This window comes from Orcinus orca, chromosome 6 (genome assembly GCF_937001465.1).
Source record: "Orcinus orca chromosome 6, mOrcOrc1.1, whole genome shotgun sequence".
NCBI lineage: Eukaryota > Metazoa > Chordata > Mammalia > Artiodactyla > Delphinidae > Orcinus > Orcinus orca.
Genome location: NC_064564.1, coordinates 27,819,923 through 27,880,870, shown reverse-complemented (window position 1 = coordinate 27,880,870; position 60,948 = coordinate 27,819,923). Strand labels below are relative to the sequence as shown.

Here is a 60,948-nt window from a genome sequence, read left to right as displayed (position 1 = left end):
AGCAAGTGCAAGGCTCATCATGCCAGTAAACCAAAAGGCAGATGCATGTGATTTCTCTTTTTTGAAAAAAAGGAGCGTAGTTTACAAGAGCTGTAATTTGGGATAAAAATGTGTCAGATAGTATCCCCGCATCAACAACATATGGGCAGCTTAAGCCCCTTATCAATTAAGAACAGCTGGTCAAGTGTCTTCCAGAAAAACTTACCTTGAGGCTTAGAAGATGAAGAAAATGAGGCGTCTCCTAACTTTGGGTCCTGGACCCAGCTGGTGGGAGCCCTGGCAGAGACCCAGGTCGGCCTGGAGACAGCCTACAGGCAACTATTGTCAGAGTATGGTTACTGCACTAGGTTAGTAACTCTCATTCCTGCACGAGTTAAAGGCAGCAAGTTGGGAAACTCATATTTTTAGTTGTGTAGCCATTGCCCTACCAATGTCCATTATTCTAAAGCTGGTCTGAGGCCATCCCGCTGCCTCCAAGAGCCATTGGACTCCTTTTTCTCACCAGACCCCGAGATCCACCCTCTGCAAATGTGTCAGGATGGCGCTGGCTGCACGGCTGCACTGAGCCCCCAAATCATGTTTGTTCTAACAGTGGATGGCATCCTCCCTTCTCGGTGTGGCCAGCTGGAAGAAGGACAAGCACGCTGGAGGGCCCAGGGGGCATAGAAGGAGCACCCCCTCCCCTTGCAAGCAGTCCCTGAGCCAGCGGGACACCAGGACACTTCTGTCTCCTTCCTGGAAAGGGAGAGAGGCCTGGTGGGCATCCCTGGGCTGCCACGAAGCTGTGTTGTGGCCTCTGTGGGGGTGTTTATCTTAAGCTGCACATTTGTCTTGTGTGGTTTTCCAAATCCCTTTTCTTCTTTACAGTAAAAGCTTAAAGAAACACTTGGATGAGATAAGAAAAAATCCATGGAGGGGCCAGAAAGAATACCAGAAGCTATCGGTAGATGCCAGACGCTGTTGTCCTTACATGTCAGAGGTTGGGCTGAGAAGATTTTACAAAAAACATTTGCCTTTGTCTTTGACTTTGTTAGTTAAGACTTGAAGACAATTTTCCTTAATGGTGGATGTCATTGGCTTCTGGGTATGATTGCTTAGTGTTGGATGTTGATAAAAAGATGAGCAGGGGGCTTCCCTGGTGGCGCAGTGGTTGAGAGTCTGCCTGCTGATGCAGGGGACACGGGTTCGTGCCCCGGTCCGGGAAGATCCCACATGCCTCGGAGAGGCTGGGCCCGTGTGCCATGGCCGCTGAGCCTGCGCGTCTGGAGCCTGTGCTCCGCAACGGGAGAGGCCACAACAGTGAGAGGCCCGCGTACCGCAAAAAAAAAAAAAAAAAAAAAAAAAAAAAGATAAGCAGGACTAAGAGTTTTATGGTTTTCTCGTTCAAATGCTAGCTCCTTGAGGCCTCCGAGTTTGGACGGACACAGAGCCTCGTCAACAGGTGGATGTGAGGACTGAGTGAGAGCAAACATTGTAGTTGTTGTATTCAAGCTTCCTGTTCTTACTCACCCTAGTCAGGCCAACTGCTCTCCCAATGTCTGTCTGAAAGAGCCCTCAGCAGAGACCTGAGAGGTTGGTGAAGTGGGGATTCTTAGTGAACGCTAAAAGTGAGAGCTGGATATACATCTCTCCATCCCTGCCCAAACTGAGTATAGTTGATTTACAATGTTTCAAGTGTACAGCAAAAATGATTCAGTTATATATATATATATATTCTTTTTCAGATTCTTCTCCTTTGTAGGTTATTACAAGATATTGAATATAGTTCCCTGTGCCATACAGTAGGTCCTTGTTGTTTACCTATTTTATATACAGTAGTGTGTATCTGCCGGCTCTTTATTAAGTCACCAGCAAGCTCACAGACCAGTCATCTCCCTCCCTCCTTGCTCCAGAAGGGATTTAAACCAACTAATAGAAATAGACAAGTTAAAAAAAGATAACATGAAATCGGAAAGCGAAAATGTGAGTGGAGAAACCCAACTGGGTGCATTGGCTTATCCAAGCCTGAGTCCCCAGGGGAAGGGGCCCTCACTGTTGGGGGTTCCCTGAGGCTGTGGGGAGACTTCTGGTTCATTGGGTTCCCCTCTGTGCTGTGAATCAGTGTGAGGACCCTCAGTTCTGCTTGGCCACTGAGCATGAGGCACCCATGCTCCTGGGGAGTCACAGCTTTTCTTCCTGTTTTTTCTCTTTATTGAGCCATCTCCAAATCCTATTTAGATTACAGTTATCTTGAAATAGAAAGACCAAGAATCATCGAGCACGTTGGAAGTGAGGAAAGTGCTCTCAATGGGCAGCATGGCCTGGAGTGGACATGAAGGCCCGCCTGGGAGCAGAGGGGAGGCACAAGTGCTGCTAGCAGATGGGTGCTGAGGTCAGGCCCATGGGGCCTGGGAAATGGTGTCAGGAGCCCAGAAAGTCCAGCCTCAGTGTAATGATATCTGAAGCAATTAAGAAGTGGTTTTAAAGCAATCAATATCGTCTATACCAGTTGTATTTTGTAACTTAACATAATTCTATAAAATACAGTTCACAATTCCTAGACAACCACACAGACATTAAAGGTTTGTGTACAGGTGGAAATAGCAGAAACACGTGGATCTCTTTACAGATGAAGGGGAAAGTCATCACAGCAGAAAAATGTGTCCTTGGAACAAGAGAGTATAGTTAAACTAAGTCTTGTTTCTATTTCTTCAATTCGATTAGAATTGCTTACTTCATCATGATTAGCCCTGGATCATCAAAAATCTGTATTCTTTAGCTCCTCTGATTAGCAGAAGAGAAGGTATTTCCAACACTTACAAACATGAATGCTTCTGTGGCACATAACAGATACCTCCTGCCAGCAGTGACCTTGAACAAGAGCAATGTTCTCAGACTTCTGTTCTTAGGATCCTTTATACTCTTATAAACTATTGAGGATGACAAAGATCTTTCATTCATGTGGGTTGGAAGTATTACTATTTACTGTATTAGAAATTTAAAATAATAACTTAAATTTTTTTACGTATTAATTCAATTAAAATAACACTAATAAACCCATTACATGTTAACTCACATCTTCTTACAAAAATGATGTTTTACCAGTAATTATTTTGTTTGGAGAAGAGCATCACTGTGTGTCTTTCTGTAAATCTCTTTAATGTCTGGCTTAATAAAAAATAGCTGGATTCTGATATCTACTTTGACATTCAATCTGCTGTGATAGGTTGTTTTGGTTGAAGTATATGAAGAAAATACAACCTCATGTAGATCTGTAGTTTGAAAAGGGAAGAGAATTTTTAGAGCCTTCAGATAGTTGCGGATATTCTTCTTTGATACTACACCAACACTTGATAAGTGGTAGCTTCTTAAAGGTTAGCTGCAATGTGCAATATGAAGTCTTATCAATGGAGTTTTTATCCTCTGTTACACTACAGTCAATTAGAGCATCTTGTACTTTGAACAGATCTGTGCATAGAAAATCTGTGCATGGATTTATATGACTATGCATTGACCACTGGAAAATATTGGTTCACTGAGTTAAGCAGAACTTCCAAATTTTGACCTAGTTATTATACAACATGAAACAAATCACATTTGTTAATATCACCACCAAGCTCTCAAGTGTTTTAATGACTGAAAACCTGTTGAGCTCATGGCTCTGAGTATAAGCTTTTCAAAATTTTAATTTTTGCTTGAAAGATTGAATGTTATCACAGGCAACAAGTAATGTTTTTCTTGAATCGATAGGCTCCATTTATTCATTTCTGAGAAAATGTCTGCCAAATGCTCAAGTCTAAATATTCAGTTCATCTGCCAATTGTTCTTTCCGGAAGAAATGATGTTCCATGAAAAAATGGCTAGTTTGGCTTGCTAGCCAAACAATTGCACAGTGTTTTTCCTGAAGAAAACCATAGTATTTTAGTATGCAGCAGAAGTGCTTTATGCAAACTTCCCATTTTGTCGTACAGAATGCAAAAGACTTGTACTCAGAGTTTGAGATTTAATAAATTAATAACTCTTACAGCATCATCATGAATATTCTTAAGTGAAACACTTTTTTTTAAACTGTGTGAATGCATGTAAGTGAGGAATATGGTTACTACTAAGTACAATTTGGTGCCACTGGCTTGATTTAGGTTGTACCAGCGATTTTACCCACTGTTGCTTTTGTACCATTTGGGCAAATGTCAATATAGTGAAGGCAAATACCATTTTAGTGTTATTGTGAAAACGGTTTCCACCCTGCAAGCCATCTGAAAGGGTCTTGGGTCACACAGGGTTCTGGAGAACGTACGTTGAAAACTGCTGAGATAGGGGTTTATTTTTCTTATAAGCTGTCTGCAAGCCTTCTGGAGGTAGGTAAGCACCAGAGAGGGGGTTCTTCTTATTCCTTTTGTATCACAGAGAGGAAGATTCCAGGAAGAGCCTTAAGTGCCACTGGCCAGGACTGCAGGAGGCTCAGAAAGGAAGCGTTCGGGTTGTCATGCTTCTGTGGGGGGTGGCAGCAGAAAGAATGGGGTTAGCGATGGGAAGCCTCAGTGCCTGAACAAGTAAAGTACTTTTGGGCTTCACTGTTTCTCGTTTTAATAAAATAAAAGTCCACATTTCTGATTTCACACTTTCTTGTTTCAAAGAGAGGAACTACATATATTATTTTGTTTCTACAATACTTTATGGGACTTTTTGGAGGGTTTAATAAGTTAACATAAAATAGGTAATGCCTGTCAACATTAAATAGGTAACACAGTGCCTGGCATACAGCATTGAATAAAACACCATCATCATTAAGCATCCCGGGCATCCAGTGCCCTGCGTGAGCTGGCACAATCCACCTTCCATCATCCTCTCCATCCACCCTCCTGACAAATGTCCACTGAAGCCAAATTGAGATGCTTGCTATTCCCTCTCCCCAACCTGCTTGGGCCCACCATCTACCACCTCTTTCTTGGGCCCATCCTCCTACAGAGTCTTCCAATCCTCCTCCTTGAAGTAACTGTTCTTCCTCTAGACTTGTGATATGGGCTGAATTATGTCCCCCCAACAAAGATATGTTGATGTCCTGATTCTCAGGACCTCAGAATGTGACCTTATTTGGAAGTAGGGTCATTGCAGATATGATTAGTTAAGTTAAATGAAGACGTACTGCAGTAGGATGGGCTCATGATCCAATGTGACTGGTGTCACAAAACGGCCATGTGAAGATGGAGGGCTGGAGAGATGTGTCTACAAGCCAAGGGGCACCAAAGATTGCTGTAAACTACTGAAAGCTAGGAAGAGGCATGCAAGTATTCCACTACGGTTTCAGAGGGTAAGGGTTTCTCTTGGATCCCAGCTCCATGCTCTTTACGTTTTGAACTCTCTGACTTTACTGTGCATACCTGTATTTTGTTTGTTGAAGCTTCTTGGTAAGTCACCCTTTTGTCTGTAAGGGTAGAAACCTGGGTTTTAGGGAGCAGTAGGATTACAGGGCTCCCTGTAGATTATTTGTTTTAGGGAATCCAAAGGCAAAGATGGGTTCTACCTGGTCTAAAACTCTTGCTCCACTGTCCTCAAAAATTCCTATTTCCTATATGTACACCCACTATGGACCAGGAACTTGTGCCTTTTTGGAAAATGAGTGAACTTTTGGATAATTTGGAATTGTAATGGCCACTTTAGGGAAACTTCAACTTAGACAAGTCTACCTGAAAAGAGGATCTCAAACTTCTCAGAGACAATAGAATGCATTCTTTGATTGGTATGCAGAAGTTTCTAAAACACAAAATGATTCCAAAACTAGCTTTTCTAAAAGAATCCTTACAGCATGCAAACAACAATCTTCAGCAAAAAACTTTGGTCATCTGAGCAGGTAACCTTAGCTTAGTCCAGCAGCCAGGAACACAATTTGGATCCAGCTATTCTTTTGGGTTTTGTATTATTGTACCTGTGACATGGCTAAAATTTTTACTTTTTATTAATATTTATTTTGGCTATGCTGGGTCTTAGCTGCGGCACGCAGGATCTTCGTTGCAGCATGCTTGCAGGATCTAGTTCTCTGACCAGGGATCGACCTGGGCCCCCTGCATTGGGAGCGGGGAGCATTACCCACTGGACAACCAGGGAAGTCCCTAAAATTTTTAAATGAAAGCTAAAAGGTCTCAGTTTGTGTCTGTCAATACGTTTACCTATGTAAGTATCTATATTATGTATATGTGATAATTTTAAAAGCGTTCTATTTAATTGGCTAAAAGAAGACTAAGTGCTTGTATAAAGTATTCGTAAAAAACAGAAATATAGAATCTAACTCAAATATTTTTTAAGTTCACATGATCTGGGATAATCTTGGATAAATAAAAACTAGTTTAAGTTTGTTAGTTTAATGAAACAGTCATGTTTTCAGAATTGTCAGCATTAAGTATAGCATAAACATACAACTTTTTCTTCCTGGGTTTACTAGTCAAATTACCTCATGCTATCTCTATATTACAAAATTGTCAGCCAGAAAAATAACTTAAGATGATGGTTAGCTGTTTGATGTCTAATCTAAGCATAACTGTTAAGAAAAAATAATTTAAATCAATTTAAATAAGATAAAAGTTTATACTAAGTTTAACTAAATAATGGATATACTTTGAATATCTAGGTCATATCCAAATAAGATAGTATACTGAGATATTGATCACTAAACATAAAGATAAGTTTATCTACTTTTGGCTTTTTAATTTTTATAGAGAGACAATGGATATCTGGGTCTGTTAATAAATATGTCATTTGCCGCATTAAAAAAAGTATGCTATGAAAAACATGTTTCTAAAAAGTATAAATTATTTATGTACAGTTGGCACCATGTATCCTTGGGTTCTGCATCCATGGATTCAACTAACTGTGGATTGAAAATATTCAGAAAAAAATTCCAGAAAGTTCCAAAAAGCAAAACTTGATTTTACCACATGTTGGCAACAATTTACATGGCATTAACATTGTATTAGGTATCATAGGTAGTCTAGAGATGATTTAAGGCATACAGGAGAATGTGTGTAGGTTACATGCAAATATACATCATTTTATATAAGGGACTTGGGCATCTGCTGATTTTGGTATCCACAGGGGTCCTGGAACCAATCCCCCGAAGACATGGAGGAATGATTGTATTTATATATTTGCTAATTTACTACAGAATGTTAATATGTGATAAACAGTTCACAACTGCCTGCTTCCTAGTTTTCACTGGGAAGTAAAGATTAGTAATAGTTAAACTTAGCAAAGGGAAACAACTCTGCATACAACATATGGGAAGAAAATGGGATATAGTTTTATATGAAGCGTATGCAAGGAATATAAGATTTTAAGGGAAAAGAGAGCAATGTTGTCTAAAAAAAAATGACTGGTTGTTCCAGAATAAGAAAAGAAAAAAAAAAATAAGACAAAACCTAAATGGATATAGAACATTTCAGGAGGTTTATGGAAAATAAATTTTATGTGTGAGGACAAATCTGGCTAAAATTGAATAGATATATTATAAGGTTTTTAAAAAATAACCTTTAATAAATAGTGTACTTATGTAAAACTAAAACAATGTTCTTTCATCTGCTAAAAGAACAAAGTTTTATTAGACTCTTAGTCTGCTCTTGGTAAGACTCTGAAAGGTTTTTCTTTACTTTTCAAGTAGTCTGCCTAGAAAACAAAGATTCTGTTGTTTATGAAAATAATTTCCTGTGCTTCATGTTGTCTTTATCAAGTCTGATTACTTAAGAAAACTGAGTCTTCTCTGTTAAAAAAGCTAGGGTATTTTACAACTACAATTGACCTTTGAACGACATGGATTTGAACTGCATGGGTCCACTTATACTCACATTTTTTTCAGTAGATAGGTACTACACGATTCCAGGTTGGTTGGATCCAAGGATACAGAACCTCAGATTTGGAGGGGCAACTGTAAAGTTACATGTGGATTTTTCACTGCATGGAGGGTTGTGTTTCTATGTTGTTCAAGGGTCAGTTGTATATAACTTTCTGTATTTGCCTTTGAAATCTTTTAATTGTCACCTTGGTTGAATGAATAAGTGTCATTTCACAGTGACCTGTGATCCTATTTGATCAAGTGTCTTAAACATTTTGACCTTTTTTTTTAAGTTATTTTATTTTATTTTTTAAATTTATTTACTTATTTATTTTTATTTTTGGCTGCATTGGGTCTTCGTTGCTGTGCACAGGCTTTCTCTAGTTGTGGCGAGAGGGAGCTGCTCTTCGTTGCAGTGCTTGGGCTTCTCATTGTGGCGGCTTCTCTTGTTGCAGAGCACAGGCTCTAGGCACTCGGGCTTCAGTAGTTGTGGCACGTGGGCTCAGTAGTTGTGGCTCACAGGCTCTAGAGTGCAGGCTCAGTAGTTGTGGCATGCAGGCTCAGTAGTTGTGGCGCACAGGCTTAGTTGCTCCGCAGCATGTGGGATCCTCGCAGACCAGGGCTTGAACCTGTGTCCCCTGCATTGGCAGGTGGATTCTTAACCACTGTGCCACCAGGGAAGTCCCATTTTGACATTTTTGACACACTTCCCAAAATCAAATTCTGACTGAAGTCTTTTTGACCTCAAACTAACTTAGGGATTTTCCAGAGGGTGCCTGGAAGACTTCAAAAGAGTTGCTCTCTCTCCTTATAATAGAGAAATGTTAATTTATTAGGCTTATTTGATATGTTAAGTTACATGGGAAACATAAATAAAAACTAATGTTTAACTTTCTTAGATTTATTTACATGGTTGTATATTATTAATATAAGTAATTCAGAAATTATATGAAATTCCTAAAAATCTATGTCCTGCTGTAATGTTATCAGTCATAATTTCCGTTATTATTTTATAGTATTATACATCACAAAAATAACAATTTGTGGGCTTCCCTGGTGGCGCAGTGGTTGAGGGTCCGCCTGCTGATGCAGGGGACACGGGTTCGTGCCCTGGTCCGGGAGGATCCCACAGGCCGCGGAGCGGCTGGGCCCGTGAGCCATGGCCGCTGGGCCTGCGCGTCCAGAGCCTGTGCTCCACGACAGGAGAGGCCACGGCAGTGAGAGGCCCGCGTACCGCCAAAAAAAAAAAAAAAAAAAAAAAAAAAAAACAATTTGCCTCTCAATTGCATCAATTTTTTGGTGAATTTTAACCATGGCTATTTTTAAGTCTTTCGTCACTCACAGTTGTTTTTTATTCTCTATTCTTCTCTGAATGCACTTACAGTCAACTACAGGCAAAAATGCTTCATCTTCAAAAAGATTCATGGAAAGGACCCTGACAAGTACTCTAACGACTGGACCACCAGGGAATCCACCCCCGTCTTGTTTTTGGCAACGCTGGGTGGCTTTCAGGATCTTAATTCCTCGACCAGGGATTGAACCCGGGCCCAGGCAGTGAAAGCGCCGAGTCCTAAACAAGTACTCTAAAGTATACGTTTCTGATAACTTTAAGATCGTAACACTGAACTGGGTAAGACTTTATAAAACTCTAATGAAAACTGGTTGATTGATGAAGGTGCTAACCCAAGATGAAGCAAAACAAGAATTAACAGGAGACTGAATGAACTCATGAAGATGATTACCACTTTTATGATTTAATTTAAACGTTGCTGGTTCTTTTATGGTTTTTTTTCCAGAGTTAAAGGACCTCTTCTCCTGTCCCTTAAGCTACCTATAACTTACAGCGATTTAATAAAGTATACTTTTGTAAACAAAGTTGAAACATTTATCTTTTTCTCCCTATCTGATCCCTCCAGAATTCAGAAGCTCTTGTTAAATATTCTCATTTTTCATGGCAACACAAGTATTTATATAAACAGTAAAAATCTGTTCTCCTTGTAATAGGACACAATTAGACAAGTCCTTGACTTAGCTTCTTAACCTAAAGAGACTTTAAAGGTCTAATATGAGATTCCTTTGTGGACTTAAAAAATTATTCACAACCAAAAAATTATTCACAACCTAAAAGTTGAGTTATGTTTTATTTGGCAGAAATGTTTAGGACTTAAGCCCGGGGGGCAGTCTCTCAAGTAACCCTGAGAGCACTGCTCCGAGGAGGAAGGGTGGGAGCCAGGTTATTTAGAAGTTTTGCAACAAAGGGCAGGTCGTGGGGAACATCAAAAGGTTACTGTAAATTAAAGAAAACCACATATCCCAAGTTAAGGAATTTAGCGCTTTTCTATGTATGGGAAGATGCAAGAATCTGGGCTCACTGAAATCATTCCTTTGATATTCACCTCAGCTATCTGGGGCCAGTATCCTGTGTTTTCATATCCTGAGTTTCCTCAGGGTTCCCGTTGGAGGGCTGCAATTGCTGATGAACGTGACATCCTTTGTTTACTGATATGGCAGGAAATATTCCATTTCTCACCTTATTACCAGACAGTTTTGAAGAACTTTTTAAGGTTGACTCTATGGAGCCAATAAAGCCCTTTGGATATTATGAAAGCTGTAGCCCCGAAATGTCATATTTAAAACTATGCATATAATTACTATTCTTACTACATTTATGTTAATAATCCAACTTTAATAAGACTAGACTTATTTATTTTATAAATTAGTTTCACTGTAATTATCTTCGATTAAAATGGGATGCCTATAAAAAATTTTCAATAGAAAACTATAGTGTACCCATTATTCTAGTCCAGTTAATTGTCTTTGAGGTTTTGTTTTCTACTGTCAATGAAAAAATTAGTCAATCTAAGAAAAAAAATGGAAAATATTATTTGAGCCAAATTGAGGATTATAACCCAGGAACAGCCTCTCAGAAAGCTTAACTTAATTTAGCACAACTCCAAAGTTTCATGTTACCAAAATCTGCAGATACTATTTTAGATGGACATTCCCAAAACATAATTATTCCTAAAGAGTTTGCCAAAAAGCTCTTCTCATTTACCTCTATTTTATTTACTTAAAAGTTTCATCATATCAAGTTATTTTCCTTGCTGACAAACTTTATAACAGGAATAATAAGATCTTATTTGATTTCTAATAAACCTAAGTATAATAAAAGTATTATGCTTAATGTTGATGGCTCTAAAGACATGTCTGCATTAATTAAAACAACAATCTTAAACTAACTTTAATACCAGATATTAATTCAATGCTGAATATTTCCCAGATTATATGAACCTGAAATTCATTCTGGACAGTTTCCTTTATATTTCTGAGTACTTACATAAATGAAACAGGAGGGAAGGAGGCAGGGCACAACATTTGAAAGAATGACATAGCCAGAGGATATGACATAAACTGATTAGAACCAAATGGGTCCAAGATGGCAGACAAGTTGACTTCCACTAGACCTTGAGCCTCAGGATACCCTCACAAGCTAAATGACACACCCACAGGCACCATGACATTTCCAAGACCTACCATAAGGATCAAAAAGTGGGCGGTGGCCCAATTCCTGGAAATCCCTGCTCCTTCCTAAAGTAGCTAGCATACTCCTGCCACTCATTAGCCTATGAAATTACCCACTCGTATAAAAACTGACAACCCCATACCCTGGTGCCTTTCTCACCTTCTGAGATGACCCACGCTCTGTCTGTGGAGTGTGTTTCTCTCTAGATAAATCCACTTCTTACCTATCACTTTGTCTCTCACTGAATTCTTTCTGTGATGAGACATCAAGAACCTGAGCTTCATTAAGTCCTGAAACCAGGTGTGTGAACTCAGTTGGAAGACTGGGTTTTGGCCGGGTTCCAGTCCTGGCACGTGGGTTCAAGTTCCAATCTGAGGTGCACGGTTTCGTAAGTGCACCTTAAGCCAATTAACTAGAGCTCTTTTACAAATTAATTTTGGCAATACCACACATTTACAACACACATATATAGATACATACAAACACACAAATGCAGAGACCCCATAGTTCCCATTCCAAAATTTCAGCTATGAATCAGTTAAAATAATTTTAACATAATACCCATCAGTTACAAAAGAGGTTGGATTCAAATTGTGTTTCTGGCAAATGGAACAAATCAAGGTTATCTGATTAGGTGGCTAAATCCTTTTTTTTTTTTAATTTATTTTTGGCTGTGTTGGGTCCCCGCTGCTGCATGCGGGCTCCCTCCAGTTTCAGCGAGCGGGGGCTACACCTCGTTGCGGTGCACGGGCTTCTCACTGTGGTGGCCTCTCCCATTGCGGAGCACTGGCTCTAGGCGTGTGGGCTTCAGTAGTTGTGGGTTGCGGGCTCTAGAGAGCAGGCTCAGTAGTTGTGGCTCACAGGCTTAGTTGCTCTGCAGCATGTGGGATCCTCCTGGACCAAGGCTAGAATCCGTGTCCCCTGCATTGGCGGGCAGACTCCTAACCACTGCACCACCAGGGAAGTCCACCCTTTTTACTAATATTTATAAAGACACTTAAGATTTCTATTTGTCCTTGACAAGTCAAGTTCTAAATTATCTACCCTCCCTTTGGTTTTACCTTCCTGAAATTGCACTTTTAAAAAGATGGTAGAGGGAAGGGGAAGGGTAAGCTGGGATGAAGTGAGAGAGTGGCATGGACTTATATATAATACCAAATGTAAAATAGATAGCTAGTGGGAAGCAGCTGCATAGCACAGGGAGATCAGCTCGGGGCTTTGTGACCCCCTAGAGGGGTGGGATAGGGAGGGTGGGAGGGAGATGCAAGAGGGAGGAGATATGGGGATATATGTATATGTATAGCTGATTCACTTTGTTATAGAGTAGAAACTAACACACCATTGTAGAGCAATTATACTCCAATAAAGATGTTAAAAAATAATAAAATAAAATAAAAAGATGTTAGAGATAAGAATACCTGGAGAAGACCAGGTACAACATTTGCATCTCAAAGACATAGGAGAAGAAAGGCAAGTTCCTCCTAGGAGGTATTTGTTCCCTTAAGGCCACAAAATTTTTCTCAAGACTTACAAGCCTTTTAAGATAAATAGGTGAGGTTTGGAGATTGGCAAAAGGGTTGGTGGGCTTTGGATTGTTTCTGGAGTCACATCGCTGGTCCTTTAAAAACTAAATTGTAAAACAAGGATGGTTGTTTTTAATTCCTCAAAGAATTGGGTGGCCATCTCAATGATATCAAAGGACTGGCACACCCATTCACCTATGTTGGAATGTTTTACTTTCTTTCATTTAGCTTAGGGGAGCAGCCTCCCCCCCACACCCAAAGAAAAAGAAAAAAATTCCTGTTAACGCTCTGAATATCAGCTTTGGTCGGTTTAGTCAGACTGGTGGCCTCCTCCCATCTTGGTAACCCATTTAGAAGCACTTTTGAGGATCCTTCCTGGGTTCAAGAGATTCTTTTAACTATGGCCCTCAGTTGGGCCTTTGAGCTGAAGAGGCTTGCCTACAGCCTCAGGTGGTCCCATTTCTAAAGGTAACCACTTAATAGTGTCTTTAGAGTGGAAAGGCAATTCAAACAGGATTACTAGAATAAGTACTCAAATAAATGAGGGTAAAGGGGAGCAGTAGTTGAAGTTTTAGGTACCTTTTAAATCATTAACCTTTAGTTAGCCTCCTACAACAAATCTTTCAATGAGGCTATTTTGGAATTTTGAAGGCTTTTGGGACTTCTGCATACTAATTATTGAATAAAATAGGTACAATAGTTTGAAATAAGATCTCTATAAAATTTTAACAGTTTATAAGACTTTCCAATTCAAAGGATCCAAGGAACTAGCTCTACAACTATTTTTCCCTGCTAACCTAATTTTAGAAAAGAGAAAAACTTACCGCTATTGTTTCCAGTAGACCCTACAGACAGAGATCCAGAAGACTGCCAGGTTTAACTGTGCAAAAAATGTTTTGGAGTGCCAAAAGAACCCAATTTTAGCCATTTCAGGGCCTGATTTCCTTTAATTCCTAATCAAGTACTTGCAAGCATACATAAACCCAGCTGGTATTCCCATAGGTGGCTGTCTGCCTGGGAGCTGTTTGGCCTTTGAGGTAAAATTTCCCATTATTAACTTGGTAGGCTAATTCAGATATGACATATGATCTGAACAACTTTCTGAGGACAGTGTGGTGAATCAAATGTGTGCTGCTTCTGAGTCTAGCTCCCCAAGGGGTTACCCTTGGGTCAATTCAACTCTCTTATAGGTCTCGGTTTCCCCCTGCGACAGTCTAAAACTGCCGAAGTGCTAATGTTAGGGGAAACAATGACTGAAACAGCCCATCCTGGCCAGGCAAAGACAGTAACAATTTGCATGAGTTATTTTATGACAGGTGATCCTGGTAAGGAACACAGAACTAACAAGCCACCACCAACTGGAAGAATATGGGAAAGGTCGAAAGGAGAGAGGAGACACCAGTCCACATGTCCTACCAACCTCCCAGAATCCTCCTCGCTGTAATCCACCTTGGCTAAGCGGTTGCACGCGCCACAAGAAAGGACCCTGAGTCAGAATGATTGGCCAGAGACAACCCGGAAACTAACCCAATTACCATAAACCCTGAGACTGCGAGCCACGTGGCAGAGCAGTCCTCCTGGGTTCCCTTACGCTTATGCTCTCCACCCAAGTGCCTCTTCCCAATGAAGTCTCTTGCTTTGTCAGCATGTGTGTCTCCTTGGACAATTCATTTCCAAGTGTCAGACAAGAGCCCAGTCTCGGGCCCTGGAAAGTTTCCCCCTTCCTGCAACACTAAGTTATCGGCCTCTGTCTCAGCCCTCATGCCCTCCTTCTGCTCCCCCCAGCCCCCCACAATGGTTGTAGTAGTCAGTCTCCTTGTTCTTTGGAGTTGAATAATTCAGTCTCTCATTTAACTAGCAAAAGTTTTATTCAGACCATATATCAACTTGTTTAAAACAAATTTAACAGAACCCCAGCCATTTATGTTTCCCTGGATGTCCTGCTCAGATGCCTTTAGATCCCTGCCTAGGAAATGCACTGGTGCCCATTATGACTTCAGGTCTTAAGTAAAACAGCTGGAATAAAATTTCCAGGACCGTCAATCAAACAATGAGATCCAATAACAGGAGAACTCATCAGAACACCTGAGAAGTACTGAGAAGCCAGTGCTGTTAGGGGAAACACTGACTGAAACTGCCCACTCTGGCTAGGCAAGCTAGTAACCACCAACATGAGTTACCTTACAACAGGAGGTCCTGGTAAGGAACTCGGAACTAACAAGCTACCACCAACCAGAAGAAGGGAAAGGTCAAAAGCAGAGAGGAGACGCCAGTCCACATGTCCTACCACAAAATTTTATTTGAGCCAAATTGAGCATTATAACCTGGGAACAACCTCCCAGAAAGCTTCGAGAACTGTTCGACCTACCTGTTAGAGGTCAAAGCATAGTTATTTAAGTTTTTGAGACAGAGGGCTGTATGTTAAATGACATATTATTGACAGTTTATGCAATCCAGATCTATGTGTAATGGGTCATCAGGGCCCCTTACAGGATTAAGAAGGAAGATTATTTCCTAAGGAGTTCTCATTAATGCAGACACACAGTACACAATAAACGGGAGGGAGGAGCCCAAATGGGCAAAGAAAAATTTTATGTTTAAATTTTTGCTCATCTTGCTATAGAATATGAATTTTATTTCATCACTACTTATAGAACTCAGAGAACTCACCACAACAGATTATATGTGGACAACGTTCATGCCTGTTGCTGTATAGAACCTCTGAGGACATGATCAAAGAAAGATTGTCAAACTGCAAACCAGGAAAATCCATCAGATTGAAACTGCCAGCCTCATTCCATCATCTAAAGATGCTTCAGACTCAAATCTAGAAAATTTCTCAGCTGGCTTCTCTCCAAAATTGGAAACAATTTATAATTTGCTTGAACTATTAACTTTTATTTTTCCTTTGTTTCCATAGAAATGCCTCATTAAATTACCTGTTTGCCCACATCATATAGAGGCCTAATTTAGATGGAAGCTCACCTAACTCTGCCTCCTGAAATAACACATCCTCATGTTCATCCTGTCCTAAGTAATCATGAGGATATGTGTTTGCTAATACATCATGTTGTGTCTATGTAAATTACTAAAAAAAATAATGTAGATTGACTTAGAATAGTAAAACCTGAATTTGATTATAACCTATCTAAGTTATTCAGTTGGTTAAGTCTTGGCTTCCGGGAATCTCTGCTCAGGGGAATTTTTCAATCCTTGGTTATCATTCTCCTTATAGGCATCATATTAACCTCTCTAGTGTGTTGTATTCCCTTAAGCGTTTTAAATACCTTTCGGCAGCCGCTCACACATCGAATGATATCTGTCAGGATTAGACAACTTGAAGAACTCAATGATCTGACATCCCATGTCTATGATGACAGTGCAACTGCTGGTAACAGTGACTACATGACACTCTGTCCTGACAACTCAACTAGCAGAAACATTGAATATGTGATTCTTCAGCCTGGCTACATCAACAGTGGGAACCCAGAGTAATACTATACTAGTTGGTCACACTCTCAGCCTGCTGAGAGAATGATTAAACCTTTGGCAGTTGGTTGGTGATTGATCCAACTTCCAGTCCTTCTCTCTTCCCTGGAGATCAGGGGGTGGGATTGAAAGTTCTAACCCTCTAAGCACCTGGTTAGTTCCTCTGGTAACCAGCCCCCACCGTTAGGTGTATTCCAAAGGTCACCTCATTAACATAAAAAAGATACATTTATTGCTCTCATCACTTAGGAAATCCCAAGAGTTTTAGGATCTCTGTGCCAGGAATGGCAGACAAACACCAAATAAATATTTTTTATTATAAATCACAACACCACACAAGGTCATAAGGGTGGGGCCTTAAGCCAATAGGACCATGGCCTTATAAGACAAGGAAGATCTCTCTCTCTCTCTCTGCCATGGTGGACACAGTGAAAAGGTGGTCTAAAAGCCAGGAAGGGAGCTAGCACCAGAACCTTGAACTTGGACTTCCAGCCTCCAGAACTGTAGGAAAGTAACTTTCTGTTGCTTGAGCCACCCAGCTTGTGATTCTTTGTTACGGCAGCCCAAGCTGAGTGAGACATGCTGCCATCTTCTCTCACGCCTGCACTTTTCTGTTCCAAGCCATCTGGTGGAGCAATCCAACTGCTTCTAGAATTATCTAAAAGCATCACTGGTAAGAAGCTGGTGGGACCAAGGAACACTTCCTCAGTCCAACACTAGGCCTGTTTTGACTGCTAAATGTTAAGTCCTCTCTGAGAAGCCAGCGCCCACTGAGGATGACTTGCCCATGGCCCCACGGCTCATCACTGACAAACCCAGGCTTCTGTTTGTCACTTCAGTGTCCCTTCCCTGCAATGGGCCAACCTCTCTTTTGAAAACGAGTCATGAAAACCTCATGATACCAATCCCTAATAACACATATTTAAATACAGGAAATAAATAACATAAGCATGAATATTTAAAGCCAGGGAATTTAAAATGTAATATTTGCACACTGAGATATCTAATTTGTTTGCTATGCTGATCAGAGCAGAAACTATTTCCATAGTTCTATTTGTATATTCATAACTGTTAGTAGACAGAAATGAATCATTGTTTATACATTTTGTCAGTGAAAAGAAAAAGTCAACTTTATGTCAAGTAGCCTAAGGTCCCATGTTTTGCACATGCTCCTCTTTTGGCGTGGAGAAGCAATCCAGTGTGTCAACAAAAGGCAGGACTGAGCAGAGGTGCACTGATGGGAACTTCTCAAATATTCCTGCTTAGAAAAGGAATTTCCGTAATGAGAAATAGTCTCATTCAGAAGTGGGGGGAGCATGCATGCTGAACACAGAAATGTAGAGTCATGATTTTACTGTAGAGTTTCTCCCTAGAGAGAATTTGAAGACCCCACGTACCCAGCCAACCAGTAGTTAGCTCTGGAAACGTTCTGCCTTTCAGTCGATATCATGGTTATAAGCAAACCGAGATGTCACAGCCGTTGATAACTGTTCCAAAAGAAATAGAGCCAGACACTAGTTAAAGGCAACTAAGATTTTATTCAATACTACTGCAATAGGGGAAAGAGTTAAACTCAATTCCAAAGGCAAGGACAAGTGGGGATTTATGGCCAAGAAAGGGGGGTTGAGGCATCATCGAATGGAAAATTACTGAGAGGAGACATCAAGGGTGAGGTATTCTTGCTAAACCTACTTAGGAGTCTTGCTGAAGGCAGGCTAGAGTGGTCAGTTCATGGGTGAGGGATGACGTAGCAGGATTCTTTGCTAAGACTGCTGAGGCAGGCTGAGGATGGGCCCCAAGTGAAACCACATCTCAGGGCTTGGTGGAGCTCAGTTTATGTGTTAGCATGGAAAGAATTCAGTGAGAGGCAAAGTGATAGATAAGTGATTTATTTGTATAGGACGTTTGTGAAGGATACAAGCGGGCAGGCAAGAGGGCTCTGCCCGGAGAACTTAGCGGGCTATATTTTTATAATCAAAGGAAAAGTAGGGAGGGGGAGAAGACCACGTTATTCCTCTTTCTTGAGTATACCTCAAACTTCCATAATCAGCTCCTCCTCTACATTGGGCGGGGTAGTTTTTTGGTCTCTACATAGTCAAACCAGGACTGTCACGGTGCTATTCGAATCAGCAGAAGGGTGGTAACATATGCTAAAATATGGTAAATCATCTCAGGTTTCAGTATAATGAGGGTCTTCTACTTTGCTATGTCACCTTTCCCCTACATTTTAGTGCACACAGAGGAGCATGTCCTAGGGGTCTTAATTTACTAACCTCAACCAGCAGGATGCAGGCCTCATTGACTTGATGTATAGTTTTGTTGTTAGTTTCATTATTAAGCAAGCCTGCTTTGTTTCACGATTTTCTGATTGCTTTCTTGAGTGATCATTAATTTACAATGTTCTCCCAAAGCCCCCTAAATTTCCCTCTCTATCTATAATCCCTCAGTGGGATTTTTAAACTAGCTATTTGATTATCCTACTCTATCCCTATCAGAAGGATGAGGCCTGGTAGAGAAGAGGGTTCAGAGGAGCCTGTCTAAAGATCGGTCAAGGAGTGTCTTTAACAGAACCGAAGCTATCAGACAGGAGAAAATGCAGAAAAGATTGCCCTTAAATTCAGGTGGGAAATGGATGATAGGGTAGAGTATGTAAGTAGCAAACTATTTTTATAGTGGCAGGGGTCAGGGAGATGGGGCTGGGGAGGGAGGGCAGGTGTGAGGAAGCCCTCATGGGGCTGCTCTCAAGCATCAGCAGTAAGAATGCTGCCTGGCTCCGTGGAGACTATCCAGGACACATAAGACTGATTAGCAGATGCTAGCAATCCAGGCACTCTTTGATGCCCTGGAAGGAAGTTGGCTATGAACTGATGTGGCACAGCCCAGCTGGGGTTAGGAGTCACCTAATCTAGTTTCCAGGACTCCATTTGTGGTTGCTCCTGTGCTCAGTGGAGGAACATGTGTAGGAGACTTGGTTCCAGAAGAGGCAAGGAGAGGGTCCTGGGCTTCCTTTCATGGCACCTGCAGCCCCCTTCCACCTTAAAGACCAGCCAGTGGGATGGGGTCAGTAGCGAATGACACAAGATCGTGCTTCAGGAAGGGTCCTGGGAAGTCCCTTCCTAGACTGGTTGAGAACACCCATTAGACGCAGAACTGGAGGATGAGCTGAGCTGTGCCTGTGTCCCTCATGAGGAAGGCTCTTGAGAGCAGGGTCCCCTGCTTACACACGCGCGTGCGCACACACACACACACACACACACACACACACACACACACTCAGAGCAGCCACAGGAGGAGGGTCCCTAGGTGAGGAGGGGTGCTGGTGCACTGTTCTCCCCAGGATCCTCTTTCCTGGAGGGCTGTCCCCACTTCACCATGGTACCTGAGTGGGCTGTTCTCTCAGACAGGGACATCCACCCCTCCCCCAGCACTCTGAGGGCACACAGTATTTATACGAATAATTGGGAATTTCTTGGTGGGCGGTGGCACCGTTACTAAAATGAATGTTCTCTACTTACCTCACTGTGGTGATAAAAGAAGAAACGCCAAACATCACAAAATAGTTTTCATGATATTTAGAGTTTAGCTACATTCATCTTAGTTCTGAGTTTTAAGAAAAGTCAGGCACCTCTATATGCAAGATTTATAGTTCTCCTAGTTCCTCTCAAAAAAAAATTTGTTTTTCCTCCGATGCGCCTGTAAATTCCCCTGAGTCTTCCAAGAGGACAGTGAATCAAGGCTTTGGCAGCGCGCTTCATGGAACAGCATCAGTCCTCCGACAGAATTTCCCTTAACCCTGGCTAGTAGCGAACAGTGTCTGCGCATTTTCGTCCCATTTCACTGGGAAGCGGGGTTGGGGGAGGGTGGCGCAGAGAACCGAGAACAGCGAGCGGCTGGGAGGGAGCTCGCGTCTCTTCTGCCCGCGACCCCTCCTTCACCGTCGCTCATTCATTTCGCGCCGCTTCCCTTCCCTTCTCTCTCCATCGCACGCACTCTATTTTCCTCATTCACCTTTGCTTTTCTCTTGTCCCCACGGGAATATAAACTCCGCGAGGCAGGGCGCGGGCCGGGACTCAGGGCGAGAGGAGCGCGGTCGGCGTCCAAGGGCAGGGTGGGATCCTGTCCTTACTCGCATATCTGATGTTTTGTTCACCACTAACTTTTTTTTTTTGCATTAATTTTGAAAACTTAAAATATTGCATCAGAATACTATTTATCTTGGTCACTGAGTTTTTTGGCGCTAACTCCCTTGAATTCTCCCTTGAATTCACTCGCCCCGCGCGAGTGCCTCACCCATTCCGCGCAGGGAGTTGAAACTTTTTTGCTCGCTGTTGAATCCCAGTGCCGGGCACAGTAATACTCTGGTTCTCGGAATAAAACATTCTTTAAGAACCGCCTCCAGTTTCTTGCAGGGACCCTCGCGGTCCGAGCGCAGTACTTCGGGGCAAACCCCAGGAAAGAACAGGGTGTCCCCAACGCCGGGTCCCTGCCCACTAAAGGTGGAACCGCTCTTACCCTCCCGCGCGGGTCGCCGGGACCCCTGGGGCAGGCGGGGAGCGACCGATCGCGGGGTGAGGCGAGCGCCAGCGGGACCTGGGGCGAGGGTGCGACAGGCGGGGCTCAGGGGAGGAGCAGAGGGGGAGGGCATGGGAGAGGGGGGAGAAGAGTGCGTCGCCGGGAGCACGGAGAAGGCTTGCCGCGCACGACCGAGAGCTGCGCAGGTGGGTGGGAGGTGAAGGGGGCTGCAGAGGAGGGCTTTGGGGCGGGACGCGGGGGCAGGAGGGTCGGGGGCGGGGCCCCTCGGCTCCCTGGAGGCGGATGCTGTGTGTGCCGCTGCTGCAGCCGCTGCGTCTGGGGTCGCGGCTGTCTGTGAGTGTACACCCCTCTCCCCAGTACGGACGCTGTTACTCCTGCCGGAGGCCGAGGCTCAGGCCCGTGCCGAGGTCCGGGTGCCCGGCTGTGCGAAGGGACCTAGCCGGTCCCTTCGGCTGGCTGCAGGTGGACGGTGACCGCAGGTGACCGTCCGCCTGCAGGTGATCAGCCACCTGCGCTCACTGCAGCCCCTCCTCTGCCTCGTTTTCCCGCAGGTGTCCGTGCGCTCCGACTCACCTCCCCGCGTCTCCCGGCTGGTGTCCTCCCGCCGCAGCTGTCCAGGCTCCCGGCCATGGTGAACGTGCTAGGCGGGCGGAGCCTGGTGACCTAAGACGGCACGTGGGTGGAGGCCGAGGCGGCGCTGCAGAACAAGGTGGTGGCTCTGTACTTCTCCACGGGCCGGTGCGCGCCCAGCCGCGATTTCACGCCGCTGATCTGCGACTTCTACGCGGAGCTAGTGGACCAGGCGCGGCCCTCCGGGCCCTTCGAGGTGGTCTTCGTGTCCGCCGACGGCAGCGCTCAGGAGATGCTGGACTTCATGCGGGAGCTGCACGGCGCCTGGCTGGCGCTGCCCTTCCACGACCCCTACCGGCAGTGAGTGGGGACGGATTGGGGGTTCTGGGAGCTGTTAGGCGCACCCCCCAACCCCCATCCCAATCCCTCATCCCTGTGCTTCTCCCAGCTACCGGGAGCTCTTTGATAACCCCATCCCCACGCCAACCCGTTCGAGCCTCTCTCAGCTACATCGTAGTCTCTGCTTCGGCTTCCCAGGGAGGCTTTAGCGGTTGGCTGACAGGGAGCATCTGCATCACCATGGGCGCTTGGTGAGCCTGGGCAGTGGCCTCTAGCCTCTGACTCAGTGGGTCTGAGGCTCCGGGAATCTGAATTTATAAGGAGTTCTGGTGATGCTGATGCTGCTGTCCAGGAAGCCTGCTCTGGTAAATCACAGCCCGGGGATGCCCCATCCTACAGCACAGGAAGATACCGCCCCTTATCTGGAGAGCGGAAGAGGGAGACCCAGAAAGGCCACTCAGGTCAGAACTGGAGACCATGGGTTGACTGCTGTGGGCCAGTAGTACGGGACTGGAGGCCGTACTACTTGAGGCTGAGGACTCAAGGGCTGGAGGAACTTAGTGCCAGGCCACGTTGCAGTTTCATTTTTACTGGCAGTGACTGAAATTTCATTAAGACGTCTCCTGCTCCTATAACTGTAGAAAGAAGCAGGTTCCTGGACTCTTGAGGAGACGTGTCAGAGGTGACAAAAATCCTTGCTCTCTGAAGGGATCTTGCCCCACCCTTGCTTTAGACAAGATGTAACATGGCAGGAAACCTCAGCTCCGCTGGATTTCAGAGTTTGTGAGCAAACTGGAAATTGACCCTAGTGCTCTATTGGGTGTGGTCAATGAGCTCCATGGAGAGGAGGAGGGAGAAGCGGGGGAGGTGGTAGGACCTGGGAGGGGGAGGAGGAAAAGGAAGGATGTGGGGGCTTCCCTGGTGGCGCAGTGGTTAAGAATCCACCTGCCAATGCAGGGGACATGGGTTCGAGTCCTGGTCCGGGAAGATCCCACATGCCACGGAGTATCTAAGCCCGTGTGCCACAACTACTGAGCCCATGTACCACAACTACTGAAGCCCACACGCCTAGAGCCCGTGCTCTGCAACAAGACAAGCCACCACAATGAGAAGCCTGCAACACAACAAAGAGTAGCTTCCACTCGCCACAACTAGAGAAAGCCCACATGCAGCAATGAAGACCCAGCAGCCAAAAATAAATAAATTAAATTAAAAAAAAAAAAAGAGGGGCTTCCCTGGTGGCGCAGTGGGTGACAGTCTGCCTGCCGATGCAGGGGACACGGGTTCGTGCCCCGGTCCGGGAAGATCCCACATGCCGCAGAGCGGCTGGGCCCGTGAGCCATGGCCGCTGAGCCTGCGCGTCTGGAGCCTGTGCTCTGCAACGGGAGAGGCCACAACAGTGAGCGGCCTGCATACCACAAAAAAAAAAAAAAAAAAGGAAGGATGAGGGAGGGACGGAGGGAGGGGGAGGGGGAGGAGGGGGAGAGGGGAGGGGGGAGGGGGAGAGGAGGAAAGGGGGAGGGGAGAGGGGGAGGGGTAGAGGGGGGAGGGGAGGGGAGGGGAGGGGAGGGGAGGGGAGGGGGAGGACTTTGTGGAGGATTTGCAGAGAGGAATGGAGCACAGGCACCAATTGTCTGGCATGTTGGGGGTCTCCTCTGGTGTAAGAGTCCACATGTAGGTTTATTGCTCTTCACAAAGTACATTACACCACCGTCCCTTAACAAATATGGAGGTGAATTTCTGGGTTTTGTTTCATAGCAGCATGTGTTGCATTTCTCTGGGGATTAATATTCAGTTGTGGCATTTCCTCCCCCCCCCCCACCAAATTAATTATTCTGAGATGGTTTTCCTTCTGGACAATTAAAAATGGAAGCTAACTTTGGAAAGTTCCCTGGAGGAGTCATTTCCCCCCAGCACATGCTTTTGGTGATGCCGAGGAAGAAGTGAGGCCCAGGCCCTCGACGGTGGGGGCGGGGGTGCCTGCTTCCTGAGGCCTCACTCACAGCAGGATTAGGAAAGTCTTCGATGATAAATCCAAATGCCCGTGATTTACTGGCGGAAGGATTCATATACCTTCACATCTAGTGGTGCTAAGTTTTTGATTTGCTTAGCGTTCAAGTTATACACAGCTTTTGAAAGAACATACTTAGTTTTGAAGCTGACAGAGTGACAGTGTTAGTAATAAGCTCAGGCCCTGGGCAGAGCCCAGCTGTGGGACCTATTCGTGGGGTGACAGTAGGTAAGGTATTCAATCTCTGAGTATAATGATACCTCACAGGACGGATGAGGACTGCGCTGATGCATGAATTCAGAGCGTTGTCAGCTGGTTGTGTACCAGGACTTTGTGTCTGTTGCCCATTTCACAGTTTTGAGGAACAGGGACTGGTACTCCTGGCTCTGGAACCTGTCCTTTTGGCTACGGCTTCCTCTCCCAGGGGACACTGAGCCTCAGCACAACCTTGCTAGGAGTGGGGTGCGGGGGGTTGCCGTGCTCCCTCCGCTTCCCAGAGGGAAGCCTTATCTGGTCAAGGCCCATTCAGTCCACTACAGGTGCTGAGCTGTTCAGGGCACAGGCAGCTGCACTCCGCCAGCTCAGGCTGGCCAGCCTGAACTTGGAGGAATCTGGAGCGGGGGGGTTCTTTGGGGGGAAGTTAGCTCCTTTGCCTCCCCCTTTCCAGACTGAACTTTGTTAATCCTGTCATTGCAATTTATAAGTTAGGAAATGCGGTATTCTGTGGGAAATTCTTGGAGCTAGGCCCTAAATTCTGTTCATCCTAGCCTGCATTTTGGAATCAGATCATGAGCAAAAATGGAAATAACTGCCACCAAGGAGAACTAAAGAATGCAGGAAGCCTCCAGGAGGCCTTTTCGGAAGTTCTTAATTTGTGCAGAGCACGGCATCTGCTTGGTACTGTGAGAAGATGGGTCCAGAACCGTCATCACCAACCAGTCATGGTGAGGGACCCCAGGCTGTCTTCCCTCAGAGGCCAAAGCACGTCATCTGCTGTCCACTGGATTTCTGCTGACCAGCCTGAGGCTCAGGAGGAGATAGATCACCACAGAACCCACACACACCCCCTCCCGCCTGGGTTACCCCAGGCGTGGCTGGAGATGCCGCTGCAGATGCACCTGCAGGAAGAGAATGCCTAGAGCCACTCACCTGTCCTCAAGGTCGCGTGGATCTTGGCTGTCCAGTGCAGCCGGCATACAAGACCCGGCCTAGAGAGGCAGATGTTTACTGACGTCCCTACAGCTAGGGGCAGCGCGGGCCAAGGGTGGGCTCTCAGGGCCCGCCCAGATGCCTGTGTGCAGGTAGGCAAGAGGCCTGAGAGGGGAGACAGCATCGAAGACCAGGTTCTGTCCTGCCTTCCTTCCCTTTGTTATGGGCCCAAGAGCCAAGTAACAGCTTCTGACTTTGCCAGCAGGAATTTCTATCACTTGCAGCCTGGCATGTGAGACCCACTCAGTCCGTGTCTCGCACATTCCCCTCCAGCATTTGACCCACGATCACCTTTCCACCTGTGTTCTGCCAGACTGGAAAACTGATGTTCCAGAGCACTCCACACACTTTTCCATCTCCACAGGTCACACACATGCCGTATCCTCCAACCCTGGAGCCTCTGCTTCTCTGCCTAGTAGCTCCTCCTTTGTGCCCCTGGGGACACGGGGAGCATGTCTGGCCCCAGAGTCCTATGCCCTCCATAGCTCGAGCCAGTGCCACCCCTGTGCTAAGGGTATGTGTCCGGGGGGGTGGGGGTGGGGGCGTGTCTCTGTAGTCTCTAATGTTAGACCAGACATTGTTCAGTGCTTGGCGCCTGCAGGGCACTTGTTTGATGGATGCTCGGAGCAAGTAGAGAGATATGTTCTGTAATGGTCTGCCGGTGGCTGAGATGGAAAGAGACTGGAGACAGAAGTTGCCATGGCAACCCAGAAGCATTTGTGCCAGGGATAAGGATGTTCTGCTTTAGGTGGAGGGAGGGAGCCAATGCTGCAACTGCACACAGAGCGAGGAGGAAATGAGCTCTCAGATTTCCCCGAAACGGTTAAAATTCTCAGAGTTATCACTTCATTCTGCCCAGCAACAAGGCTCTTTCCTTTCTGAGGCTTGGTCTATTCTCTCTGGACACAGTGCCCAGAGGAGATGGAGATGACTTCGGGGGCGGAGGGTTGTTATGTGTCTTTCCCACATGGTTCCAAGGTTACAGCTCTCCCCAAGCAGAGGCTGCCAGGGTGGGGATTTGAGGACCCACACTGGGTGACTCTTTGAAAAGAAGCTGGAGCAATGAACTGTCTTCAAACCTCCTTCTCGCTTCTCAAAGCCCCACCTGGTTCCTGATATCCCCGTGTCGTCCCTTTTTCCTTCCAATCTTGGTAGAGCTCTGTTTTTTAGTCTAAGAATCAGGTTTGGTTTGTTGCTCACCCCATGTTTATTCATTTCCTTGTCCAGTGATTTCTGTCCTCAATCTTCTTTTGCCTTCTTTCTACTTTCCTTGTAATTGCTTCATCATTGTTTTTCTAGCTTCTTGAATGAAATGCAGAACTCATCTATATAGAGGCCTTTTAGTTTTGGATAAGAGTGTGTAAGACATAACTCTCTGTGTCTAATTGTATCTATAGCTTGGGACCCATAGTATATGGGTATTATGATTTCATATATAATATATGGTTATTTAGTTTTTAACTGATTCCAAAAATTACTGCTTATTGGTTTCCAATTCCATTATGTCATTAAGTGGTCTGTGTATCACTGATTATTTGAAATATATTAAGATCCCTTTATGACCGAGAACATGACTGGTTTTGTCACCATTTCATAGATGTTTGAAAACAAGGCATATTTTCTCTCCATTGGGTATAGGTACTGTTTTTTTTTCCTGCTTGAATTAAGATTTGTCTTGGCCTTGGATACTGGAAAGCAGCAGGAAGGGCCTGATGGAGGCGTCACAGGGGAGATTTAGTAACAGGAGGGTCTCAAGTGCATTTTTCCTTCCACTCAGTTTTACAGCCCTGAGGGCGACAGATGAGGGAAATCAGACTACAGTTAATGTGAGGCCCTGGCAAGCTGGCTGTGGTAACAGGACAGGGATTTTCACCCAGCTGTCCTGTCTTGAGGGTACTAATCCCTGTGAAGGTTATGGGGAGACTTGCAAAACTAAGAAGGCAGAAGCTCCTTTCTTTAAATGAATACAAATAATTTTGTGAAATGGTCACTCAAGGGGTTACATGCGACAGTAAAATGTTTCACCCATAATGTTAATCAGTGTGTCCTTGAATCTGTAAGGCAAAAAGTCTAGTAAGCCTTTGTATTTATCTAGAACTCATGGAATTTTAACTTTTGCTATTATACGTACCTGATGTATTTAAACCTCCTGAGATGTAGGAGGGATACAAATTTATTGGGTTATTTGTGGGTTTAAAATTGCGCTGTGCAATTTGGCAGCCACTAGCCACATGTGGCTACTTAAATTTAAAACTGACTAAAACGGAATTCCCTGGAAGTCCAGTGGTTATGACTCAGTGCTTTCACTTCCGTGGCCCGGGGTTCAATCCCTGGTCAGGAAACTAAGATCCCACAAGCCGCTTAGGGCAGCCAATAAATAAATAAATAAATAAATAAATAAATAAATAAATAAATAAATAAATAAAATTAACTAAAACCCAAAATTCAGTTCCTCAGGCTCACCAGCCAGATTCCAAGTGCTCCGTAGTCACTTGTGGCTGTGGCTGTGACATTGGGCAGCACAGATGCAGAACAGTCCCATCACTGCTGACATTGTTCTGCGACAGCACTGTCTTGGACCCAGCTAGCAGCAAGAAGAAAAGAGCCCAAAGGAATACTCAGCCCAGTGGGAGGGCTCACCGGGCAGGCTGGATTCTAAGGCTTTGCAGGCTCAGCTGGCACTGGGGAGGCGCTGGTCCCTGCAGACGTGCAGTGGCCTGTCCTGTCCCACGCTGACCCTCGGTCGCCCTCTTCTCTCCCACAGTGAGCTGAGGACCAGGTACCACATCATGGCCATCCCCAGGCTTGTGATCGTGAAACCGAGCGGGGACGTCATCACTGACAAAGGGCGGAAGCAGGTCCGGGAGCGGGGGCTGGCCTGCTTCCAGAACTGGGTGGAGGCAGCTGACATCTTCCAGAATTTCTCCAGTTGAGCTGGGGGGATCTCCGGGGACCTGGGCAGGTGTGTGTCACTCCTGTTGCTGCAGCGTGAACATGACAGAGAAGAGGAGCATCCTGTTTCCTTTCTCAACGCTGGTGGTTTCTTTCAGGCAGAAGCACTCAGCTGTGATGGAAAGAAAATATTGCTCAGGGAATGCCCTCCCTGTAGCCTTGTTTGTAGTTATTTTTATTATTCTTATCATAGCTTTCTTCACATGAGCTTAAGTGTGTTCACATTGAGCTATTGGAAATCTATGCAAAACATGTATTTATACAGGCTCTTCAGGTGAAATAGCATATTTATTGATACATTTTCTGGAGATGCCTTTATTTTAATGATATGCTTTCACAAGTATATTTATTACTACAGTTTGCAGAATCTATTTGCTTTAATAAACAAACCTATTTCCACCTGGAGCCCTCTGATTTCCTTCTTTTCCTGGCAAACCAAGTGCCCTTAGGAGGAAAGTGAAGCACTCGAGAAATACCATTCTCAAACACTTTGTTCAGTTTTTCAAAGGGGATAGTTTTAATTTTTTTATTATTTTATTTTATTTTTTAACATCTTTATTAGAGTATAATTGCTTTACAATGGTGCATTAGTTTCTGCTTTATAACAAAGTGAATCAGTTATACATATGTTCCCATATCTTTTCCCTCTTGCTTCTCCCTCCCTCCCACCCTCCCTATCCCACCCCTCTAGATGGTCACAAAGCACTGAGCTGATCTCCCTGTGCTATGCGGCTGCTTCCCACTAGCTATCTATTTTACGTTTGGTAGTGTATATATGTCCATGCCACTCTCTCAGTTTGCCCCAGCTTACCCTTCCCCCTCCTCGTATCCTCAAGTCCATTCTCTGGTAGGTCTGCATCTTTATTCCCGTCTTGCCTCTAGGTTCTTCTGACCATTTGTTTTTTTATAGATTCCGTATATGTGTGTTAGCATATGGTATTTGTTTTTCTCTTTCTGACTTACTTCACTCTGTATAACAGTCTCTAGGTCCATCCACCTCACTACAAATAACTCAGTTTCGTTCCTTTTTATGGCTGAGTAATATTCCATTGTACATATGTAAAGAAGATATATGGATATCTTCTTTATCCATTCATCTGTTGATGGACACTTAGGTTACTTCCATGTCCTGGCTATTGTAAATAGAGCTGCAATGAACATTTTGGTACATGACTCTTGATAGTTTTTAATTATGAGTCTTCTTGGGACTTTTTTCTTCTTTTTGTTTTCTTTTCTTATACTTGCTTTTAATAGCATCACAGTATCTTAGAAAGAAAAGAAAATTTCAAGGCTGCATAGTCACATCTTCAAGATCAAACCTCCACATCTTCTAAAAGATGCTGATTGATCCAGGTAAATGAAAGTTCACACATAAACTTTTTTCTTTTTAATTTTTATTGAAATGTAGTTGATTTACAATGTTGTGTTAGTTTCAGGTGTACAACAAAGTGATTCAGTTATACATATATATTCAATATATAACTATACATATTCTTTTTTTTAACATTCTCTTCCATTATAGGTTATTACAAGATATTGAGTAGAGTTCCCTGTGCTGTACAGTAGGTCCTTGTTGGTTATCTATTTTATATATAGTAGTGTATATCTTTGCTGATAGCAAGAGGGCTGTGTGCAGTGCCAGTTACAAGCTCCTGAGCCTCTCCTCTCGCTGGCCGGCCTGCTGGAGACGGCCAGCTGCATTCTGATCCACACAATTGGAATCGTGAAATACCAGGCAGCCACCTTTAGCCTGGTACCCATTTGCTGACCCACTTGGCCTGCTGGATCCCTCAGCTGGGAATTTGGAGCAAAGCTGTCCCTTGTAGGACGCAGGAATCCCCATGTTTCCCTAACGAGGCCCTCTGTGGAACAGTGCTGGGCAAAAAGTGAAGAAGGCCTCTGGTTGCTCTGCTAAACCCAGAACATGAGAGCTGAGTCCTTGAGGGTGAGACCACATTGTTGGCTTAATTAGAGCAGGGCTGGGGACTCCATGGCGCAGTCACTTTGATCTCCCTCCAACCCCCCATCAGTCAAGTTCTCTCCACTGAGACTGAGACCCAGTGTCATTGGGGTCCGTGGGTTGACTAAGGACATATTTGATGGAGCTAACCTGGTCATTATTTGCCCCAGAAATAAAGTGTAAAAATGCAGTTTTCTTCCCAAAACAAGAGATGGTATATTCACTTAATTATGGTATTTTCCCCAGCATCATAGTGTTAGCTACCCTCTTCATCACATCACATCGTTACCATTGCTTTTCTGTGATGAAAACATTTAAGATCTGATTATGGTATTTTTAATCACACATTCTTAAGGGTGGGTGGGCATCTCTTGCAGGTGTAAAGTCCACAAACCATGTGTGCACGTGTGTGTGTTAACCACAACCAGACTTCTTAAAAAGTAGAGATATGTCCCTCCTGGTAAACATGCTCATTAGCTGCCATGAGGGAGCCCAAGCAGCATGCTGACCCCGGGGGCTGGAGCAGCGTGCTGCTGTGGGCTTGGGAGCTGCACAGGTTTGCATGTGTGGTCATTTGGCACCTGAAGGGAGAGAGGGGTCCCAGACAGAGGCTACCCCACAGCTGCACCAACCCTGTGGGGCACATGCCTCCTCCCCGAGGGTGTGGCTCAGGCTGGGAGTGTAATGTGTCCTTTACGGTATTATTGTTACCAGAAGATTTTTTTTTTTTTTTTTTTTTACTATTATAACATCCCTAACAGTTAATTTTTCTCCAGGCAGAGTATATCCAGCTTTCTATCAGAGAACTATGGAGCTGTTTGCTATTTCTACAAGTGCCTTTGGCCACTGTATTACAATAGCAAAACATGCTCACTGTGGAAAAAACAGGGGAATATCCTGTCATCCAGAGGTAAAGCCACTGTTGATGCTGTGCTACGTGTATGTGTCCCACTAAAGTCACCCACCAGTACTTTCCCTGTGAGTACTCATTGATTCCTATCTTTATCCTACAACCCGGAGACCCTTGTATTGTCCTGGACCACCAGCAGCACTATGGTTGTTGACAACAATAAGTATGGGTTGGGGAGAATGAGAAATGCAGCATCCTGTCTGTTGTGGTCAGCTCTGGCCGCCACAACAAAATACACTGACAGTTATTTCTCACAGTTCTGGAGGCTGATGTCCGAGACCAAGGTGCTGTGTGGTTGGTTGCTGGTGGGGGCTGTCTTCCTGCTTCCAGACAGCTGGCTTCTCACTGTGTCCTCCCGTGGAGAGAGAGCTCTGATGTCTCTTTTTATAAAGGCACTAATCCCATTGGGGGAGCCCACCCTCATGACCTTGTCTAACACTAATCACCTCCCAAAGGCCCACCTCAAAGTATCATCACATTGGAGGTTAGGAGTTTAACATGTGAATTTTAGGGGCACACTCAGGCCATAGCTGTGGCCCCACCCTAGCCCTGCATTCCATCAGGATTCCCGGGTGTCCATGTGTGCACTGATTTTAGAGAAGCACTGCTATAAGAGGTGTCTGTGTACTAAATTTGTTGAAATCATTACACTGAGCCCATAATTGTAGTATCTTTTCTCATGCCCAGGCTGCCTGATAAGTAGGCAGTATTTGCTGCAGGCTGAGGATGTCCAGCCACTCACTTCTCTGCAAGAACCACGTGCAAACCCCGGGAGGTCTCTCCTCAGCAATTTCACTTGAGAAAACATGTTGCTGATTGTGTGCTTGTGCAGGGCAGCCACTGAGAGAACACGCACACACACACACCACACACACAAACACCACACCACATATACACCACACACACACTACACACCATGCACAACACCACACGTGTTTTGAGTCTTTCCCTCCTTTCCTTTCTCTCCTTCTTTAATAGTATTTTGTTCTACTTCCATGAAAGCAGTATATTCTTGTCTTTTAAGTGGGACACTGATGAGGTTGGGGGAACTAAGTGGAACGCCAGTGGGCTTGGTAACTTTGAGTTCCCCTTTAGAGTGATCTTGCTGGGCCATTTTGTTGGTGAGACTTTCCTCCTGGGCTGGTCACATAGGTCAGGAAACATCCTCCCATCCCCTGTTGGCAGGCAGAGGACTGGCTGCCAGGACTCTGGGGGCTGGCGGGGAGCACATATTTTCACCTGATTTCCCTGAGTTCACTTTGGCACCACTCCTTCAGCTGTGTCTCTCCCACCAAGAGGACCCACTGGTCACCTCTGGGAGAGGAGGTAGGTCATCCAGGGCAACGGGGTGGGGAGGGAATCTAGGGTCTGATGACTTCATGAGCAGACTGCACGGCCCTCATAGGTGCCATGTGTCTACCTCATGGGGCGTCTGGAGCTGCTGGGTCCCAGGCCTTTAGGACTCCTGGCTGTAAACCAGTTGACATATAGCGGCGCTCACTGAAGGATAGAGGATGCGCCCAGGACCGTGCCCTGCGTGTCTCTCTTTCCCTCCAGGGGCAGGTTTGCTCCATGACATTTTCTCCCAAACAGATTCACCAAGCATCCTTTTTAAGGCCAGCATCACGCCCCACATGGTGCTCATTGAGCAGGTTTTCCTGGGAGGATCAACATAACCAATTGGCTGAAATGAAGGCTCAGGTTGACAGGACAAAGGGGATGCGCTGGGGATTTTCTGGGTCCACAGAGCAGATTTTGTGGGAAAAAGGTTTGTGAGGCTTTGGGATTGCAGGAGAAGAGAGGCAACATTTGTAATTGTGGCAGATATCTTTTAAGGCTGCGCTTTTGTACACCTCAGCCGACAAGGCCCTTCTTTCCTCCTCCCGGTCCCAGTTTCAAGAGAGACCCAAGAAACCACGGACTTGAGTGGCTCCCCTTCCAGGGTGGCGTCAGAGCTTCTGTGGTGGGGTTCCCGGCCCTGCAGCCAGCTGTGCCAGGATTTCTGGGGTGCTTACACTGTGAGGGTGTTCTTAAGGTACAGTTGATTAAATAGACACTCACATACACAAAGGAACCACTTTTGCTGTCTGAGTTCATCCCAATTTGCCGAATTGGTGGGTTAGGAATGGTTTTCCTCCTTCCCTATGTCCAGGTGGGGAGGCGCCCACCAACAGCCTGAGACAGGCAGGAGTAACCCAGCCCCAGAGCATCTGCCTTGTCCCCAGACAGACCCCGACTGGCTGCGCAGTTACAGATGTGCTTCCAAGCCCCAACCACCCGGAGCAAATGAGACGGAAACCAACAAACGAAGAACTCAACAGTATCCCTCCCCACTCAAGAACCTTTGAGCCAGGGGAAGAAAATTACACGAGGAGTCAGTTCACCACCTCATTTTATTTTATTGATATGATAACCCCCTGGAGCAAAGGTCTCTCCTTCACATTTCAGGAACTGCCCTACAGCTGTTGGTTCACCCTTGCTTCATTTAGCAAACGTCATTTGAGGACTTGTTTAAGGGGCAGATGATTGTGCCTCCTTCTCCCTGCCAGGGCTTCCCGGGACCTAGGTCCAAAGGGGAGGAGACAAGCCCTCTGTTCCCAAGTGTCAGGTCACATCATACTCACAGGGCTCCCTGTCCCCATTTTCAACCTCTTGGCACCTGTATCAGTCAGCTTGGGCTGCATAACAAAGCACCACACACAGAGTGGCTTAAGCAATAGACATTTATTTCTCACAGCTCTGGAGGCTGGAAGTCCAAGATCAAGATGTGACCAGGGTTGTTTCTCCTGAGGCCTCTCTCCTTGGCTTGTAGGCAGCCACCTGCTGCCTGTGTCCTCAGGTGGTCTTCCCTCTGTGTGTCTGTGTCCCAATCTCTTCTTCTTATAGGGACACCAGTCATATTGGATTAGGACCCACCCTAACTACCTCATTTTAACTTAATCACCTCTGTAAAGACCCTATATCCAAATACAGTCACATTCTGCAGTACTGAGGGTAATTCCATATATGGATTTGGGGGGGGGGATACAATTCAGCTCATAACAGCACCCAACACTCAATCTCCTGAAACTACTCTGCACTGAGCAGAGACATCTGCTTCTAACTAATGCACTCTGAATTTCTCAGTAAACTCAGACAACCCAGAAACAACAGAGGAGGAGAAGGAGTGGGTGACAGCCTTCAGGGACCTCTTTCCCTTCAGGTCCACCTGCTCTCCTGTGCTGCCCACCCAAGGTGGCCTCTGGGGTGTGGGACAAGGAGCTGGAGGCCTCTGCTTGGGGCCGGGAATGTGGACTTTGCGGCCTGCCAGCAGCATGGCAAGTGGGTAGACACCACGAGGAGCAATAGCAGCTCTCTGGAGACTGGAGGCTAATTATGGCTAACGCAAGATGTCCCGCTCTCCTGAGACCCCAGAGAGACGGCTGCCACAGGGGCTCCTCTGAGACTCAGTGCTTCGGCACCTAGCAGGCTGGTCCTCCACGACCAGCCAACTTACACTGCTTGTCCTTCACAACAACAGCGACGACACGACAGTAACTGCAAAGGGCGCTCTCTTTCCCAAGTACATTCACTCATGTGCTCTCATCCCCCTCAGTGCCCACAGCTGCTCCTGACCCCAGCTCTACGACAGAATCTACATTCCATGCTCTGCACTTCCCGCCAGGTGTAACCTCATCCAACTCGCCCAGTCCATTTACAGTTATTTATTTTTATTTATTTATTTTTGGCTGCGTTGGGTCATCATTGCTGCGCGCGGGCTTCCTCTAGTTGTGGTGAGCGGGAGCTACTCTTCGTTGTGGTGCACGGGCTTCTCATTGCGGTGGCTTCTCTTGTTGCGGAGCATGGGCTCTAGGCACACGGACTTCAGTAGTTGTGGCTCGCAGGCTCTAGGGTGCAGGCCCAGTAGTTGTGGTGCATGGGCTTAGTTGCTCTGCAGCATGTGGGATCTTCCCAGACCAGGGCTCGAACCCGTGTCCCCTGCATTGGCAGGCGGATTCTTAACCACTGCGCCACCAGGGAAGTCTGCCCGGTTCATTTAAACTCAGACTTCAGGGCAACAGTGATGATGTGAGTCCTTCTACCCTGAAATGGCAAAATAAATGGAGTAAGTAGAAAGATTGTGCATCCTCCCCACAGGGAGCCTCCCAGATGGCTCACTTCCTCTTGGGGCTGCTCTCCTGGCCAGGTTCACTCCCCACGTCCAGCAAAGCCAAGTCCTGAGATTGCAGGCAGGAGAGACTGAGGAGTCTGACACCTTTCAGGGTGACCCAGCAAAGCCAGTGAGCCCTCCCAGAGTGGCACAGCCCCTTCCCCTTTCTGCAGGCTCTTAGAGGGAGGTGGGGGCACCTGCGTAAGGACCATCGTTCCCAAAGGAAGGTGGAGCTGGCAGAAACCCTGAGCAGAAAGGAGGCCTGCAGTTTCCTCAGGAATCACTGCACAGTCTCCCTTTCTTTCAGCATCAGGAAATCTGAACACAGATCTTCACATGGTAGTGTGAATTCTGGCTTCAATGCAGATGTTAAGAAAAGGCCTGTCACCTTGGACACAATAGCAGCTCTATCTGCCTGCTCTGGCCTCGCTGTCCCTCCACCCCATCTTCCCTGTGGAGATGAATCTTCCCTACTCTCATCCACATTCCACTTGCCACGGGCTCCTGCCTTCCCAAGGGGCTGGTGACCAGGGTGTAGGCTGAAAAGACCCAGAGGCTCTTGGGTGTGGCAACCTTGATCACTGCAGAGCCCTCAGGGGTGCAGGAGCAGGGCTGGGCGTGGAGGGTAAGTATGGGGATGAAAGCATGAGATTTCCTTCCTATGTTAACAAATCTCAAGCTGGCTCAAGAACTGCTTAGACAAAACCCCCAAAGCGCAGGTGATAAATAGAGCTCTTATGACTCTAGTTTACATAAAAATGGAATATTTCTGTGACAGAACTAATGGACAATTGATTAAGAGAGAAGACGTTTGCAGTGGCTGAAAGCAGAGGATCTCAGGAAAACTTGAGATTCCTCCCCGTTCTCTGTGAAGTTCCTGCAAGTGACAAGAAAGGACAGTGGGGAATGTGCAAAAGGCATGAACGGACGTGTTACAGAAGAGGGGGCCAAGAGGCTCACAGGCCCCTCAGGAGATGCTAACCCCCTCAGTCACTGGATATGAGTTGCAAGAGCCCAGCTGGGCATGGTGGGCTGTGTATCCACCCCCAGGAGAGTGAAGAGGTGCAATGTGGCAGATGGCGCCAGGGCAGGACACGCAGTAGCTAGAGGCCTCAGATTAGAGGTTCAAATAACGTAACGTGGAAACCACGCTCCACGTGGCAAAAAGAGAAAAGTATTCAGGATGCCTTGATTCTGCAGATCTTGGAAGACTGAAGAGCAAAAACAGGCTGTAGAGGACTGCCAGCAATGCCTGGGATTGTTGCTGCAGGTCACCTGGCCCTGGAATCAGCATCTTGTGCAGGCGGCTGGCCTTGACCTGAGAGACAGATGGTCATTTTCCAACATGTTTGCACCAGTGACCTGAGTACAAGCAGCATGGGTGGTTATTAAGAGTGGCATGCTGAGTAAAGAAAGCAAAACACAGAGTGAGCTATGAAATGGGTATGAAATATTGTCATTTATGTCATTGAAAATATGCATACACATGAGAAAACCCTACACACGGCCCAAGAACACATGCAAACCAAAGTATGCACAAGACCTACAGCATGAGTTCCTGGTGCTGGAGGAGGGCTGTGGAGATACAAAAGGGACATAAACATGGGAACAAATAAAAATAAGAGTTGAGCCTCATGTTGGCCAATGATGACACTGCTCATGGACCTCTGCCCAAAGGATAAAAAATGAAACTCACAAATCCAAGATTTGATACCAACACCCACCAGGAAGACTCAGTTACAAAGATGGAAAATTTCAAGTGCAGAGAGCACCACTGTGGGAGCATGGATTAATGCAGTCATTGTGGAAATTCGTTTGACTGATTTTGCTAAAGCTGAAATTTTGCATACCCTATAACTCGGGGATTCCAAGGTCTATCCCAACAGATCATATGTCACCAGAAAACACAAATGAGGATGTGCATAGCAGTGCTATTGGTAACAGCCCTGAACTGGAAGTAGCTCATGGCCCATCAGTGGCAGAATCAGTAAATCATTTGCAATATATTTACAAAGTGAGGACCTGCAGCAGCACACAATGATATTGATGAATTTCAACAATTAGCATGGGGTGAAATGAATCAGACACAGAGAGTCCAAGAGGGACGTTTTCATTGAGCTAGTGCTGAAACAGGTGAAATTGATCTGTGCAGTTAGAAATCAGGATGGCCATTGCCCTGGGGGAGGGGTTGGAAATGAAACAAGCCACAAGAGTGCCCGGGGTGTGCTGGTGACACAGGTGTGGGCACTTTGTGAGAATACCTCGAGCTGTTCATTTCTGTTAACTTTCAATAAAAAGAAAAAAAAAAAAAGAGAGAAAGAAAAAAAAGAAAAGCAGTTTAAATTGTAGTAGGGATCTCAGGTGGCCTCGGCCTGCAGTGGCTTGAAGCAGGATTTTGGTTCCCAGCCAGAGATTGAAGTCAGGCGGTGGCAGTGAGAGTGCTAAATCCTAGCCACCAGACCAGTGGCCAGTGACAAGGCCTTGGCCTGTATGGCTTTGCAGAAAATGAATTTCCACAAAGAAATTGAAAGTAGTGAAACAAGTGCAGTGTTTATTAAGAGGAAAAGGGTTACGTGTGGATAGACACATGGGTGGACTCAGAGAGTCGTGCCCCCGTGGTAGTTTGAATCACTTATTTGGGGCATTTCTTCCAGGTTTCCTCTGGCCAACCATCTTGCTTTGCCTGGTTCTGAGTCCGTATTCGGTTTATCTCAGGGTCCTTCCATGTGTGTGCGCGCATCTCTTAGCCAAGATGGATTCTAGCGAAGAGGCCTATGGGTACATTGACATCACCTACTGTGGGGTGGCACCCCCTCCCTTTTTGACCTTCCAGGAGCCTTTCTGTGCATGTGTAGTCGGGAAGGTCTCCTTGACTTCGAGAATGAGGAATAGTGGTCTTTTATCTCTTATCTAGGCAGGGCTCAGCTTCTCTTCCTTCCTGCTATTTTGGAGTTTCTGTCTACAGGGGATGAACTCCAGCTGCTCAGCCTGGAGCCTATCTATCTCCTGCCTCAGTAGGGCAAATAATAAGAGATCACACAGAAAGTTGTGCTTATTGACACAATATTAAAATACACTCAGACTGAGGGTTTCCCACATGTGGGGCTGGGGTCAGAATACAGAGATGGGTGACCTGTTGCCTGCTTGCGGCCCTGTACACCAATGCACACTGAAAAAAGAAATTTTCACATACTGAGGTATGGGGAAGTCATTCTGGCTTATACATGAGTTAACTTGAATTTTATGCTAACTAAAACAGCCTGTTTGTGGCCTGTCAAACATATATTGTACATCTCATCTGCTTTAATTATTAAAGAAAAGAGCATCTCTGTCTCTTGACCAAAAGTAAAGACTGTCCATGTTAAAAATAAAGATTAAATGCCTCCCTTCCTGTGATGCCAGTGTGTCCACATTTAATTTATACGTGTGATGAGAACTGACACTGCTCCATTATTGAGCTGCTATCCAGCTATGACATCTGCTCGGCCTTTTATTCGTTTGTTTTCTGTCTCTTGTTGGAGTCTTCCTGCACAGCCCTGCATCTGTCTTGTTTCTTTTCACATGTGTTTGTTGGCTGTTGCCTTTGTAAAGAGAGATCTTTTCCTTTTTTTTTCTCCCTCAACCTGGTTTTTATCTATACATAGAAAAGAAGCTCCTCTAGCATGTGAATTTGTCACCAGCCACCTTATGGCTTTTATTATGGTTGCTAAGTTTTGTCTGGATTTCCTGAGCACATGGTGGCATCAGTTTCCAATATGATGGCTTTGTCTTCTTCTTCACAATTTTCAGCTCTTGTGTTCCTCTCTCACCTTAAATCAACATTTAATAAAAGCGGATACATAATGAGAATGTTTCTGGTATTTCACTATCAAGATTGGTACTTATTTTTGGTTTAAGATTCTTTTTTATCATAATAAGAAAATATCCACTTATTATTAAGTGTTTTAAAAATTTAATCAGGAATGGATGCTGAATTTTCTAAAATGCCATTTTAGCTTCTCTGCAGATAATTATGTGGTTTTCTTCTTTGACTTACTAATGTGGTGAACTGTGTGAATTGATGTCCTAATTTGAATTATCCTTGCATTCCTGAGGGGTAAATCCTACTTGGTCGTGGCTTATTATTATTTTAATGAGCATTCAAATTAAATGTGTTAATATTTTATTGAGGCTATTTGCAGATATATTCATATATAAGATTGCTCATTTTGTGCCCCTGGATCTTGCCATGCACAGCGACGTGCCACCTGCATCTGCAGACTCTGCAGGATGCAGACTTCAGTGCCCATCCAGGGTGTCATCCACTCTTCAGTGCAGTGTGCACGGGACAGCTTTTCATAGGGGGTGACTAGGTTTTGCTTGTTTTGTACTTTTCAAGGTGTGCTTTTCTTTTGGCGAATAGAGAGTATGGTGCTGGGGTTAAATCCTTTATTTAGATAAAACCTCTTAGGTGCCTTGCTCACCTTGTCAGGCCTCAACTTCCTCGTTTGTAAAGTGGAGATATTATCACACCTCTTTCCTAAGGCTGTTGGGGATTAAATGGATTAACAATACACAGAAACTTCTAAAAACAGCATCTGGTACATAGTAAACATTATGTAAGTGTTGGCTATTATTATGATCAATACTATTATTCATTTTCTTAGCTCCAGAGAATGCCAAGTTTAACTAGAGGAACCCAGTGCTGGCTCAATGTCTTTAAATGCTGAGACCTTTGGAACTGGAAGTGTGTGGGGAAGGGCCTCCAGTATAGACTTGCACTGAGGCCTGCAGGTGGGAGAATCATAGAGGCCGCTGAGCTAGCCAGCAGACTTGGAACCAGTGTTTTCTTGCTGGTTGAAACCCTCTTTCTGTCCTCCCACCGTTTGAGGCTGTCGGCTGCCTCGGTAGCCTGGGTGCAAGTGCGGGTGAGTGGGACCTGCCACACGAAGTGGAGGTTGCCATGGCAGAGCTGTTGTTTCCAAGCCAGGGTCGAATTAACTCAGCAGCTAACTGCCAGATCAGCAGGTTTAGTCCTGTCCTGTCCTGTAATATTCATAAAGGGCTTTGTCCCATCTGGTGGTGCCGCCGAGTCTAGCCTTGAGCATGTGGGAACATCCCACCAAATAAACTGCTGTCTGGCAAGCCACAGAGCTGCAGGCCATAGATTCCTGCAGAACTGAACAGCACCCACACACATCTCCACGGAGACCTCAGCCAGATCATGTCTAGTCACAGAGAAATATTTTCCCCATCACAGGACACTTGGGCAGGGGTTTTAAATGGGTGGTGAGAGCTTGGTTACAGAGCACTCGACTTGGAATCCTGGCTATGTGGCTGTGTCTGATTCTGCTTTACAGACTTAAGTGGTCTCTGCTCATTGAACAGATGGAAAAGTGAGTAGATGTCCAGAGACCGAGGGATATGATGTGTGCCCCCAGTGAGGGTAGATTCTCTCATCCCAGTGACCTGCAGAGATGGTCCCTGAGAAAGGAGTCATTGGGACATCCACAGTGGGGCCTGGGGGACAGGGGCAGGACAGGGAGAAGATACCACCCCATTCCTTCTTGGAGCCAATGATGATTAGAACCTGGATGCAGGAAACAACCCCAAGGCGGTAAATGGAATCTTACCACGAGGAAAGTGAGCATAAGGCCAGGGGAGTGTGACCAATGCCAGCCAGGGGTTCAGGTGGAAGGCTGTTTCCCTTGGGGCATGGGGCTGAGGCAGCAGCCTTCTTGGACAGCCTCTGTGGCTGGAGACCCTCTGGTTGGGTTTAGCGGTAAGTATCTGTTGTATAATAAAGGATACGTCTAGTCTTTGTCCTGGGATCCTGGCACAGAGCTTTTAAACCCTTAGAAATTCCTCAGTGATAGGAGTGTCTTATCGTTAATGAGCCCTTGGACCACACATGAATTTATGCTAATGAGGTGACTCCTGATGGACCCATAGATAGTTTCAGGATGGGGTCCAACCACATGGTTAGAGGGTTGGGGCTTTGAGCCCCATAATATCAACCAAACTTCCCAAATCTCTGGGGCACGGGGAGAGGAGCAGCTGGAGATTCAATTGGTCATTCTGATGGTGTAAAACTTCAACAAAAACTCTGGACACCAAAGCTCAGTGGTGCTTCCTGGTTGGTGAACATGTGGATGTGGTGGGAAATGAAGTAGCTTGGTGTACAGGAAGAGTACACAGAAGCTCTGTGTTTGGGACCCTCCCAGACTTCACGCCATGCATCTCTTCATTTGGCTGTTCCTGATCTGTAGCCTTTATAATGAAACTTAATCAGAAACATAGCACTTTTTTGAGTTCTGTGAGCTTCTAGTGAATTCAGACCTGCGGGGGTCATTGGCAAGACGTGGGATTGGTAGTCAGTTGGACTGAAGTATGGGTGGCTTGGGAAACTCCAAAGTGCAGCTGGCCTCTGAAGCAAGGGAAGTCTTTTTGGGGACTGTGCCTTCTAACTTGTGGGGTAAGTGCTAACTCTGGGTATTTAGTGCCAGAATCAAATTGCAGTATACCAGCTGGGGTGGCAACAGAAGAGTTAGTGTCAGGAAAAAGTGGAATTAGCTGAAATCACTGAAATTACCCAAATTACTGAAAAACATGGTTTGTGGGGAGAAAGGATGAAAGGGCGGGGAGCAAGGAAGCTTTGACTCCTGAGTGGCCATGGGGTCTCTACCCATGGTATGGAGCAGCTGTTGTGCTGAGGTCAGTTACTGAAGGTAACTGACTAATGGAATTTAGAGATGATGGATCCCAATTCTGGGCAGTTGGCTCCCTGGATCTGTAAGGAAATGCAAAATAATATGGAAAGAACAAAAGATACAATCCCTTGGTTATTATTCTATGTGAGCGCTACAAAGAAAGAGAAAGGCCAAGCTTAGCTTGTGGCCAGGGAAATATAGCCTCGTGTCTCAGGGCCCCCACTGGAGGATGTGCTGGGTATCCAGATGCAGGCGCAACTCAAATTACAGCCTCTAGTCTCAGAGCCATTTCCAAAGGAAAAATGTGTGCCGAAGCAACACATGACAAAGAAGGCTAGACTGATGGCCAAGGGAAGGCGGATAGATGAGGGGAGAGAGGGTCAAGGGGCTTGTGCCGTGGAGTGGAAATCCTGAAGTTATGAAGAAATGGGGTGAATAAAGCAGCTGTTAATGGTCCAAACAAAGGTCTGCAGCATTCTCAGAGGATGACTGGACCAACAGGAGTCCCTGCTGGTTCCCCAACATCAAAGGGTCCTCAACAAACCTGCTTTATTTACTCTAGCTTGGAGGAATTTGGAAAGGCCCAAGTCAAAGATGGCAACAGGAAACCATACCTGCAATCACATGGGGTGATGGTCCAGCAATTGAATCAAGAGAAAGAGTGACAAAAAGGTCAGGGTTTCTTGGTTCAGTCCCCTGCTGGAGACCCAAAGCCAAATGCACATGAATTAAGACAGTCAGGGGCAGGAAAATCTCCGGGACTCTGTGACACAGGAGCCCATGGACTGTGGTACCAAAACCCATTGGTGGAGTCCCAACAGGTGCTATAATTACACAGAGAGAATATAGGACCACAAGTGTTGATAAAGTGGAAGTTTGGATGAAATTTGGGATGTAAAACATAAATGTGAAGAAGTTGTGTCTCCTTCACCTAAATGCTTTCTGGGCATGGGCATAATGTCTGGCTGGGGGGCACTTCCCCTATTTGGTATTGTAAAGCAAAAACCTGTTGGTGAAGTCCTGTAGTCAGGAATGCAAGGGTTGGTGGATTAAGGTGAAGATTTGGACAAAATTGGGCATGTCTGCATAGGCTTTTTGTGAAGTGGCTGCATCTCTTTTACTTGCATATGTGGTAGAGATGGATATTTCCTCTCCCCCAGAACTGTAAAACAGAAGGCAGGTACATCTGTACTTCAGGTAGTATTGATTGGACATGTTGATGGGAACAAATAAGATGCTCGAGCCCTCACAGGTTGTTAATTTCAAACAGTATAGAATAGTGGCTGGAGTGCTGATGAGAACAAATTCTCTGTAGAGTCAGTAGCCTTGTTATCAGGTGTAGACTGGGGCTTACGATAAAAGCCCATGAGTGCCACCCAGTGACATCTATTGGGACTTTGGACTAGAAAATTTCCATCTGAGGGGCAATGACTAGCTTGTTATAAGGCATGAGTTGAAACTGCCCTTATGACTGAAGGACTTAATCTTGAAATCTGAAATTCCCTTGATGTCTTGGGTAATGTCTGAGAAATGCTCCTGTAGAGAGGTCAATGCCCAGAAGAGTTCCATAATAAAATGGAAATTGTTTACCTAAGATCATACTTCCAGGGGAAATGTAGTTACTCAGTGTACTCACAAGCAAGTGGTCAAACTCCCGGAAATGGAATGTGGAGTAGAGGCTGCCAGCCCTGGGGAAAGGAGAAACAGGGAGTTGTCATTTAATGTGTATGAAAAGTTCTGGAGATTATTGCACAACAGTGTGAATATCCTTAACACTGCTGAGCTATACACTTAAAAGTGGTTAAGGTGGTACATTTTATGTTTGGAGTATTTTACCATAATGAAAAGAGCAAAAGATCTGTAGACACATTTCTCCAAAGAAGATATACAAATGGTCAATTAGTGCATGAAAGGTTGCTAACGTGACTCATTATTGGAGAACTGCAAATGAAAACTACCGTGAGACACCTCTTCACAGCCACTAGGCTGGCTATAATAGATGACAGATGGTTATAACAAGGTTGGGGAGGATTGCAGACACTGGAAACTTCACAGTGCTGCTGGGGGTATAAGAGGATGCAGGCTCTTTGTAGAACAGTTTTTTAGTTTCTTTAAAAAGTTAACATAAAAAAAAAAAGTTAACATAGGTTTACATATGGTCCAGCAATTCCACTTGTATGTATATACCCATGAGAAGTGAAAACATATGTCCACGGAAAAACTTGTGCACAAATGTTCATAGCAGCATTATTCAAAAGAGCCAGACAGTGGGAGCAAACCAAATGCTCATTAATTGATGATCGGATAGTTAAATGTGGTATATGTGTACATCGGATTATTATTCAACAATACAAATTATTGCAGTACTGACACATGATACAACATGGATGAACCTTAAAAACATTATGCTCAGTGAAAGTAGCCAGTCAGAAAGATTATGTATTGTTTGATTTCATTTATATGAAAATGTTCAGACATTTGACATCCTTAGTGACAGAAATAAGGTGGTTTATTAAGACAGGGATAGGGGAAAGGAATGTGGGGAAATGGGATGTGACTGCTATTGGATACAAGGTTTCTTTCTGGGGTTACAGAATTTTCTAAAATTACGTCTGTGTGAATATACTAAAAACCATCGATCTGTATACTTAAATGGGTGAATCATGGTAGGTGAATTATATCTTAATAAAGCTTTTAAAAATAAAACTAAACTAAAAAAAAAGAAGAAATCATTATCATGCATTTGGTCTGCTGGAGATCTGAGGGGAGAGAGACAGCTCTCAATTTACAGGACTTGATAGCTCATGGGAGAGGCAGTGATTGTACAAGAATAAGCAATAAGTAAGCCCAACATTTGCCCACCGTGTTGAGTGTAATAAAGGAAATAGAATGTGAGAGGTAGGTTTGAGGGGGGTTGGCTTCCTTAAATAGTTATTCATTGGGGGGGCCCTGAGAAGAAGAGTTTTCAGCTGATCTGGATGGAGGGAGGTTGCAGACTGGTGGGAGTGTTTTCTGGACTTGAAAGAGTTCCTGCAAAGGCTGGAGGAGGAGCTCCATGTGTTCTGCAAACTTGGGTGGAGGTCCTGGCAGGGGCTGGGTGGTTTGAGCACAGGTGTCTTCACCTGAGGGCAAGAGCCTGAGGACAGAGATTTCATTGCCTTTCTGGGTGATGCATGTCAGATGACTTATTTTAAACCATATTTTTCTTGGAGAATTCCTTAACTGGTTTTTAAACCGCATTTTGCTAACTCATATATATGGAATTTAAGAAAAAAAAATGTCATGAAGAACCTAAGGGTAAGACAGGAATAAAGACACAGACCTACTGGAGAACAGACTTGAGGATATGGGGAGGGAGAAGGGTAAGCTGTGACAGAGCGAGAGAGTGGCATGGACATATATACACTACCAAATGTAAGGTAGATAACTAGTGGGAAGCAGCCGCATAGCACAGGGAGATCAGCTCGGTGCTTTGTGACCACCTAGAGGGGTGGGATAGAGAGGGTGGGAGGGAGGGAGAAGCAAGAGGGAAGAGATATGGGAACATACGTATATGTATAACTCATTCACTTTGTTATAAAGCAGAAACTAACGCACCATTGTAAAGCAATTATACTCTAATAAAGATGTTAAAAAAAAAAGTAAACCACATTTTGAAGCTTAAAAAGATTACCAAAAGATTTGGTGTTAAGCTCTCCTTTGATTCTTGTGATTCAGGTGAGGGAGGGAGGATGCTGTGTTGAAGTGTGAGCCCTCCCACCCGCCACCACCACCCGACACCTGTGCCCCCTGGCCTGGGATGTCGTTGCCACCTACTGGGCCCTCCTGAGTGGGAACCACAGGTGGGACTGGGATGAACCTGGGTCTCTCGACTTTCACACCTGCTTCAGCAGCTGGCTCCTCCTTTCTCATTTTGGCGGCTCCTGGCTGAAGTGCGTGGAATAGTCCCAGGTGCCCTGGAAGGATTCTATTCAACTCACACCTTCTTGCGAGGGAGGGGTCCCCCCAGAAATGGGAGACAAGGCAGAGCTCTGCTCTTTGTGGGACTGCGGGCAGCTTGGAGGTCCTGGGCAGCAGGAGGCAAGGTGGTCTCTGCTCTCTCTGGGGCTGTGTAGGTGCAGGCACCTGAGGCCGTGGGCCTCCTCGGGACCCTGCCCTGCCACGCCTCTGCCAGAATGTCTCCATGAATGGCTTCCTCTTGACCTGGCCATGTGGAAGGACTTCCAGCAAAGAGGGGTCAGCCGTCCCTCCACCTAGCGGTAGGTGGGGTCTCCCATCTTCCCACCTGAAATGTGTCCTGCATCCAGGCTTGTGGTGGAGACCTCCTGGGCAGAGGCTGAGGTAGGGGCCTCGTGATCCTCATTTGATAGTCCAGGGGCAGCTGAGATGCTGTGGGGGGCAGGGGGGTAGGAAGGCGGGAAGGCAGGCAGGAGCATGGGGGCCCGAGGCCTGGGGTGGGGGGCACAGAGGGAAGTAGGAGAGAAGGATGGTCTCAGAGGGAGGGTGAGGGAGAGCAAATGGGGGAGGGGGTGGGAGGCGGGGAGGATGGAGGAGGGCAGGGAGAGGAGGGGAAGGAGATAATTGTGCAGAAACATGTTGAAACACATAAATGTTGCACCACGAGGGGGAGTACCTGTCAGAGTCCTGGACAAACTGAGAGACTGAACTGCATGGATTTCTGAACAATTCTTGGCATTAGGATGAAGAATTGACTCCCCAGTTCTTTTCCTTTATGCTTATTTCTGCTATTAATGGCTTTTCCTCACACTTCCACAGCTTACTGCATCCTCGAGGTCTGAGTTATAGTTTAAAGTAAGAGTCAGCCTGAACATAGTCCCTGTGACAATACTGTGTTGTTTCTGAGGAGAAATGTGGTGGTTTTGGCTCTGAAAGTGCAGGGGACCCAGCTGCTACCTGCGTATGAGGAAGAGGGCTGGTTGCCTGCTCAGCGCCACGTGGGTCTGAGGCCACACCTTGTGTCCCGCGGTGAAGCTGTCATCTCCTGCACGAGGATGGGGTGTGCAGGCAAGCCCGGGGGGGCATCGTGTAGTGCAGGGGCTCCAGGCCGGTGGGGTGGATGAACCTTTTGCTCCTTCCCACCCCTGAGAGCCCACACCACCAGCTGGTGTGGGAGTGTTTGTGGTGCTTCCCTAGGCAGGGGCACAGACACTCTACTAGGACATTGGGGAAGTCTCTTTGTGTGAGGCCTCGAGGAGAACGCGGGGCCTGAGGGGACCCTGGTGACCCCGAGTACAGGGCTGGCTGCTGCATAGGTGGCTGCTGTCAGAGCCTTGGGCTGTCCCCAGTATGGCCACCACTGCCCATCCAGTCCCCATGGGGCTCTGAGTTCAGCCTTGTCTTCACAACTGAGGTGGAAGATGGGAGATTTGTAAGGCATCACTTAAAACAACTAAGAATTTGGGAACTGATCGCTCCGAAGGAAAGTTAGGGGTGGAATAGTCCCTAGAAAAGTCCTGAGAATGCAAAGGGCAGATGTTTTCAATTTATAAGGGGAAATGGATTCAGTTACAATGAAAGTAACTGGACACAGGGTACGGAGCCGCCTTGGCTAAGGGAGGGGGTCCCAGACCCCGGTGGACCAGGAGAGCCTGGCACAGCACGCCTCCGGTGTGTGGTTCCCCTTGCTGGGGGGTTGGGGGTGGTGGTGGCTGGAGTGCCCATGGCCCTGCCTAGGGTCTTTGTAGGAGGAAGGTGTGAATTTGAAAAATGTGGGTACACATGATGCAAAAAGAGAAATGGACCTCTATTGACCATGATTTGGTCATGAAAGTTATTTATTTATTATAGGAAATTTGGAAGATACAAAAAAGGACAGAGGGCTTCCCTGGTGGTGCAGTGGTTAAGAATTCACCTGTCAATGCAGGGATCATGTGTTCGAGATCCCACATGCCGCAGAACAACTAAGCCTGTATGCCACAACTACTGAAGCCCGCATGCAACAATGAGAAGCCCAGGCACCGCAATGAAGAGTAGCCCCTGCCCGCCGCAACTAGAGAAAGCCGCGCACAGCAACAAAGAACCAAAGCAGCCAAAAGTAAATAAATAAATTTATATATATATATAAAAAAGGACAGAAAGAGAATAGAAATAACCTGCAGTCCCACCACTGGCCAGCACATCAGTGCGGTTCCTTTCTCCTGGCTTCCAGGTGTGGAAGTCTGGAGGCAGACCCAAGGATGCTGCAGGGCTGGCCTGTGACGTGTCCACACTGCCCCCTCGCGGTCCCTGCGCTGGCAGCCATCTCCACCGTCAGAGTGGCACACACAGAGTGCATCTCCTGACTTCTTCAGTGCCAGGAGCCAGCCCGGAGGGTCAGCCTCAGAACCTGGAATGCATGGAGGGAGTCTAGAGTCCAGGGCTTTAAGGGGACCTCCTCAAGGAGCTCCAGAGAGGTGAGTTGCATCCAGCTTGTCGGGGCAGCAGAGGACAGTGGTAGACGGGGCAGAGGGCCCGCCTACACAGAGCCAGGCCCTGCAGGTGGTGGGTGGGCAATCCAAGTCCATGTCATCCCGACAGTCATTTCATGGTGGGGACGAAAGACTGAATTTCTTGCTATGTATGTGTGTGTGTGGGGGGTGCTTTTAGAACATCAAGGTTTGGGCATATTGGCAAATGTGACACATTTGTCCCTGTCAGAAGGCAAAGCTGGGGGATACACACAGGTGGTCTCTGGCCCTTCCTATTACCACCCCACTGATGCTGCCTTTCCATAGCCCAGCACTCCGATGCCTCGGGGTGTCAGCTGGCCTTTCTTCGCTTTTCTTCAGTAGATAAAATGCAGCTAAACATGGCTCCCCTCCTCCCCCTCTTACTCCCCACCTCCTCTTCTCCTCTCTTCTTTTTTCTTCTTGTTAAATTTTGAAGAGATTTTATTTTAAAAATTTAAAAACTTTTTATTTTGAAATGACTTTGGACACTTAAAGTTGCAAAAATAGCACAGAGACTTCCCATCTGTTCCCCTAGTGTTAGCATCTTGCATAGTTATGTGATGATGGTCAAACCAGGGACTTTGCCTCGAGGCAGCACTGTGAACAAGTCCATCAACCTCATTCAAATTTCATCTATGGCTCTGCTGGTGTCTTTTTCTGGGCCAGGACCCAGCCCAGTCTCACATGTTACATTTAGTTGTCAAGTGTCCTTGATCTTTTTTAGTCCGGAATATTCCTCTGCCTTTCATTGTCTTTCACGACCTTCAGACTTTTGAAGAGTAACGGCCAGAGTTTGTCACATGTCGCTCAACTTGGGCTTGCCTGATATTTTCTCACAATTCAATTTAGGTCATGCCTTTCTGGCGAGAATACAATATGCGACAGTATCCCCTTCAGTGCATCGTATTATGAGCCCCATGATGTCAGTGTCCCATCACTGGTGGTGCCGACTTGGATCACCTGTTCAGGTGGGTCTGCCAGGTTTCTCCTCAGGGAGGTGATCTTCCCCTTTGTAATTAGTGCGAGTCTCAACACTGGCCTTTTTTTTTTTTTTTTTAACACCTTTATTGGAGTATAATTGCTTTACAATGGTGTGTTAGTTTCTACTTTATAACAAAGTGAATCAGTTATACATATACATATGTTCCCATATCTCCTCCCTCTTGCGTCTCCCTCCCTCCCACCCTCCCTATCCCACCCATCCAGGTGGTCACAAAGCACCAAGCTGATCTCCCTGTGCTATGTGGCTGCTTCCCACTAGCTATCTATTTTATGTTTGATAGTGTATATATGTGCATGCCACTCTCTCACTTTGTCACAGCTCACCCTTCACCCTCCCCATATCCTCAAGTCCATTCTCTAGTAGGTCTGTGTCTTTATTCCCGTCTTACCCCTAGGTTCTTCATGACATTTTTTTCCCCTTATATTCCATATATATGTGTTAGCATATGGTATTTGTCTTTCTCTTTCTGACTTACTTCACTCTGTATGATAGACTCTAGGTCCATCCACCTCACTAAAATAACTCGATTTCGTTTCTTTTCATGGCTGGGTAATAGTCCATTGTATATATGTGCCACATCTTCTTTATCTATTCATCCAATGATGGACACTTAGGTTGTTTCCATCTCTTGCTATTGTAAATAGAGCTGCAATGAACATTTTGGTACATGACTCTTTTTGAATTATGGTTTTCTCAGGGTATATGCCCCATAGTGGGATTGCTGGGTCATATGGTAATTCTATTTGTAGTTTTTTAAGGAACCTCCATACAGTTCTCCATAGTGGCTGTACCAATTCACATTCCCACCAGCAGTGCAAGAGTGTTCCCTTTTCTCCACACTCTCTCCAGCATTTATTGTTTCTAGATTTTTTGATGATGGCCATTCTGACTGGTGTGAGATGATATCTCATTGTAGTTTAGATTTGCATTTCTCTAATGATTAATGATGTTGAGCATTCTTTCATGTGTTTGTTGGCAATCTGTATATCTTCTTTGGAGAAAAGTCTGTTTAGGTCTTCTGCTCATTTTTGGATTGGGTTGTTTGTTTTTTTTGTTATTGAACTGCATGAGCTGCTTATAAATTTTGGAGATTAATCCTTTGTCAGTTGCTTCATTTGCAACTATTTTCTCCCATTCTGAGGGTTGTCTTTTGGTCTTCTTTATGGTTTCCTTTGCTGTGCAAAAGCTTTGAAGTTTCATTAGGTTCCATTTGTTTATTTTGGTTTTATTTCCATTTCTCTAGGAGGTGGGTCAAAAAGGATCTTGCTGTGGTTTATGTCATAGAGTGTTCTGCCTATGTTTTCCTCTAAGAGTTTGATAGTTTCTGGCCTTACATTTAGATCTTTAATCCATTTTGAGCTTATTTTTGTGTATGGTGTTAGGGAGTGTTCTAATCTCATACTTTTACATGTACCTGTCCAGTTTTCCCAGCACCACTTATTGAAGAGGCTGTTCTTTCCCCACTGTACATTCTTGCCTCCTTTATCAAAGATAAGGTGAACATATGTGTGTGGGTTTATCTCTGGGCTTTCTATCCTGTTCCATTGATCTATATTTCTGTTTTTGTGCCAGTACCATAATGTCTTTTTTTTTTTTTAACATCTTTATTGGGGTATAATTGCTTTACAATGGTGTGTTAGTTTCTGCTTTATAACAAAGTGAATCAGTTACACATATACATATGTTCCCATATCTCTTCCCTCTTGCTTCTCCCTCCCTCCCTCCCTCCCTCCCTATCCCACCCCTCCAGGCAGTCAAAAAGCACCGAGCCGATATCCCTGTGCCATGCGGCTCCTTCCCACTAGCTATCTACCTTATGTTTGTTAGTGTATATATGTCCATGCCTCTCTCTTGCCCTGTCACAGCTCACCCTTCCCCCTCCCCATATCCTCAAGTCCATTCTCTAGTAGGTCTGTGTCTTTATTCCTGTCTTACCCATAGGTTCTTCATGACATTTTCCCCCCTTAAATTCCATATATGTGTTAGCATACGGTATTTGTCTTTCTCTTTCTGACTTACTTCACTCTGTATGACAGACTCTAGGTCTATCCACCTCATTGCAAATAGCTCAATTTCATTTCTTTTTAAGGCTGAGTAATATTCCATTGTATATATGTGCCACATCTTCTTTATCCATTCATCCGATGATGGGCACTTAGGTTGTTCCCATTTCTGGGCTATTGTACATAGAGCTGCAATGAACATTTTGGTACATGACTCTTTTTGAATTTTGGTTTTCTCAGGGTATATGCCCAGTAGTGGGATTGCTGGGTCATATGGTAGTTCTATTTGTAGTTTTTTAAGGAACCTCCATACTGTTCTCCATAGTGGCTGAACCAATTCACATTCCCACCAGCAGTGCAAGAGTGTTCCCTTTTCTCCACACCCTCTCCAGCATTTATTGTTTCTAGATTTTTTGATGATGTCCATTCTGACTGCTGTGAGATGATATCTCATTGTAGTTTTGATTTGCATTTCTCTAATGATTAATGATGTTGAGCATTCTTTCATGTGTTTGTTGGCAATCTGTATATCTTCTTTGGAGAAATGTCTATTTAGGTCTTCTGCCCTTTTTTGGATTGGGTTGTTTGTTTTTTTGTTATTGAGCTGCATGGGCTGCTTGTAAATTTTTGAAATTAATCCTTTGTCAGTTGCTTCATTTGCAACTATTTTCTCCCATTCTGAGGGTTGTCTTTTGGTCTTCTTTATGGTTTCCTTTGCTGTGCAAAAGCTTTGAAGTTTCATTAGGTCCCATTTGTTTATTTTTGTTTTTATTTCCATTTCTCTAAGAGGTGAGTCAAAAAGGATCTTGCTGTGATTTATGTCATAGAGTGTTCTGCCTATGTTTTCCTCTATGAGTTTGATAATTTCTGGCCTTACATTTAGGTTTTTAATCCATTTTGAGCTTAGTTTTGTGTATGGTGTTAGGGAGTGATCTAGTCTCATACTTTTACATGTACCTGTCCAGTTTTCCCAGCACCACTTATTGAAGAGTCTGTCCTTTCTCCACTGTACATTCCTGCCACCTTTATCAAAGATAAGGTGTCCATATGTGCGTGGATTTATCTCTGGTCTTTCTATCTTGTTCCATTGATCTATCTTTCTGTTTTTGTGCCAGTAGCATACTGTCTTGATTACTGTAGCTTTGTAGTATAGTCTGAAGTCAGGGAGCCTGATTCCTTTAGCTCTGTTTTTCTTTCTCAAGATTGCTTTGGGTATTTGGGGTCTTTTGTGTTTCCATACAAATTGTGAAAATTATTGTTCTAGTTCTGTGAAAAATGCCAGTGGTAGTTTGATAGGGATTGCATTGAATCTGTAGATTGCTTTAGGTCATTTTCACAACGTTGATTCTTCCAATCCAAGAACATGGTATATCTCTCCATCTATTTGTATCATCTTTAATTTCTTTCATCAGTGTCTTATAATTTTCTGCATACAGGTCGTTTGTCTCCTTAGGTAGGTTTATTCCTAGATATTTTATTCTTTTTGTTGCAATGGTAAATGGGAGTGTTTTCTTGATTTCACTTTCAGAATTTTCATCATTAGTGTATAGGAATGCCAGAGATTTCTGTGCATTAATTTTCTATCCTGCTACTTTACCAAATTCATTGATTAGCTCTAGTAGTTTTCTGGTAGCAGCTTCAGGATTCTCTATGTATAGTATCATGTAATCTGCAAACAGTGACAGCTTTACTTCTTCTTTTCCAGTTTGGATTCCTTTTATTTCCTTTTCTTCTCTCATTGCTCTGGCTAAAACTTCCAAAACTATATTGAATAAGAGTGGTGAGAGTGGGCAACCTTGTCTTTTCCTGATCTTAGTGGAAATGCTTTCACCATTGAAACATCGTCCTTTCACCATTGAGGACGATGTTGGCTGTGGGTCTGTCATATATGGCCATTTTTATGTTGAGGAAAGTTCCCTTTATGCCTACTTTCTGCAGGGTTTTTATCATAAATGAGTGTTGAATTTTGTCGAAAGCTTTCTCTGTATCTATTGAGATGATCATATGGTTTTTCTCCTTCAATTTGTTAATATGGTGTATCACGTTGATTGATTTGTGTATATTGAAGAACCCTTGCATTCCTGGAATAAACCTCACTTGCTCATGGTGTATTATCCTTTTAATGTGCTGTTGGATTCTGTTTGCTAGTATTTTGTTGAGGATTTTTGCGTCTATGTTCATCAGTGATATTGGCCTGGAGTTTTCTTTCTTTGTGACATCCTTGTCTGGTTTTGGGGCAGGGTGATGGTGGCCTCGTAGAATGAGTTTGGGAGTGTTCCTCCCTCTGCTATATTTTGGAAGAGTTTGCAAAGGATAGGCATTAGCTCTTCTCTAAATGTTTGATAGAATTCTCCTCTGAAGCCAAGTGGTCCTGGGCTTTTGTTTGACGGAAGATTTTTAATGACAGTTTCAATTTCAGTGCTTGTGATTGATCTGTTCATGTTTTCTATTTCTTCCTTATTCAGTGTTTGCAGGTTGTGCATTTCTGAGAATTTGTCCGTTTCTTCCAGGTTGTCCATTTTATTGGCATAGAGTTGCTTGTAGTAATCTCTCATGATCTTTTGTATTTCTTCAGTGTCAGTTGTTACTTCTCCTTTTTCATTTCTAATTCTATTGATTTGAGTCTTCTCCCTTTTTCTCTTGATGAGTCTGGCTAATGGTTTATCAATTTTGTTTATCTTCTCAAAGAACAAGCTTTTAGTTTTATTGATCTTTGCTATCGTTTCCTTCATTTCTTTTTCATTTATTTCTGATCTGATTTTTATGATTTCTTTCCTTCTGCTAACTTTGGGGTTTTTTGTTCTTCTCTCTCTAATTGCTTTAGGTGGAAGGTTAGGTTGTTTATTCGAGATGTTTCCTGTTTCTTAAGGTAGGATTGTATTGCTATAAACTTCCCTCTTAGAACTGCTTTTGCTGCATCCCATAGGTTTTGGGTCGTCGTGTTTCCATTGTCATATGTTTCTCGGTACTTTTTAATTTCCTCTTTGATTTCTTCAGTGATCACTTCGTTTTTAAGTAGTGTATTGTTTAGCCTCCATGTGTTTGTATTTTTTACATATCTTTTCCTGTAATTGGTATCTAGTCTCATAGCATTGTGGTCAGAGAAGATAGTTGATACCATTTCAATTTTCTTAAATTTACCAAGGCTTGATTTGTGACCCAAGATATGATCTATCCTGGAGAATGTTCCATGAGCACTTGAGAAAAATGTGTATTCTGTTGTTTTTGGGTGGAATGTCCTATAAATATCAATTAAGTCCATCTTGTTTAATGTATCATTTAAAGCTTGTGTTTCCTTATTTATTTTCATTTTGAATGATCTGTCCATTGGTGAAAGTGGGGCGTTAAAGCCCCCTACTATGAATGTGTTACTGTCGATTTCCCCTTTTATGGCTGTTAGTATTTGCCTTATGTATTGAGATGCTCCTATGTTGGGTGCATAAATATTTACAATTGTTGTATCTTCTTCTTGGATCGATCCCTTGATCATTATGGAGTGTCCTTCTTTGTCTCTTGTAATAGTCTTTATTTTAAAGTCTATTTTGTCTGATATGAGAATTGCTACTCCAGCTTTCTTTTGGTTTCCATTTGCATGGAATATCTTTTTCCATCTGCTTACTTTCAGTCTGTATGTGTCTCTAGGTCTGAGGTGGGTCTCTTGTAGACAGCATATATATGGGTCTTGTTTTTGTATCCATTCAGCCAGTCTGTGTCTTTTGGTGGGAGCATTTAATCCATTTACATTTAAGGTAATTATCGATATGTATGTTCCTATTCCCGTTTTCTTAATTGTTTTGGGTTTTTTATTGTAGGTCTTTTCCTTTTCTTGTGTTTCTTGCCTAGATAAGTTCCTTTACCATTTGTTGTAAAGCTGGTTTGGTGGTGCTGAACTCTATCAGCTTTTGCTTGTCTGTAAAGGTCTTAATTTCTCCATCAAATCTGAATGAGATCCTTGCTGGGTAGAGTAATCTTGGTTGTAGGTTTTCCTCCTTCATCACTTTAAAAATGCCCTGCCAGTCCCTTCTGGCTTGCAGAGTTTCTGCTGAAAGGTCAGCTGTTAACCTTATGGGGATTCCCTTGTGTGTTATTTATTGTTTTTCCCTTGCTGCTTTTAATATGCTTTCTTTGTATTTAATTTTTGTCAGTTTGATTAATATGTGTCTTGGCGTATTTCTCCTTGGATATATCCTGTATGGGACTCTCTGTGCTTCCTGGACTTGATTAACTATTTCCTTTCCCATATTAGGGAAATTTTCAACTATAATCTCTTTAAATATTTTCTCAGTCTCTTTCTTTTTCTCTTCTTCTTCTGGAACCCCTATAATTCGAATGTTGGTGCGTTTAATGTTGTCCCAGAGGTCTCTGAGACTGTCCTCAGTTCTGTTCATTCTTTTTTCTTTATTCTGCTCGGCAGTAGTTATTTCCACTATTTTATCTTCCAGGTCACTTATCCGTTCTTCTGCCTCAGTTATTCTGCTATTGACCCCATCTAGAGTATTTTTAATTTCATTTATTGTGTTGTTCATTGTTGCTTGTTTCATCTTTAGTTCTTCTAGGCCCTTGTTAAATGTTTCTTGCATTTTCTGTATTCTAATCCAAGATTTTGGATCAACTTTACTATCATTATTCTGAATTCTTTTTCAGGTGGACTGCCTATTTCCTCTTTTGTTAGGTCTGGTGGGTTTTTATCTTGCTCCTTCACCTGCTGTGTGTTTTTCTGTCTTCTCATTTTGCTTATCTTACTGTGTTTGGAGTCTCCTTTTTGCAGGCTGCAGGTTCGTAGTTCCTGTTTTTTTGGTGTCGGTCCCCAGTGGCTAAAGTTGGTTCAGTGGATTGTGTAGGCTTCCTGGTTGAGGGGACTAGTGCCTGTGTTCTGGTGGATGAGGTTGGATCTTGTCTTTTTGGTGGGCAGGTCCATGTCTGGTGGTGTTTCGGGGTGTCTGTGGACTTATTATGATTTTAGGCAGCCTCTCTGCTAATGGGTGGGGTTGTGTTCCTGTCTTGCTAGTTGTTTGGCATAGGGTGTCCAGCACTGTCACTTGCTGGTCATTGAGTGAAGCTGGGTGCTGGTGTTGAGATGGAGATCTCTGGGAGATTTTCACTGTTTGATATTATGTGAAGCTGGGAGGTGTCTTGTGGACCATTGTCCTGAAGTTGGCTCTCCCACATCAGTGGCACAGCACTGACTCCTGGCTGCAGCACCAAGAGCCTTTCATCCACATGGCTCAGAATTAAAAGGGAGAAAAAGTAGAAAGAAAGGAAGAAAGAAAGAGGATAAAATAAAGTAAGATAAAATAAAATAACGTTATTAAAATAAAAAACAATTATTAAGAAAAGAAATTTGTTAAAAGAAAGAAAGAAAAAAAACCAAAAATGGACAGATAGAACCCTAGGAGAAATGGTGAAAGCAAAGCTATACAGACAAAATCTCACACAGAAGCATACACATACACACTCACAAAAAGAGGAAAAGGGGAAAAAATCATAAATCTTGCTCTCAAAGTCCACCTCCTCAATTTGGGTTGATTCGTTGTCTCTTCAGGTATTCCACAGATGCAGGGTACATCAAGTTGATTGTGGAGCTTTAATCTGCTGCTTCTGAGGCTGCTGGGAGAGATTTCCCTTTCTCTTCTTTGTTGCACAGCTCCCAGGGCTCAGCTTTGGATTTGGCCCCGCCTCTGCATGTAGGTCGCTGGAGGGCGTCTGTTCTTCGCTCAGACAGGACGGGGTTAAAGGAGCAGCTGACTCGGGGGCTCTGGCTCACTCAGGCCGTGGGGAGGTAGGGGTGCGGATGTGGGGCCAGCCTCTGGCAGCAGAGGCCAGCGTGACGTTGCACTAGCCTGAGGCGTGCCGTGCGTTCTCCCGGGGAAGTTGTCCCTGGATCCCGGGACCCTGGCAGTGGCGGGCTGCACAGGCTCCCCGGAAGGGAGGTGTGGATAGTGAACTGTGCTCGCACACAGGTTTCTTGGTGGCGGCAGCAGCAGCGTTAGCGTCTCATGCCCATCTCTGGAGTCCGCGCTGATAGCCTCGGCTCGCGCCCGTCTCTGTAACTCAATAAGCAGCGCTCTTAATCCCCTCTCCTCGCGCAGCAGGAAACAAAGAGGGAAGAAAAAGTCTCTTGCCTCTTTGGCAGGTCCAGACTTTTCCCCGGACTCCCTCCCGGCTAGCCGTGGTGCACTAACCCCCTGCAGGCTGTGTTCACGCCGCCAACCCCAGTCCTCTCCCTGCGCTCCGACCTAAGCCCAAGCCTCAGCTCCCAGCCCCCACCCGTCCTGGCGGGTGAGCAGACAAGCCTCTCGGGCTGGTGAGCGCTGGTCGGCACCGATCTTCTGTGCGGGAATCTCTCTGCTTTGCCCTTCACACCCCTGTTGTTGTGCTTTCCTCCGTGGCGCCAAAGCTTTCCCGCTCCTCCACCCACAGTCTCTGCCCGCGAAGGGGCTTCCTAATGTGTGGAAACCTTTCCTCCTTCACAGCTCCCTCCCCCTGGTGCAGGTCCCATCCCTATTCTTTTGTCTCTGTTTATTCTTTTTTCTTTTGCCCTACCCAGGTACGTGGGGAGTTTCTTGCCTTTTGGGAGGTCTGAGGTCTTCTGCCAGCGTTCAGTAGGTGTTCTGTAGTTGTTCCACATGTAGATGTATTTCTGGTGTATCCGTGGGGAGGAAGGTGATCTCCGTGTCTTACTCTTCCACCATCTTCCCCCTCTCTCTCAACAATGGGCTTTGAATGCACTGATTTCCACCATCTGACAGTTTAGTCTTCCAGGTCCACCATTGCCCACCCCTTCTGGAGGACCTTCTGTCTTCAGGCCCTGCAGGGAAGGGCAGATCAACTGGAACAGCATGGAAGTGAGGAGGCCTGTGCAGGATGGGGCTTGTCTTCAGTTCCTAATCAATGAGCTCCAAAATGGGGGGCAGGTGCGGTTAAGGACAATCAAAGCAAATAGTACCACTCTTTTTTTTTTTTACTTGATATTGAGTGTGGGTGATTTTTAATGAGGTAACTCTCCTATTAATCCATTTATTTGCAAATGCCTTGTTTCCAGATCAATAAAAGCGTATTTTGAATGGACTTTATTCCAGAGAGCACCTGGTGACATATAAGATTTTCTCTACAGTTGGGAAGGTTCTATTTTTAGAGGTGATGCCATCTTGTCACGGGCAAGATGATAAGAGTTGTGGCTGGTGTCAGTGAACGTGAGCCTGTGGCGTTTGGCATATGTCTTTACAGGAGGCCCTAATTTCTTTTCCTGTTAATCCCTTCTTCTCAGAGTTCCCTCTCAGTTCTCACTCACTGCTTCTGTCATCCCACACCTAGATTCTGGAAGAATATTTGAGTTGCAGAGAGTTTTGCTCTTTGCTACTCTGTAGCCACATATTTCTAAAAAGAAAGAGACATTTTTTGGGGAAGGGGAAGATTAAACTGCTCATTAAAAGAGCAGTTTAAGTGAGGGAATTGCACTGTTAGCTTTTTCTGCATGACAAGCATCGCAAAATTTAGAAGCATAAAACAACCCATTTTTTTCTGCTTACAAGTCTAAGAGCCTGTTAGGCCAACTCAGCGGTCTCTTCTGGACTCTTCCATGCATCTGTGGTCAGAGGGCAGGCGGGCATCCAGGCACTTTGGTTCTGCTCCTTGTGGACATTAATCCCCCAGCAGGCTCACTTGGGCTCGTTCCCATGGAAATTTGGGAATGCCAAGCGGATGCAGCTTGGTTCAAGTCTCTGCTTGCATAACATTTGCTGTCTTTCCACTGGTGGCTCTGTGCAAAGCCAATGTGGAAGAAGGCTGCCTGAGGGTGTGAACATAGGGAGACAAATTATCAGCCACGTTTGCAAGCCGTCTCCCATGAGTGAGATGCGAACATCACTGCTTATATGGCATTAAGCACCAAATTGTTAATAAAATAATGAGAAAGCAATTCCCTGTTCATTTTATTATGTGTATGTTACACAGCTCTGTCCTTTCTCAAATGTGTGCATGTTGCAAATAAAGACACAACCCAACACATCAACAAAGATTTCCATTGAGAAACTAGTTCCTTAAGTTTTTGGAGCCAAACACACCACTTAAAACCTAGATGGAGCTGAAATTCTGTCATTGTCTTAGAAAACTGGTCAGTTCTGTGCAATTATGCTAGATGATTTTTTTCCTGAGAAGTTATATTAACATCCTTTTGAATCCAAGCAAATACCTTATGGTTATATGCACAGTTTTCTCCAGGAACCATGTTCACTCTCATGGCTGGGAGTTTCACTTCTTGGGTTTTTGTTGCATAGTTTCCCTGAACACGTCCCAGTCTTGTGCATAAATAAGGTGGAAGCAGCAGCAGCAACAGCACGTTACAGACAAATTCACCTCTCTATCAGGTGTCCAGAAATACTAGGAGAAAATATTTCCCCGCATTGATTAGAAAAGTAAAAAAGTAACTAAAGTCAAGACATTTCATTTTGAATCAAAATCATGATTGACATCAAACTTTTCCAGGTGTCTGCATCAGCTCCCACCTTCCCCTCCCACCTGGGTTTTGCGCCTGTCTCCAAGGGTTTGCCTTCACCCGCCCTCTGGAGGCCCTGCCCTCTGGCCTCTGTAAATGTACTATATGCCTTTACCTATAATTGCTGCCCTTCTCCTTTCTGCCCTTTCATGGGCAGGTTTTAGCTTGGTCATCATTAAGAATATTTATTTATTGAAATTAATAAATATTTATTAAAGTAAAACATACTTGTGATTGAAATTATTAAAGAGAACTGAAAGTCTCAAAATGAAAATAATGGACCCCTTGACCACCTTCTCTGTGCCCTAGCCCTACTCTTCAGAGGTCAGTCACTTTTAAACTTCTGTTTAGCTGTTTCTTCTGATCCTCACTTCCATGCTTCTAGACAATATGCTTGTACTGCTATTTCTTTATTTGATCAATTTTAGGCATTTTCGATGGGCTTTCTATAATCAGATTTTCTTCCATGTCTTCTTTGACTTCTTCCAGTACAGTTGGGTCAATAATCAATATTTACATTACTAGTATAGCTGTGTAAATATTGTTCATTGAGGCCCCAGGTGAACATTTCCTATTTTATGGAGTTTTTGTTTCTCTTGAAGTTTGTAATTGCTTCTTTTTTTCCACTTGTATAATTTTCTATTCACATATTTTTATATTGTCCCCAAAGGTTTAATTTTTATCATTTGTTCTCCTTTCCCCCCACTAGTTTTACCTTCCCAATACTTCTATAGCTCACTAAATCTGGACTATTTGCTCTCTAGGACCGTGGCACGTTTTTCATACTGGAGCGTCCCCTTACTCTCCTGGGTTGGACCCACTGTTTCTTTGCTCCCTTGTCTTCCTAATTTTGCCAGAGATTATCTCCAGTAGCTCCTTAAGGAAGGTGCAAGAAAAGTCAATTTTGTGAATCGTTATATGAACGAAAATGTCTTTAGTCTATTTTTACTTATGACCGATATTTTGCTGAATTTATAATTCCAAGTTGAAGATAATTTTTCCTCAGAATTTTTAGGTAAAAAAATAATACTAATACAAGGTGACATAAGAACCTCATCGTTCAGTGTTATATGGAGGCTGTTCTACATAAGCCTCAACTCTAAAGTTATAGATTCATAGATGTTCTTAGTTCCACCACCTTTATACAACCGATCACCTGATTGCTTCAATACTGAGCCAGAGCTTGATGCTTCAGAATGGTTAGTCTTTACATGTTGAAGATCTCTGCTAGATGACTTGTGCTTATCATGACATCTAGCACATCTTTGCCTTTATAAAAAACAGTATTTTGCCATTTTCTCGGCAGGTTTATTTTTTTCTGTTATTTTTGTTAAGAGATC

At 44.7% G+C, this 60,948-nt stretch overlaps 1 protein-coding gene across 1 annotated transcript; it reads left to right on the top strand.

Annotated features, from left to right (window-relative positions):
• Positions 1–21,170: 21,170 nt before the first annotated feature.
• On the top strand, positions 21,171–28,323 carry NXNL2 (nucleoredoxin like 2). Its single transcript, XM_004270598.3, is given in 2 exon segments — positions 21,171–21,799; positions 27,763–28,323. Coding segments are annotated over 2 exon segments (471 nt in total). The 5' UTR covers positions 21,171–21,497; the 3' UTR covers positions 27,932–28,323.
• The last annotated feature ends 32,625 nt before the right edge of the window (positions 28,324–60,948 follow it).